This window comes from Monodelphis domestica, chromosome 2, assembly GCF_027887165.1.
Source record: "Monodelphis domestica isolate mMonDom1 chromosome 2, mMonDom1.pri, whole genome shotgun sequence".
Taxonomy (NCBI): Eukaryota; Metazoa; Chordata; class Mammalia; order Didelphimorphia; family Didelphidae; genus Monodelphis; species Monodelphis domestica.
The window spans coordinates 291,764,335-291,836,423 of NC_077228.1; the positions used below are offsets into that span (position 1 = coordinate 291,764,335).

General features: G+C 37.0%; 1 protein-coding gene and 1 long non-coding RNA gene across 2 annotated transcripts; one reads left to right on the forward strand and one right to left on the reverse strand.

Annotated features, from left to right (window-relative positions):
- The first annotated feature begins 16,457 nt into the window (after positions 1-16,457).
- ANKRD66 (ankyrin repeat domain 66) lies at positions 16,458-51,774 on the forward strand. The gene is made up of 4 exons (XM_007484026.3): positions 16,458-16,651; positions 20,357-20,516; positions 40,542-40,770; positions 50,444-51,774. The coding sequence occupies exons 2-4, from the start codon at positions 20,360-20,362 to the stop codon at positions 50,751-50,753; spliced, it is 696 nt and encodes a 231-aa protein (XP_007484088.2). The 5' UTR covers positions 16,458-16,651; positions 20,357-20,359; the 3' UTR covers positions 50,754-51,774.
- Positions 20,276-22,950, reverse strand: LOC130457385 (uncharacterized). Its single transcript, XR_008916560.1, has 2 exons — positions 22,795-22,950; positions 20,276-20,504 (listed from the first exon to the last, which is right to left on the reverse strand). It is a non-coding gene; the product is annotated as an uncharacterized LOC130457385 (long non-coding RNA).
- Positions 51,775-72,089: the final 20,315 nt, after the last annotated feature.

A 72,089-nucleotide genomic window follows, 5' to 3' on the forward strand; every position in this document is an offset into this window, starting at 1 on the left:
AAGCAATGAGATACAGTGGGGAAAAAAATCTCTGACTCTGGGTTCAAATGGGACTTATCTAAGTGACTTTAAGCAAGCCAGTTGACCACTAAAAGCCTCCTTGGTCTAATGAGGGGTTTGGACTCACCAGAGACCCTCTCAGGTCCCTCCTAGTTCTAGACCTATGTTCCTAAGGTAGACAGCCTGACAGAGAGGGAGGATCCCAATTCTTTCTTGGATGAATTCATTAATCTGAAGCTACTTGACTAAAAATGTTCCTGTGGACACAAGTGTATGAGATGATGCGGCTTAAAGAAATAGAGACCATTTATGTGAACAGAGGCAAGGTTTAATCTTTCTCATGAGAAGGGGTCATGCCCTAATGGCGATGCCCAACGCATGGGTGTAGATACAAGCATTTTATAGATTTCTGATGCAAACCCCTACCCTTTCTGTTCAATACTCATGGTCTGGGGCCAAAATTACAATCTAGGCATGAAAGACTACCCAATCAGAAAGTAAAAAGTTACATAGCATGAGCACCCCTCCCAACACCCCCAACAGCAGAAGTCCTATCACAAGTTCCACCAGGCGTGGAGGAGGGGGAGAGGTTATGAAGAGGTAGCTGTGTCTTCAGGAGGGACTCTTCGGACTTCTAAAGGTCAGGGGAGATAAAGTGGTAAGATTGCCTAATGGTTTGCTTTCTTTGAGATAAGAGACCTCTCAACCCACTGGGCCTATGGCCATAACAAAATGTCCTTGAGATGTTATTCTGAACTCCTAAACAGGTTTTCCTTCTCAAATGGATTCCCACCCTATGAAGGACAAATTAATTCTTTTCTTTCCACACAAAAGGAAAAAACCCTTTCAAATCAAGCTCAGGTTCTTCTTCCACTAGTCTACTCTGAGATCATAGAATGGAGACCCTTAACCTGGCAGCCATGACCTTGTTTTTAAACATATTGTCCTAGTTGTATTTAATAGCTGCTTTTTAATATGTTGTATTTTATTTTATAGGGCAGCTGGATGGCCCAGAAAATAGAGTGCTGGGTTTAGAGTTAGGAAGACATCTTCCAGAGTTCAAATGTAGCCTCAGACAATTACTAGCTGTGTGACCCTGAGCAAGTCACTTTACCCTAATGGCCTCAGTTTCCTCATCAGTAAAATAAGCTCTAGAAGAAAATGGCAAAGCACTCTGGTATCTTTGCAAAGAAAACTCCAAATGGTGTCATGGAGAGTCAGATATGCTTGAACAACAAAACCCAAGAACATAATTTAAATTATATTAATTTAAGAAACAGAAAAAACCTGAGTTATATATAAATTAAAACCATGCTATAACAACAAGAACAGAAGTGATGATAATGAAGATAGGATTTTTTATAGTGCTTTAAGGGTTTATAAAGCTTTTTATGAGCATCTCGTTCTATCCTAGCAACAGCCTTGGGAAGCAGATGCTATTATTATCCCCACCTTACAAGATGAGGAAACTGAGGCAGACAGTGGATAAGTGAGTTTCCCAATGTCACAAAGCTGGTGTCTGAGGTTGGATTTGAACTTACATCTTCCTGACTCTGAGTCCAGGGCATCAACCACTACACCACTGAGCTGCCTGATAGCAATCATGAGTTATAACAGTAGAAAAGTAAGATTGTAGATCTAGAGCTTTGTGAGCCCTCAGAAGTGACAACCTCAACATATCAGATATATTAAGAAACTAAGGCCAAAGGGTGATTAAGTAACTAACCCAAGGTTTGTTGTGGTTCAATAGTTTTATTTGTATCAGACTCTTCTTGACCCTGTTTGAAGTTTCCTTGGCAAAGCTACTGGAGTGGTTTGCCATTTCCTTCTCCAGCTCATTTTATAGAAAGGGAAACTGAGGCAAACAGAGTGAAGTGACTTGTCCAGAGTCACATAGTCAGTAAATGTCTGAGGTCACATTTGAACTCAGGAAGATAAGTCTTCCTGACTCCAAGTCTGGTACTCTATACACTGCATCACTTAGCTATCCAAGGTTATACTGATAATACTAATAAAAAAATTTGGATGTAAACCCAGGTCCTCTGACTTTAAATCCAATGTTCCTTCAATTATAACAATTTATAATTTTCAAAGCATTTTCATATATAATTAATCCTCATACTTGTTCTCATAGGTTGAATATAGTTTTTAGTAGTATTTTTATTTGACCCATAGGAAAATTGAGAAAAGAAGGATTTATTTCCCTAAAATCAAATAGTAAGTCATGATGGTGGATTAGACTAGAATTCAAATGGCACATATTTAGCCATTTTTTACAGGCAACAATAAGCCTTATTCCCCTCCCCCCCTTTTCAATTGGTTAATTTAAAAAATCCTTACCTTCTCTCTTAGAATACACACTAAGTTTCAGTTCTAAAGCTCAAAAGTGGTGAGGGTTAGACAGTTGGGGTTAAATGACTTGCCCAGGATCATACAGCTAGGAAATCTCAGAATTCAGATTTGAACCCAGATCTTACAGACTCCAGGCCTGTCTCTCTTAAAGAGCTGCCCTCAATTAGTTAATTCATCACAAAAAAAAAAAAAGCTTGTAATCTGTTGCCTGATTCCACAAGTGTACTACATGTGACTATTTTAAAATGGAGTAAAAGATCACTTTGAGAGTGCCTGGAGTCCTACAGAAAGGCAGTAAAGGAACAAAGACAGGTTCCTGCTTAGAACTCCAAACAATAATAATTCCCTTGCAACTGCATGATTTTGCACCTCCTTCCTTCTTAGTAGAGTTGGGGAATTAAGGCTGTGGAATATTGCTTATGTCCAGCAAGACACTGTGGATGGGCTATTGGTTTTGTCTAACTGCCTTCCTCATTCCTTCCCCACCTCTATCTTTTTTAATCTTTATTTCAAGGGTTGGTTCACAACAGAAAGAAGCCTGGGGTGAGATGTTTATAGGTGAAGGTGATGAACAAATGAGATCATGAGTTTTGTGAGAGATTTTTTTTTTCATTTTCTGTGGGGGAAAGGGAAAGAAAGAAGTCAGGTTTTTTACTGATTCAAAATACTAATTTCTTTCAAAAAGCAAAAGATCAAAATATCTATTAAAAAATACTTTGTTGACCTAAAAAAAACACAGAACTACAATAAGTCTCTTTACTTGAGGTAGACAAATTAACCTGGGAAGATGCATAGAACTTCCAGTGAACTATGGAATGCAAAATGCTTAGATTGATTTTTAGAAAGGAGGAAGGGCATGAGTACACCTGAGTTCAGCTGGGGTACTGAGCCAAAGAATTAAGAATTTTACAATGGCTTTAGGCTTGAGTAATTGAAGGTGCTTATTGTTTAATTATCTTTAAGCTGAGTTCTGGCTTGGCTAATTCAAAAGACTTTAACAAAGAGTCATACTGGGAGTTTCTTGATGACAAATTATCAGGGACAAGGGTCAATTGGGGGCTTTAAAAAAAAAGGCTGTCAACCTGCAAATTTTTAGCTCTAATCAATACTAATGAAAATGTATAAAGCATTTAATACTTCATTCTCAAACGCCCTCACAAGGCTTAATTCTATCCATATCCCAAAAGGCTGGTCAGTAGTCTACTTGTGCATATGTCTATGGGCCTTATTAGAAGAGAAGCTTGTCTCCATGAAATTTTGTACCCTGAAAGCCTTCTTTCCCACTTCATATTGCTATTTGTCTGGATCTTTCTTTAGTTCCCCTGGCTTCTCTTCTATTTTGTTGTTGATTAGTCATGTTGTTTCAGCTCTGTCTGACTCTTTATGACCCCATTTGGAATTTTCTTAGCAAAAAATACTGGAGTGGTTTGACATTTCCTTCTCTCACACATTTTACAGATAGAGAAACTGAGGTAAATGTGGTTAAATGACTTGCCTAACTACAGTGATGCCGTCTTGTATACAGAAGGTAGATAGCACATTCGGTGATCAGCTGAGGTACCCCTATACATAGGAAGAGAATGAAGGAGAGAGAAAGCCTAACATAGGAATGAGATGATATGGAGCATATACCCAAGGGAAGCAAATCACCCAGCGTTAAATGTCTCAGGCCAGATTTGAATTCAGAAAGAAAAGTTTTCCTGACCTATACTATATTGATTGTGCCACCTAGTTGCCACTCTATCTTCTATAACACTTGTTTATATGTAGTTTCCTCTTCAACCAATAAGAAGATAAACCACACTTCAAGTTAACAAATAGTTTCATATGTATTTATATCTCATTTGAGTCTCGCAACAACACTATCAGTAGATGCTATTATTATCCTCATTTTACAAAAGAGGAACTGAGGCAGCGAATTACAGAGAATCAGTCAGAGGATATAAAGTGATTAAGGTGAGATTTGAACTTAGATCACATGAACTCCAAATCTAGGAGTCATATCTACTGTTCTTTGTTGTTGTTATGTTTGTTCAGGTGAAATTTAGAGTTCTCCTACCCTTGCAGTGAGCATTCCCTCCTACAAATCCCTGGGGATCTTAAGATCTTGCCTTCATGACCCCATTTGGGGTTTTCTTAACAAAGAGAGTGGAATGGTTGGTCATTTCCTTCTCCGGCTCATTTTTCAGATGAAGAAATTGAGGCAAACAGGTTTAAGTGAGTTTCCCAGGGTCACACAACTGGTATGTGCTTTAAGTTCATATTTGAACTCAGGAAGATCTTTCCTAATTCCAATCCTGGCATTTGATCTGCAGTGTCACCTAGCTGTCCTATGTAAGACTCAATCTCTGCTATTTCATTACTATTACTACTAAGGACAGTAATGCCATGTTGTATTCAGAGGCTAAATAGCACACTGGGTGATTAGCTCAGATGCCCCTATACATAGGACTAGGGAAAGAGATTGAAGTAGAGAGAAAGAGTAATGAGAGTGAGATGATATGGAGCCTGCGTCCAAAGTGACCCTAAGCCAACAAACTTCTTTAGGCCCTATGCCCTCATATAAGTCTATTGGAGGGCACTATACTAGGAGCTCTGAAAAGATTAGAGAATCTGCACCAATATACTAGGAGCAAATAGCATCCTCCAAACCTATAAATGCTCACTGGTGATATCTTGTACATAATAAATTTCCAGTAAATATCAGGGAGACTGTTGTACAAGTTAAAGAATCTATTTCTGGAATAAGAGGACCTAAACTGGAATTCTGCCTTTGACAAACTATTGTGTAATCTTAGGTAAGTCCCTAAATTTCTCTTGTTCTTAGTTTCCTTACCTGCAAAGTGAATAGGTTGGGCTAGATCAGTGATGTCAAACTCAAATAGAAACGATGGCCACTAATTTGACCATAAGGATCCCTGAAGGCCCAATACTGACTTAGTTTTAAAAATATGTTATCTAGGGTTTTTTTTTTATTATTTTGTTCAATATTTCCCAATTATATCTTAATTTGGTTCAGCTGCAAGCCCAGTGATTGACAGTTCTGGGATAGATGGATGACCTCTAATATCCCTTCCATTTCTAAATCTATTATCATTACTATTAGAGTAGAAAACTGGGTTGAATTTTAAGCAGAGATCTTAGTATAGCACCTTTTCTGACTACCCAAACTGGTTTAAAAAATGGTTTGACTGCTGGGAGGAGGGGACTTGCCCTTCTTTCCAACATTAATACATTGGGCTACAGTATTAGATTAATTTCTGTTTCCTTTAGTAGTCCAGGCATTATATGGGTAAGTGACTTATTCTAACCCACAAGTCTCCTTCCTCAATATTCCCTTGTCTTGAAACACAGGAGGTGTGAATCACAAAACAACAGCCAACCAACAACATGGCAACCTTTCTAATGCTATAAAAAAAAAGGAGAAAAAATAGGCCTTGTGAAACATTAGAGATGTTTTTCCAACGCCAAAAACTTCAGCCAAAGGCTGCAGAAGGTGAGGTGTGAAACCAATTCCTCCTCCCAAACGCTGTGATATGTTTTTAAAAAACAACCTACCCTGTGGCGCACTGATCTTATCCTGTTTGGTGCCAAGGCATCATTCATCACCAGCATAAACTGACAGAAAAAAAAAAAATCTGCAGTTTGCGTTGTGGATGGGATTAGGGCCAAGGGGTATGTAGTTTTGAATCATCAGCTTGTTAATAAGGCAATATCCCAGGATTGGGTTTTATGGCATTAACACTCCCGAAAGCTCTCTTTGGTCTGGCAAAAAACACAGATAGTTTCTTCAGTTTCCCAACATGGTCCAGCTACCTCACCACAGCATGCTGCCCTGTCCCAGGAGAGAGCCCTCTCAAAGGATGAGGTTTGGGGGAGTGAGAACAGTGGGGTTTTCTGTTCTGGGTTCTTTTTGTCCTCTGGCTCTGCTCAGGCTCCTGGTAGCCCTGGTACAGAAGGTTCACCCTCCCACATTTCCCTCTTCAGCATTTCCAGCTTAACTTGAGTTCCATTTTCCCCGTTCCCCCCACCCCCCCACTCCTGAGACAAATCCTTCAAAGTAGCAGTAGCAGTAGTAGTAGTAGTAGCAGTAGCAGTAGCAGTAGTAGTAGTAGTAGTAGTAGGGGGGTGAAAGGTGGGCGGGGGCGGGAAGGAGCCCCGGTAATAACAGCATCTTCCAATTCCAAACCCGTCTTCACTTCTAACTTCTACATGTCCTCCCTTCCCGCCCCATAATCTGCTGCCCTCTCCTTACCCTGCGGTGCTGCGCGGTACCTTATACTAGAGGTCCCCTTGCCAAGCGGCTCCGTACACAGAAGGGCAATCGAATCCGCCGCCTCCACCACGGGATGCTATCCCGCTCCCTTTTGGCCCGGGTCCCACCGGGCTGCAACTCACAGTTCTCTAAATCCTTGGACTTGTTGAGATAGAAGGGCTTCTCTCTTCCCCTTTGCCCAACTCCCACAGGGTTAAGCTCTCTTATCTGGTTCCTCCCCGGCATCACTGTAGGATAGAGGGAGGGGCCGAGGGCGGAGCTGAGTTCCCTCTACCCACTCATGAACATTTACTTTGCATGAACTGTCTGTGAGTTAGCTTAAGGTTTCTGCAGCCTACCCAACCCACTGATCGTGTACCTCCTGCCTCCGCTTTCCCTCCAGGGAAACGAGAAACCCCAGATCTGACTGTGTGTAATGTGTTCAGAATGGGGCCATGCACCACCCATTCCCCCTAAAAGTTTCTTCTCCACCATCTCATAACTAGAGATCGAGGCATTCTGCTAGACGCTAGAGAAACACAATCAATATATTGATTGACTGACATGCTAGGTAGGTGTGGCACTAGACTCCATTAGCACTACTGTATGCGAGACACTGTGCTAGGATCTGGGAACAGAGGTATGGGGAATAGACTGGGAAACATCCAAAGGTATGGATGTCGGGCTTGTAGAAAAACAAAGTATACTCTGCCTCTGCCTCTCCCTCTGCCTACCTGCCTGTCTGTCTCTCTTTCTCCCTCTCTGTCTCCATGTCTTTTTCCCTCTTTCTCTTTCTATTTCTCTTTCCCTCTTTCTCCTTCTATGTCTCTCTCTCTTCTCCCCTCTCCTTCTCTCTCTCTCCCCCTCCCTCTCTCTCTGTCTTTCTGTCTCTTTCTCCCTCTCTCTGTCTCTCCATACCATAGATGTATTTTTAAATCCATTTTATAATCTGGGCAGACCAATGTTTTGGTGTATAAGGTCAGGAACTGGGCAAATTTCTTTCATCATCTTTGAAAAGGTCAAATTTCATGCCATGCTACACAGCTCTGTTTGATCCGAAATAATTGTAATTAATTACTTTTAATTGAACCCACTCTTTCATTAGATTAGAAGCCAAAATGCAGAAAATTAAGCCAAGAGTAGTAGTAAGCTAAATAACCTTCTGCTATGTGCCAGGTACTTTGTTAAGTGTTGGATTACACAAAGGGGGGGGGGGCATGGCAAAAGACTCCCTGCTCTCAAAGAGTTTACTAGTCTAATAGGGGAGACAAAAGAGACAACATGCAAACACACATGTACAAAGCAAACGATATACAAGATAAATAGGAAATAATTAACAGATGGAATTCATTGGAATTAGAAGGGGTTAGGGAAGGTTGTAGAAGATAGGAATTTAGTTGAGACCTGAAAGAAGTCAGGGAGGCTAGTAGTTGAAGTGGAGGAAGGAAGGAGAGTACTCAGCAGGGAAATAGAGTATCATGTTTGTGGCCCACCAGGAAGAGAGTGTCATTGGATTAAGGAATATAGGTCGAAGAGAAAGATGTAAGAAAACCAGAAAGATAGCTTTTGGTGAGTTTAGCTATAGAAGATGAGAGATAGTGAGGAATCCAGATGACTCCTGGGATGTGAGCCTGAAGAAACAGAGGATAATGTTGCCTTCTAAAGAGACAGGAAAGGTAGGATATAGGAGAAAAGAACCTACTGGCACAAAAATATTTTTAACATCTCTTTTTGATTGATAACTATGAGAGTATTCATCATTTGGAGAATGACTGAACATATGGTATGTGGTTTGTAAGGGGGAAGAAAAGGGGTTTTTATAAAAGGTTGGAATGGATTATTATTCAAGAGTAGAGTTGCCAGGAATTTTATGAAATGCCAAGGAGATTTATTTACAACTTATTTACAAAATATAGAAAGAGTAAAGTAAAAAATCAGAGAGAGGATAGGGTAAGATATCTAGCCTAAGCATTAAGTTTTTTGCTCTGACCCCTGGCTCAACCCAGGCATTCTGGTTGCTAATGGTTGCCATTCTGGACTAAAAGAAAAGAATTGGGTTGTTTAAAAATGTACGTTCTACTTGTCCATTAATTGCATATTTAGTATTCCAACCAACTGGCTCCTTACTAAAATATTGCTCAACACTAGGAGGCGATTGTATAGTACTAAACCAAGTATCTTTCTTTTCTTCATCAGATTTTATGTTTTCATTATAAAGGCCTTGATCACATAAACTAATTTGTTCCTTGGGGGTTTAAATTCCTGGCAATTGCCTTTCAAATCGTCTTTTTCACTCTCAAGTTCCTGAATTTCTTTGTAAAACTGAGATAACTCATTGTCTATATCCAGTTTATGTGAAGAAAGGCTGTGTTTGTCTACCAGTGACTTTTGTGTGTGTGATGTTTTCTTTTATCTCATTTATTTTCCTTAGTACTTTTGTAAATAAGTCCTATGAATGCTTTGCTTGTGCTATATTCCACTTCTTCTCCACTAACTGGGATTGATAAGTTGTGATTTCTTTCCATTCTAATTTCTTCAATATTTTCAGAAATATAAGTATAGTTATTTAGATACTCTGCTGATGTTCATGGATTCTACTATAGAATTTGCATCCTCTAGGCCTTCCAAATGAAATGATTCAATATCTGTCCTATCTGAAAGGATTACAACCCTCAAAAGTTTCAACAAATTTGTAGTTTCACTCTTGCTCTCCTGAGTTTTTCCATTTTCCTTGTCATCAAAGATGGATAAAGATAACCAGTTGTTCTCTGTTTTCTCTTAGGATCTGTGAAAATGATCGCCACCATCATGGAATATAGTATATCCCTCTTCTGTTGATTTCAGTTTTTTTTTATTGCTTGTTTCACTTGCTAGTTTTTTTTAAACCATGTACCAAAGACTTAGCTTAATTTTCATAATAAGGCATCTGTGATAAAGGAGAAAAGCAAACCTGGGAGGTATCGACTCTTGAGGCTGGTGGTTGTGGGTGAGCTGTGAGGGCTCTGTCCACATCAACATACTTTTTGATGGGCATTCTTTGAAGGAGTTATTAATCTTTTTTGTGACCTTTTTGGAAGTTTAGTGAAGCCTTTTAAATCCCTTCTTAGAATGTTTTTAAATGCCTAAAATAAAATACATAGCATTAGAAAAGACAAATCGATATGTGGATTATTTGGAGAATGTCATACTAAGGCAAGGAAAAATGATGGAGCAATTCTTTCAGGGCACCAAATTAGAAAAAGATACTTCTTCATTCTTACCACTCTGTGAAGTTCCCACATTTACACCTGAACATGTATTAATTAACATCAAACATCATAAGGCATTTACCCAGGCGGACATGGATAATTTTAAGAAGGGTACTCCTTCTTTTGAGGAGGAACCTGTAGCAACCAAAAAAATTAAAAAATATTGGGAAACAGTTTGATCCAACTTACCTGGACTTTGAGTTTTTACTTGATGAATTGCTCACAAAGAGGGAGAAAGACAAAATAATTAGGGAGACCAACCAAAATTACAGAACAGATGATTGGCCAACTGAAGACCCAAAATGGTGTATGAACAATTCAGAGGGCTATGACAAATTGGTCAAATCAAGGCAGGCAATCATAAAAACAATGCAGGAATACTCAAAAAAGTCAGGGACCTGGAAAAATTGAGAAACTGAGGCAGGAAAGTGGAGAGAAGCCCTCTGCATTTATGGATAGACTTATTGAGTTGGGAAAATTGTACATAGACCTTGACATATCCAAAGAGCAGGACATAAGGCATTTAAGGAGACAATTTGTGAAGAATGTATGCACAGATTTTAGAAATTATTTTAAACAGCAGTGCACTGACTGGAATGTGATGGAATTGGATGAATTAAGGTGTGTGGCTACAATACATTTTTAACTCAGACAAAGAACATGAGGAAGGAAATAATGAATTGGTAGAGGAACTGAGAAGAGAGATAAAAGATCTAAAATTGAAACTAAACAAAGTTGAAAAACAAGAGACAACTGTGGCTGCTGTTAGGGAATATAGATCACCAAGAAGTTTCAATGTTCAGGGACCTACATGCTACATATATGTAAAGAAGGGACACCTGATGAGGGTTTGCAGATGTTGGGGTCAAGTATTTAGACAAAATAGGAATGGCTTTAGAGGAGGCTTCTTTTAATGGTTATAGGAATGCAAATCACTACAACTGAGGCAATGGGTTTGGAAATGGATTTACAAATGTTACCAAGATAGAAGGTGCAATGGATACCAAGATAGATATCATTACCAGGGGAACAACCAAGCTGAAACTAATCTAGCACAAACTTGTTTAAAGAGTGGTGCACAGCTAAACTATTCCCAAGTGCTAAATAAAGATAACATCTCCCAGAAAAGAATTGCAGACATTCAGAAGTAAAGTGCACCAAAGACAAAGAAGCAGCTCAGAGCTATATTGGGAGCAATAGGTTTTTGCAGGCAGTGGATATCTTGTTATGAGGAAATCACCAAGCCCCTACCAGAGTTAACAAGAGATACAATAACAGAGTCATTAAAGTTCAGTGCTGAACATCTAGCAGAGATGACAATGTTAAAAGAGGCAATTCTCTCAACCCCAGCATTAGAAATAACCTGATTACAATAAACCATTTGTCTTGCATGTGCATGAAAGGTTTGGATTTTGGTACAATAGAGATTTGTATGATGATGTAAATGGTAAGTATAATAATTTAGGGTTTAAAAATAATTCTTATTAATATAATACACAGCATATTAAGTAGGAATGTTTAAAAAGTTCTAATTAGTTACTACATGTAATACTTAATGTACAAAATTATAAAAGATGACTTAATTAAAATATAAAAGTAAATATGTTAATTCAAGTGAATTTTTATATCCTCCTTGATGGGAACCTTAAAGAGGTTTGTTCTACTCACCATAGTGGGGGGGGGGGATTTTATATCTTCCTAAAAGGTGATTTCAAGGGGGAAATGTAATGTAAATATTGTGTATATTTTGTATTTATGTATATTTTTGTGTAATAGGTTTTTATGCAAAGTTTTTTGGGTTTTCATAGTGTTGTCAGTTGATTTTGAATTATTTTTAGATAGTTTTTTTTTCTGTAATAGAATAAAGTTTTTTTTTCTCTTCCATAGTGCTGGTAAGGTAAATTTTAAGATATTATTTTTAGATAGTTCTGTTGTTGTAAAAGTTTATTTAAGAGTATGTTATTATAAAATTGGAAATAATTGCATTTTGAATTATCTGTAACTGTAAAATGTATTTTGCATTTTGTAGAATTTTTCCTTACTTTCATTTTTCTTTCTTTAACTCTGTCTTACTTATAGAATAAGATTAGTTAGATGCAATTGCTTCATTTGAGAAAGATATGTCTTTTTCAAATAAGCATGGGGGGAATGTAATGATTTTGTTAATTAACTAGTAATTACATATTCTGGATAACTAGAAGTAAGAAGTAGGCTAAAGAAATAGTTTTAAATGTAATATTGGCTCCTTTAAGTCATAGAGAAGACTTTTCAGTAGGAAATGGGTAAAGAATTCCCAGCTTCCCCTTAGGAAAGATAATTGGGAAAAACTGACACTCTTTGAAGTTTCCTTGTGGAGAGTGGGTGTCAGAGAGTTGGCTCTCATAAATCTTGGAGATTTTTATGGTAGAAAGTTTGGAAATCATATTTACATCTCAGAAGACTATTAGTAATTCAATTGACATAAAGTAAATTACCAAAGCAGTTTCTCTGGAACACTCCAGGAGCCATCAGGGGCCAGTAGAGAGCAACAGAGAGAGAGCAACATCTGTGAAACACTGACAGGCAAGCTTGATCTCTGACTGGAGAAGCTGTGAAATTTATATATATGTATATTACACACATATATGAGATAAAAGATTTATAAATATAAATAGATTTATTAAGATAGATTATTATATTTAGACAGTTAGAATAATTAAGTTAGCCCTGATTTTCATCAGGGAAGAAGCAGTACTTTGCAGAACAGTTTGGGTTCTGATATTTATTTAGTATCAATTAGTTATAGGGTAATCTATCTCCTATCAATTCCCATTTCCATATTCTTTCCCTGATATTCTCCTAATTAGTAAATAGGTCTTTCATAAGACTGTCTCCAGCCAAATTCACCAACCACCAGTTCAACAACTTCTTCAACAGCCATCAACTGAAGCTCCCTGTAAGCAGTAACCTGTCAATATCTATTAGCATTAATCAACATCAAGATCAATTTCTAACATAACAATGTATTTATTAATTTTAAGTTCATAAATCTAATGTTAATAACTGTTGTTAGGAGTCTGTCCAACAGTATTTATATATAATATATATTCAGATTTATGTCTATATATCTATATCTGTATCATAAAGACAGTACAAATAGACAAAGAATTGGGCCTATAATTGGAAAGGATTTGGAAAGAGGACTTGACCCCAAGGTTTGCATGAAAGCCCATTTTTTTGGTACTGACATGGTACTACTGATGCTTTGTATTTGGTGAGGCATGGAACACTGATGTCTCTGATGAACCAATCCCACAGTGATGAGTGATGATTAGATGATTATCAAACAAAAAGGATTTGACAAGTGCATGGAGGGTATGAGCAGACTGCAACATATAATCAGTGAGAGGAGGCAGCATAGGGTATTAGATGGCCTTAGAACCAGGAAAAATTGGATTCAAGTTTCATAAAAATACTGTAACCTTGGACAAGTCACTTAACTTTTCAATGTCCCAGACAATTCTCTAAGATTATTAGTTGCTCCAAAGATAGTAATCTACATTGTAGAGAATTTTTTTAATTGGGAGCTTCTTTCACAGATGAAATCACAGGCCCAATTTAGAAGAAAAAATTTTAACTTAAATATTTAGTCAATGGAGGAGCCAAGAACAAACAAAATATCTCAACAACCAAGAGTAAAGTATGTCTCCAAGAAATTACATGGCAACAAGAGAAAATGGGCCCTGACATGGCAAAAGATAGGGATGACAAATGGATACCTAGAGTGCTTTACTGGTACCCTTATCATATTTCCTTAGCAATGTCTTAATACTTTTCTTTCAAATATGTTGGGTCAGAGAATATAAAAACTGGATGGCACAATTGCTTTGTTTTAGCACAAGCAATAGGCCACACTTTCTGCCCACACAATTGATAACAGTTAATTAAATCTCAGCTTGATTGTGGACCTTGATACTAGCTAGAGGAGTCAAAGAAAGTCTACTTTTCCTGATGACCTGTGTGCCAAAAAGATTTTCTTCCCTAGAGATGCCTTATCCAGAGTTTATTGATATCGTTCTCTAGGAACTTACTGTAGAAGAAAAGGGCTAAGTAAGAGTGATGTGCATTAGTTGTTTACCAGTTTTTAGTGGTATAATCTAAAGGCTCATCATTGGGCAACTTTCCTCTGATAAGAATTGGCAAAGCTTATTCTTGCCCACACAAAGAAGTCTCTGGAAAATCTGAATTTGGCTAAGTTCTCCATAAAGATCATTCAGTCTTTATCTGTAAGCCACAAGCTCTAAGTCAGCATTCAAACACAATATATTTTTGTTACAAGGCCTATAAAAATAGAAATGGTACTTGCAGTAAATACTTTCCTTCCTTCCTTCCTTCCTTCCTTCCTTCCTTCCTTCCTTCCTTCCTTCCTTCCTTCCTTCCTTCCTTCCTTCCTTCCTTCCTTCCTTCCTTCCTTCCTTCTTTTTTCCCCCTAGGCTTTTTTCTCTTCTGCTTATAGTTTGTTTCACTTGGTGACTTGATCAGCTCCCAAGGTTTCAATTATCATCTCTGCCAAGGATTCTCAAATATATTTGCTGAACATTAACCTCTCTTAAACTTCAATCTCAAATCACTGCCTATCTATTGGATATCTTGAACTGGGTGTCCTGGGAAACATTTTAAACTCAGCATGTTCAAAATTGAACTTATCAGCTTTCTCCCCAATGCTGCTCCCCTTTCTAAATTTTCTCTTACTCTTGAGTCCATCATTCTCCAAGTCACCCAGGCTTATTACCTAGGCATAACCCAGAATGCCTAAACCCTCTCTCATTCTTCATATTCAATCTGTTACCAAATCCTGTCAATTCTGACTCCATAATATCTCTCATATATGCCCCTGCCTTCCTCTTGACACTGATCCCATTTTGGTGGAAGCCCTCCTTACTTCATGCCTGGACTGTACCTGGAGTATTGCAATAGCCTTTTGATTGGTATCCTTGTCTTAAGTTTCTCCCCACTCAATCTATTCTCCACTCAGCTATCAAGTTGATCATCCTAAAATGCAGGTCTGCATATGTCACCCCTAACCACTCACCCACTTCCTGTGGGTCCTATTACAACCAAGATAAGGAATATAATGTTATTTTGTAGTCAAAGCCCTTCATATCCTGAATCTTTCCTACCTTTCCAATCTTCTAATTCTTTACTTACTCTCATGCCCTCGTCAATCCAGAGACACTGGCCTTACTGTTCCCTGAACAAGATACTTTATGTCCCACCTCAGAGCCTTTCCACTGGTTGTCCTTTATGTCTGAAATGCTCTCCTTCCTGATTTCTGCCTCCTGGTTTCTCTGGCTTCTTTCAAGTCTTAGCTAAAATTCTACCTTCTGTAAGGAGCCTTTGCCAGTCCTCCCTTAGTCTTACTGCCTTTCCCCGACTTATCCTACCTATATCTTGTTTATAAAAAAAATATTGTTTAGACTATGACCTCAAAAGCAGAGGCAGTTTTTGCTTTTCTTAGTATCTTTGGTTCTTAACACAACATCTGGGACATTTCAGTCATTTTTTGGTTGTATCAAAATTCTATGGGACCATATTTGGGGTTTTTTATTGACAGAGATACTGGAGTGGTCTGCCATTTCCTTCTTCAACTCATTTTTATGGATGAGGAAACTGAGGAAAACTGGACTAAGTGACTAGTCCAGGGTTACCCAGCTAGTAAGTGTTGGAAACCAGATTTGACCTCAGGAAAATGAGTTTATTTGACTATATGTTCAGTACTCTATCCACTACACCACCTAGCTGCCTCCTGTTATTCAGTTATTTTTGTCTGGATCATAGATCTTTACTAAATACCAACAGACTATTGTCAACCCTCTTTACTAATCTCATAATAGGGATATATGAAATTTTTATGCTCTGTTATTTCTCTTTCTGTCTCTAGAACCCTATTGTTATCAGCCTTTCCTACAGCAAATTAGATAACTGCAAGCACAATCATTATAGAGCTCTGATTGACTTCTCTCTAGACCTACTTATCATAGCTATCATCCTGACTCGTTATCCTAACAGAAGTAGGGCATGGCATTTGAAAAGAGCAGCATTTAGGTTTTCATCCAAGCATCCCAATCCAGCTGATAGATGTTGAATTCAAAGTTGAGTGCGGTGTTCCATTCCTCAGTCCTCCCCCAAATACAATAAAATTCTTTAAGCTCTGCCATTTTCATTTAAAGAAATCTACAAAATTGAAGCAATCTTTTCCATTTTTCATTACACACCGGATAATAAGAATTTATTTATTTTACCATGCCTGGGACATAGTAGGTATTTAGATTTTCATTGATGGATAGATTAATTGGGAAGGGGGAGAGAAGTTTGTCCTTCTCTTCCCCATACTCTGTCATTGATACTTAATTGGGAAATCCTTAACAAAATAGTTGTTTTCCAACATAAAAACTTGCTTGAAGAGGCAGATTCATTTGGATAAGAGGGAAAGGAGGGAAATGCAGCACAGGTTGCTGAGATTCAGGCAAGGTCTTAATATCCCCAACTATCTGTAGGAGGGAGTGCTCACTGCAAGGGAAGGAGGGCTCTAAATTTCACCTATTTTTTAATGCTAGCTGGGTCCAGAAATGCTTGAAGACAAGCCATGAAACCAGTCATCAAAAGCACTTTTCTGCAGGCTAACCAATCCCAAGAAGGAAACAGTTACCTTGGTGCTCACCAACAAACAGAAAATTTGAGACTGGTGCCAGATTTCAGTGCTGCCAAATAAGCTTTGGGAGAATTCTGGTAGCATTCTTTCATTACTATCTACTAGGTAAGTCAAGGAGGCATCAGAGGATATTGTTATTTTTGGTTAAAATTGTTTGCCCAGGGTTTATTTATGTTCATGGCATCTTTTGTAAATTAATTGTAGTTGTAAATGAACTGAAACAATTCTATCAGATGAACGAGAAGTAAAGCTCCCATTGGTTAAATTAAAAAAAAAAAGTTACTGGGACGTTGCATGTACTGTCAGATTCAGATTATGTATTATTTTTATTGATCTGCCTTTCTTCTCTTCCCTCCCCCCCCTTGTCATAAGGGATGGCTTACTGGGTGGGTGAAGCATATGTTTGAAAATGAAGGTGATGTGAAAACAGAAGATATATTTTAAAAAATGTATCTGGGCTAAACCTAACACCAAAGAAAAGATGAGGAGGTACATTTCCCTGCTTTGTTGAAGACCTGCATGAGTATTGATGGAGAATACTGTGCACAATGTTAATTTTTTTCAATATGTTGGTTAATTTTTACTGAATTTCTCCTCCATCCTTTTTTTTTTTTGGTCCTTGTTTTAAGTTCCTTGGGAGAAGGAGAAGGAAAATAGTAGGAAATACAGGTGATATAAAAAGAAATCAATAAATTTTATTTTGTGAAGTGCATACAGAGATAAGGGGGAGCCGGAGACACAAGCATTTCACTATAAACTCTGTCTGGGAAGGTATCTAAGGGAACATCTTCATTTTACAACCTCTTCATATTACAAACTAGGAAATTAAAAACCAGATAGCATTTGTCCAAGGCACTCAGGTAGTAAGTGTATGAGCCAGGAGTCCACCCTTCTGGTTCTAGATTCAGTATTCTTTTATATTCACTTGATTATCTTCTCTCTATACTGTTATCATTTTAGTCAGAGCTTGGAAAGACACTTTAAAAAAAATCAATAATTGTTCCTTGGTCCATAATTTAATAGGTCTCTCTATTCTCTGCTAATTTTGTTTATAATATGACCTTTTATAGCTAAGTCATTTAGCCATTTGGAATTTATCATAGTATATGGTGTTATATATTGGCCTAAAGCTAATTTCTATGTAATTCTTATCCCAGGAGTTGGAATCTTTGGATTCATTTAATATTATGCTGCTTTATGTTTTTTTGGATCTCATGTTCCTTATCTGTTTCACTGATTAAATTTATTATTGTCTGACTAGTACAAAATGGTTTTTAATAATTATTACATTGTACTATAGTTTGTCATTGCTACTTGCTACTAGTCCTTTTATTTTCATTATTCCCATTGAGGTTCTTGATCTTTTGTTTCTCCAGATGAATGTTGGTATTTTTTCTAATTCTGTAAAATAATCTTTTGCTAGTTTGAATGGTGTTACACTGAATAAGCAAATTAATTTAGGTGGTATTTTTATTTAATTTTATTGACACAAACTAATCATGAGCATTTAATATTTCTCCACTTTATTTAAGTCTGTTTTAATTTCTATAATTGGGTAGTTGTATTTATATTAATTTATATATGTAGCTAAAATGTCTCCCCTATATTTTTTATTGAGCAGTGATTTTTAATTGATTTTCTCTTTTGATCTGTTCCTGCTGAGTTTGGTTAGTAATATGCAAAAAATCTATAGTTTATTTTATATCCTTCTATTTTCCTGACATTACTCCTTCAGCTTTTACTTGAATTTCTAGGATTCTCTAAATAGAATATCAGATTGTTTAAAAACACAAAAGCAGGGGGCAGCTGGGTGGCTCAGTGGATTGAGAGTCAGGCCTAGAGATGGGAAGTCTTAGGTTTAAATTTGTCCTCAGACACTTCCCAGCTGTGTGACCCTGGGCAAGTCACTTAACCTCCATTGCCTAGCCCAATACACAGTATTGACTCCAAGATGGAAGGTAGAGAGGGGTTTTAAAAAAATAACAAATACAAAAGCAATAATATTTCTTCTGTTCATGAATCTTCTCTTAATTACCTACTGTCATTTTAGTAGTAATTCATGTTCTTTAAATCAATCTAGATTTGCTTCTTTGCAGATAAAATAGCTCATAGAATCCTAAAAAGTTAGGGAACTTAGAGATGAGAGGTTCATAGATTTGAATGTGAAAGGGACCTCTAAGGTCACCTCGTCCAACACCCTCATATTACAGATGAGAAAACTAGAGCAGAGAGAGTAAATAAAGCAGCAGATCCAGGCTTTAAACCCCGGTCCTCTGACTCCAAATCCAAGATTATTTCTTCTTCATTAATATGAACCTCTCATTTTACAGCTGAAGAAACAGATGGCCAGAGAGATAGAATGATTAGTCTAAGGTCCTGCAACTAGTTAGTGCCAGAGCTGGGAAGAGAATACAATGAATCCAACAACTTACATTTATAAATGCTTTTTAAGTTTTGAAAAATTCTTCAAAAAATTATTCCTTATTGACAATTTAATAACTCTGGGAGGTAGATGCTCTTATTGTTACTATTTTGCAGGATGGGAAACTGAAACTCAGAGAGTTTAAGTGAACTGATTAGGATCAAACAGCTTGTAAATATCTGAGTCCAGATTTGAACTGAGATCCTTCTGAGTCCAGGGTGAGCTCTCATGCCACATTGTGTCCTAATATAGTACCTTTTTAGTTGGGAACAACATTATGGAAAGCCATAATAGTAGGTCTTTACTACCTCTAGGCTTTTCCCTCTGGATTTTTGCTGAGGCAGTTAGACTTGATTCTTTCCAAAGGGTTTTGATTAGAAAAGTGATATGTACACGGTGTATATAGCAGAATTCAAATATAAACTCAGCATAACATAAATATGGGATACTGATGTGTTTTAGCACAGGAGACATATGAGGAAGTAAATAATGTCAAAGCATAGCTGGGTTCTGTTTAGAAAAAATATGCTTTGGAAATATTCCCCTAGCAGCATAATGCTACAGTGTTGGCTGGTTCCCTCGTTGAGCCTGCTCAATGTTAGAAGAGGAACTGATCATCTGAAAGACAGTTTCTGGGGATTTGCTTTGACTGAGAGTTCAGAGAGTAGTGCTCACCGAATTTAGAATGTGACATGTAGAAAACAGGAGAGAGCAACAATATAACTTTGTGATTATGACACAAATAATTTATCTAATTTTAGAGAAGAGATAAAACCGTATCAGTTAGTCAAATAGTTTGGCTGTGATGTGCTCAGAGAGCCGCTAGAAAAGCACAATTTGTATCAACTCAGCTTAGCTATTCAACACAGACATTATATTCATTAAGGAACTGACAAGTTTGTAAGTGGATAAGATGTATTTATTACTGATGTATTTGTTTTAATATATGAGTACCCATGATATTATTTCTTTTGCCCCACAGATGAGTCAATAGAAAAGTTTAACTTAAAAGTGTTATTTAAATCTTCAGCAGCTAAATAATGTAGATAGAAATAATAAATATAAATAAATAAATAATAAATGTAGATAGAAATGCAACAGTGGGAGCTTGAGGACTAAAGTTGGGAGCAGAGAGAGTATTTTACTTCACAATTGAATTTCCCTAAGGTCCTGAGAGAATTGGAGTATAACTGGGTCATGTTGGTTTTACTTTGGGAATTGAGGCTTGCCAGGGGAAGGGCAGGTTGGAGGAACTGAGTTAGTCCAGAAAGTGACTCATCGTCCACACATACTTCTGAAAGGTCTGCCACATTATAATATTCACTTTATTGAGTAGACACCCACACACCCCCTTCTATATTCAACACATGTGACTGTTTTCTGAGCAGGAAATGTCTAAAATGATAGATATGACCAGGCTCCACCAGGCTGTTGCTGTGGGGGACTGCAGTACGGTGAGCAGGATTCTAAAGAAGGGGCTGTATAATCCCAACCACAAGGATAGAGACTGGAATGACCGGACTCCACTTCACTGGGCTGCAATTAAAGGTAAATGACAAAGCTGGTCACTTCCCATGTGCAATAAACACAGCCTGGTTTTCCTTTCTTTATAGATCTTAATAATAAACTCTTTTTATAGATCATAGTAATAAAAATTCCCCATATTACTTATATTTTAATAAAGGCTTCTGGAAAATAAAATCCTTTTACTATCCCAGGGAATGAATTTCTATTGAAAGGAAAATCTTTATATGCTATTCCAGTTGTAGGGAGGAGATGAGTAAGTAATTTCTTCTCTTGCCTGTGTAATAATGATTACTCATTATATCGCAATAACTCATGTAAGAAATGACAAGGGGATGAGATTCAGAGGAACTTGGGAAGACACATATGAACTCATAGAGTGAAGGAAGAAGAACCAGAACAACTTATATAATAGTAACAATATCATAAAAATGAATAACTTTGAATGATTTAAGAACTTAGATTATTGTAGTGCTCATCCATGAATCCCTAGGATTTAAAAGAAACATGCTATCCATATCCCAACAAGGAGGCAATGGATTCAGAGTGCAGATCAGGAAATACAGTTTTAGACATAGCCAATGTGGAAATTTGCTTTGCTTGACTACATGTTTGTTACAGGGCTTCATTTTTCTTTTTTATTTATAAAGGGTGAAGAGGGAAGTTGGAAAGAGAAAGTGATTTTTGGTTACTTGAAAAATCAATTTAAAGAAAGTTCAGTCATTTATTACTTTATTTGTAACAAAAAAATTTTAAACGTTTTGAAAGAGATTCATATAATAAACTAATAACTGTTTTCTAAATAAACTGTACTTTCAAATTTGTATATATAATAATTACAAAAATTCACTGTGAGACACTACTTACACATTGGGACACTTATTCCTTGTAATCTGTCTAATGAAGTAGGGGACAATAAGAAGAAGGAGGAGGAGGAGAAAGAGGAAGAAAAAAAGGCTGATATTTAAATAAACAATACCTATATTTTTCATTATATTCTTCCCCTACCCATTCAATCTAGGGATTTTTCTTTTATATGAAAGAATCTGTTGAAAAAAGGAAAAAGTGGGGAAAAAGTTCCACAAAACTAATGAACATATTAAAATAAACATATTAAAAAGGATGTTATCTATAGTATTTCACACTCATGAACCCCTGATTTTGCAAAGCAGTTAGGGGGATATTTCTTCTCATCTCTTTTTTGGATTGGAGCTTAGCCATTCTTATTTTGCTACATTTAAGTTTAATTATTTTGTTACTCTTTCCATTTTCATTATTATCGACTTTATGTTCATTCTTTTCCTGGTTCTACTTATTTAATTTTGTATTGGTTCATATAAGTGTTTCTCTGGATTCATAATATTTAAGTTTTTTGGTTTTTTTTTGCAACTCAATACTATTATATTACTTTCATGTACCACAATTTGTTTAGATATTCTCTAATACATGGACATCTACTTCCAAGTACTGATATTTATATAATATTTTGAAGTTAGCAATATGCTTTATATATCATCACATTTAAACCTCAAAAACCACATAAAACCTCAAAAAATAGTCATTACTAGCACCATTTTAAAGAAGTGGTTGCCTACACAATGTGATTTGGGTGATGTCAGAAAGGCACTCTTTAAAAATATTCTCTCCCTTACTTCCTGTCACTCTACTGTAAAAATCTACCATTAGATCCTCATTCCTTTCGACCTTTAAAGGCTTACATTTCTAAAAGTCCCTCACCTGGAATATAAATGTAGCTAGCAGGGATGATACCTTATACCTCAGCAGCTATTATACCTAACACCTGAGTGAAGATCAAGGCACTGTGGATCTGAGGCATGACTTCTGGAGCTTCTGGAAAGAAATGACAGAGGGGTGCTGGTCCAAAAATCACCATTTTCATAATGTTGCTGTTCAAAGCATTCTAAAAGAATTTCGGTGCAGTCCAGTTATATAAAACTCTATTTCAGGTGTGAAATTAAGAAAGGGAAAGTAAAAGGAAGTCAAGTAGAAAAGTATTTCTTACGTTAATGTAAGATCCCTATTCTAATAATTTCTATCTATAACCACCCAACCAATCTGGCCCACAAGGGCCTGCTTTGTCCTTGAGAGGGTCAAGGCTATCCTCTCTTCCTGTTCATCTAAAACCCCAAATTCTTAACTATCTATCCTAATCTAAAATATAACTTATAATAGAGAGGAATAAGTCAGGGTTATCTTTCCTGCTGCTTAGATTTGATTTCTAGCTGGGCATGAATTCTACTACCTTCTCCACTCAAACAAGTCAGACTTTGTTGCCACCTACTGGGGAAAAGACTGGTACTGCACCCAACAATCTCCTCTGGCCTGATAAGATGGTTTTTCAGGATGTGAATTCACCAAGATTTTCCAAACTCACAGAGTTGTTCTTTGGACAACCTTCCTTGAACCAGGTCAGCCCAAAAGAGAGCCATTGGTCCAACTGTATTTCCCAAAGCTACTTGGGAAAATTCTCTACCATCAATCATCTCTGAGATTCTATTCAGATTTAAAGAAACCCCAACTCACTCATCTCACTTATCTCTCTATCAACAAATTTTGCTAATTAATCCTATTTCCTATTACCTTTGAATTAATGAACATTTCCCTACAATATGGAGGAACTGGTCCTGGCCTGTGCTAAAGCTCTTAAAATTCTTCTGACCATCCAGGTTGTAGGTGAACAGCATCAGATGAATTGTAGTTAGCTTGGATAGTCAGAGTACAGAGTTAGAAGGTCATTTGATTTGTAGGAAACATTTTTGGAGCTCCTATATAAGACCCCTTGGTTGATGCTGAGGATTATCATTAATGTTATATATATATCCTTCCTTTTGAAGAGAATCAAGGATATCATGGGGTGAATTGGATTTAAGTAAGGCAGACTGGTCCATCCCACTCTCTCTTCTAGAGTAATTGATGTCAAAATGACTGGTGATGGTCCAGGATTTAGTGGATGACTTTGGCATCTTTGATGTCTGACCAAGGTCTAAGCATTCCACAGTGCCTATTTTAGCCACCTTCATGGCCATTGGAATCATAGTTCTCATCTGATCATTCTGACAGAGAAAGTCTTCACATATTTGGGGTAGGCATCCCCCTAAGTCATTGATGGGTTTGAGGCATGTCAGTTACCTTTGATTTGGTTTGGTCCATCTTCCGAGATGATTTTATTAGTGTGACCACTGCACAAGTTACTTTTTGGAGTCACAGATGACAGTACACACCAAAGGTGGATAAGAAACCCTGAAAAGGGATTAGCAGGCCCTCATACTAGAGGTGCTAGTCCTCTTTGCATATCCTATACACCCCTCAATGAGGAAGTAGTTAGAAATGAACAACAACCCAGTCCCTGTCCTCAAAAAGGTACTAAGTGGTATATGATATGTAACCAAGAAACTATAATAAAAGAATGTGTGCTGAGAACATCCTTAGGAATATTTGAGAAGGAAAAGAATACTTTCATGTATGCTGAGGAAGGCTCTGTAAAGAATCATGTAACTAGAACTGGAAGGGATCCTGGAGCCCTTTTATTTAACTATCTTTTTTTACAGATGAGGAAGCTGAGGCATTTAGAGAGTCCAGTCTCCTTAGTTTAGAGATTAGAAATTAAGTAATTTGTTCCAGGTCACACATACCCTATAAGTAGTTAGGGATAAGAACAGTAGTTGAATAGGCAGCAATGAACAAGGTAACAGGTGAGAGATAGTCTCTCTGAATGCATAGAGGTAGGAAAGTTCAGGACAAAAATAGCCTGGTTTGACTGGAGTAATTGACGTAATATTGAGTGAGTAATTTGGAATATTGAGTATATGAATAATAATAATTATTATAATACTAATAGTAATAATAATGCTAGCAACTGCAATGACAACAATATTTATGATAATGATAGTTAGCATTTATGTAGTACTTACTCTGTGCCAAGCATTGGGCTAAGCACCTTACAATTATTATCTTATGTGAAAGGGAATAATATGAAATAAGACTGGAAAATAGGCTATCATAGGATATTGAAATCAAAAGAAATTTAGAGAGTAATTAGTCCAGTCTCCTTATTTTAGAGATAAGAAATTAAGTCATTTAGCCAAAGTCATACAACTGACAAATAGAATTTGAACTCAGGCCTTTACAACTTGGGGCAGCTAGGTGGCCTAGTAGATAAGAGTTTGGGACCTGGAATCTGGAAGACTCCTTTCCCTGAGTTCAAATCTAGCCTCAAACATTTCCTAGCTGTGTGACTCTGAGCAAGTCACTTCACCCTATTTGCCTCAGTTCTTCATCTGTAAAATAAGCTAGAGAAGGAAATGGCAAACCACTCCTGTATCTTTGCCAAGAAAACCCAAAATAGAGTCATGAAGAGTCAGACACAACTGAAATAAATGAACAACAAGCAACTATCTAATTTCAAATGCAGTGTAGTTTTCACTCCACTATACCAGCTAGAGTCAAATGATAGAAGACCTTAAGTATCAAGCTATGGAATTTGTTTCTAAAGGAATTTAGAAATTGCCTTAGAATTAAAATTTTAGGCATTAGAATTTATTTTAAAGTGTAAACCTCAAATTTCCTTAGACTTATAATTGTTGAAAATTTCATCATTGGGATATTTCATACTTGGAAAATTTCTTACTGATAGTCTATTGGAATGGGAACTCCATTGGCATGGGAGGTTCCTTCTCTTCCCTTCTTAAGATTACTTTAGGACAGAAACCCTTTGCTGAACAATGGAAAGGACTTTGACCTATGCTTAAGCATAGAACAGGAATTTCTTTGAGTCTTGATTGATTTAGAATTGATACAATGGAGATACTTGGAATAAATCTCCACCCTATTCAGTCCTAATAGGATTGAGTAAGGGCTGCAGCCTAGATCAAAATTTAATTATTCCAATCTCTACCATACTCAAGTTAACAGGATTTAGAAAGGGCTGTAGCAAAGGAGTATAGATTTAATCATTTGAAAATATGACCTTCAAGAGACATGTGCAAAAGCCAGAAACCTCTGGGCGGTCCTGGGTTAAGCGAGAGCCTCCATTGACAGGGAAATTGATGAAGAGTGATTGGTAGATGTGAGGACTGAGGGGAGGCAACTTGGATGGTGTCCTTAAAGATAGGAGGGTCTGGAGACTGAAGGGGTGTGGAGTTTTTTTTGGGTCGGTGTGGTTCCTGGTCTCTGAGGAAGCTTGCTCGGAAGGAAGCTGAAGGTGGGGGCCTCTGAGACTGTTTCTCCATTTTGGACACGTGAGTAATAGGGACTGGTCTCTTTTCTTTGCCCCAGCTATCTAAGGGCTTGGGCCTTTTGGCCCAGCCTAAACAGAAGGGGTATTTAAGCCCTATTCCCTTCTCTCCCCTTTCTCTCTCTATATATATCTCTAATTCCTTTCTTGCTCCTATTGTAATTAAACTCCAAAAAAGGCTGACGGCTGACTTGAGTTTTTCATTTAGGAATTACATAGCTGATTCCTTGGCGACCTTAAATTAATATATATCAGTCTTTTAAAGTGATTCCCTTGTAACATTGTGGCTGACCACACGGGAGTCTAAAGAATCCTCTCAATAAAACTTTTTCCTTGCCTTTTTACTATACTGTTTCACCACTTAGTTCTTTTTTTTTTAACAAAAAAACTTGGCTTAAAGACACAGCTGCTAGAACACGTGAGTATAAAAAACTTTTTCTCTTTTCTCCTTAAGTTAAATTGGAATCAGCAGTTTTTTTTCTTTTTCTTCCCTTTAATCTTAAGGGACAGCTGGGTAGCTCAGCGGATTGAGAGCCAGCCCTAGAGGCAGAAGGTCCTGGGTTCAAATCGGACCTCAGATACTTCCCAGCTGTGTGACTCTGATAGACAGAAAACAGCTAGTTTTTAAATCTCAGCAACAGGACTCTAAAGTCCTGGCTGGAAGAACTGTTTCTAAATATCCTTTCCCTTAAGGAACAACTTCCTGGATTAGAAAAAAAAAAACCCTGTGGAAAGTTTATTGCTTTGCCCTGCTCCCCACGTGTTTTGTGAAATTACAAAATATACATATAAAAATGAGTACTACATTCTTTGACAATTATATGGCAGCTGAAGAAGTAGGGGCATTGAGGAATGAAGGATACCTCCAAATTTTTATATTAATAGGTACTGTCATTTTTGTACTCCTCAATACTATATTTAGAGATGAAAAAATAAAAAATATTGAGGATAAAATAAAACAAAATGAGGATAAAATAAAACAAAATGAGGATAAAATAAAACAAAATGAGGATAAAATAAAACAAAATGAGGATAAAATAGAAAATATTGAGGATACAATAGAAAAAATTGAGGATAAAATAGGAAATATTGAGAATAAAATAGAAAAACTTGAGGATAAAATAGGAAATATTGAGAATAAAATAGGAAATATTGAGGATAAAATGGGAAATATGGAAGATAAAATAGGAAAAATTGAGGATAAAATGCAAGCCCAATTAGAAGATCTAAAAAGTTTCTTACAGGATCAATTGGCAAAAAACCACTCTACCAGAAACAGACCTGTTTCTGAACCTTTGAATGAGGAAATTTCCTTCCCTGAAATAGATATGGAAAACACCTTCCCTATAGCCCAGTTAACAGACTGCTTCTCTCGTGTAGTGCAAATCTTGTCTGAATTTAATCCCCAAAACCCTTCCCCTGCAATCCCAGCTTCTCATGTTCCTTCTCCTACAGAAAACCAAATTCCAATGCAAGGGAGATCTTGTCCTCCTAGAGAAACCTGTCCTTGTCAAACTGACCCACAGGTGCAAAATTCAACTAGAGGCCTGTTTCCTCTAAGAGAAGTACCTGAAATAGGACGAAATGGGGATGTGGTGACTTTAAGACATAGGATACCGTTTACTCCCCAAGAAATAAATGAATTTACACGAAATATCCCCACATATGAACAAGATCCTTTTCTAGTAACAAAAAAGATGGGAGACATATTTTTTCAGTATAATCCGTCTTACAAGGACGTTGAGAGCTTACTACAGGCTTTTTTAAGTGAACGTGAAAAAAATAAAATAATTGCTCATGTCAACAAAACCCGGGGGCGTAATGCAGCACATTGGCCATCTCAGGATCCCGAATGGGACTATAATAATCCTGAGGACTATCTACAACTATACCATTGTAGAGAGGCCATCCTCACGGCCATGAAGGAATGTGCGGACAGTACAGATAAGTGGATGGAACTGGAAAAAATTAAGCAAAAGGAAAACGAAACACCCTCCAGATTTATGGACAGAATTATCGAGTTTGGGGACAGATACTTAGATTGGGACTTAAATAAAGAGAATAGTTTAAGACAAGTTAGAAGAATCTTTGTAAACAATTCTTGCAAAGTAATTAAAAATTATTTTAAAACACAATGCCCAAGATGGTCAGATATGGACCTTGAAGAATTGCGAAAAACAGCTATATATGTTTTTAAGGGAAATGAAGAAAAGGAGAAAGAGAATAATGATGACATGGAGGAAATGAAGAAAAAAATGAGATGTGTAATAGATAGGATAACTAAATTAGAAAGTGGGCATGATAATGAACCAACGACAATTGCCCCTCTCCAGAAATCCAATTATCAATCCATTACTTGCCACTTCTGTGAGAAGAAGGGCCACAAAATGATGGAATGTAGAACCTTTCTTAAGATGTTTGGAAGGAATACACACTTTAATAATGGTTTTAGAAATAATAACTATAGAAATTATGATAATGGTTATAGAAACCAGAATTCTAGAAATTATAATAATGACTATGGAAATAACTATAATGAATATAGAAATAAGAACTTTAGAAACCAGAATTATAGAAATAGGAATTGGGAATTTAATGACAATGCTCAAATTGAAGAAAATTTTAATGATAATGAACAACAACAATATATGAGAAATGGCGCTCGTCCAAAAATCACTCGAGGTACTAATGACCCTCAGAGAGGTGCCCTTCAGGGGGGTGCCCAAGGAATATCCCAAACACAATGATGGTGCCCAGGGGCGGCTGGGGCACAGGAATCAGAGGATACAACCTTTGATTTCCCAGACCCTGATGTCCTACTACCCGTTGTCCCTATCCACTGCCCTCCCCATACTAATGAACCCCATGTTACCTTAAAAGTGGGTAACACTTATTATGATTGTCTATTAGACACCGGAGCTTCCTGGTCTGTATTAAAGAGAACACCTGATTTACAATGTTATTCTATTGGCTCAGAGAATGTAATGGGAGTATCAGGAATAACCCAAAGAGTTAAAAGACTTCCTCCTAGAATGGTGTCTGTAGGACCCCTAGAGGTACAACACTCCTTCCTTTTGATGCCTGACTCCCCTTTAAATTTGCTGGGGAGGGACCTTCTATGCAAACTCAGAGCCACAATAACCTGCTCCCCAGATGGCTCATTATCATTAGAAGTACCAGAGGAATCTTTAAAATTACTCCCTGTACTTCTCTCGGAAAACAAGGAGGCAAAAGAACCTTCCATTTTTGAAATACCTAAAGATATACCAGAGTCTCTTTGGGCCACATCTTCTTCTGATGTAGGCTTACTTAAATCTGCTGTTCCTGTGCAGATAAAAACTAAATCTAGCCCACCTCCTTCTATCCCTCAATATCCCCTCTCAAAGGAGGCAATTGAGGGTATTACACCAGTTATTAACTCATTAATAGAACAGGGAATAATAATCCCTTGCAAATCTGAATACAACACGCCCATCCTGCCAATTAAAAAACCAAAAAAAGGACCCGATGGCAAACACATCTATAGATTCGTACAGGATCTAAGGGCAGTGAATAATCACGTTATAAAGAGACACTCCGTAGTTTCTAACATACATACTATTATTTCATCTATTCCTAGCACAGCTACATACTTTACAGTAGTAGACTTGTGTTCAGCTTTCTTTTCCATACCAATACATGAAAACTCCAGGCATATTTTTGCTTTCACCTGGAAGGGCTCACAATATACCTGGTGTCGGCTGCCACAGGGTTATGTCGAAAGTCCGAGCTTATTTGAGCAAATTTTGAGCCAAGACACAGACAATATAACATTTAAAAATAGCAAATTAATCAAATATGTAGATGATCTACTCTTGGCTTCAACAGATGCAGAAACATGTCAAGAAGATAGCAAACACCTTCTTTTGGAATTGCACAAAAGAGGACATAAAATCTCTAAGGATAAAGTTCAATGGTGTCTCCAAAAAGTAGAATATTTGGGATTCATCTTGACTGCGGGTGCTCGTTATATTTCTCCAAAACGAATTGAGAACATTCAAAAATTGAGTGCTCCTACCACTAAGAAACAGCTGAGAGCAATTTTAGGAGCAACAGGGTTTTGTAGACAATGGATTCCTTGCTATGGGGAAATCACTAAACCCCTTATAGCATTAACAAAGGATTCGGTTCCTGAACCCCTCAAATTAGAGCCTGAACACTTGTCAGCTCTAACAGATCTGAAAAAGGCTATCATGTCTGCCCCTGCTCTAGGCATCCCAGATTACAACAAGCCATTTACTTTATATGTGCATGAGCGAAGAGGAGTAGCCTCTGGTGTGTTAACTCAGACTTTGGGACCTTCTCAGCGCCCAATTGCTTATTATTCTGCCCAACTAGACCCAGTAGCAGCAGGAGCACCACCATGCCTTAGAGGAGTAGCTGCTACAGCCTTACTAGTAACAAAAACCGTTGATTTAGTATTGGGATGTCCATTAACAATAATGTGCCCACATGAGATTGAAGCATTATTGGTAAAACATAGAACACAGGCATTCTCGGATCAGAGAATTACAAGGTATGAAATAACCTTATTAAATAGTGAAAATATTACCTTGAAACGCTGTTCAACTCTTAACCCTGCCACCTTACTTCCAGATTTACCCACTTCAGGAGAACCACTACATAACTGTGAAACATTAGTGTCCATGGCAGAAAAGCCTCGAGATAATCGCTTGGACACTCCCTTAGAAAATGCAGATCTGATTTTATTTACCGATGGTTCCTCTTTTATGAGGGATGGCATACGTTACACTGGAGCTGCCGTAGTCTCAGAATTTGCCACTGAATGGTCAGCTTCACTACCTTCTAACATTAGCGCTCAAGGAGCAGAACTCATAGCTCTAAAACAAGCTTGTATAATTGCCAAGGATAAAAAGGCAACAATTTATACGGATTCTAGATATGCTTTCGGCATTTGTCACTCAGTCGGGATGCTATGGCTCCAAAGAGGATTTTTAACCTCAGCTGGAAAATCCATAGCTAATGCAGAAATTATTAATGAAGTTCTTTCTGCTCTCAAACTGCCTAAAGCCCTAGCTGTAGTTCATTGCTCTGCCCATACAGGTGGCTCTGACCCTGTCTCTAGAGGAAATGACCGAGCAGATGCCGCTGCAAAACTAGCAGCCATAGAAGGACCTGGATTAATTTTAACATTAACAACCACTGATAATTTAAATTTATCACTCTCCTATAATGAAAAGGAAGTGGAAAAATGGAAACAAAAATTTAAAGCAAAACAAATTAATGGAGTATGGGTGTCACCTGAAGGAAAACCCCTGCTCCCTAGAAGTTTCTATAACCAAATTTGCCAATCTATTCATAAAAATGGTCATTTTGGCACCCAGGGCATCGTGGACTCTGTCAAGAGAGTATGGATAGCCCCTGGTATAACTACTGTAGCCTCTAAAGTATGTTCAGCCTGCCCTATTTGCCAGGCATATAACCAACATGCATATCGTGGAAAAGCCTTTGGGGGACGTCCTCTGGCTTACACACCTTTTGAACATCTACAGATAGATTTCATTACAATGCCAAAAGCTGGACGTTATAAATTTTGTCTAGTAATTGTAGATCAACTAACCAGATGGCCGGAAGCATTTCCTACGACCCGAGCCACAGCAGATTTTGTTGCAAAGATACTTTTAAAAGAAATTATTCCTCGTTTTGGCCTACCAGCACGTATTGACTCCGATAGAGGGAGTCATTTTACCGATTCTGTCTTAAATCAAATATATTCTTGCTTGGGGATAACTCCAAAATTCCATGTTCCATATCACCCCCAGAGCTCAGGCCAAGTGGAGAGGATGAATAAAGAACTTAAGACTATGATTGGCAAATTATGCACTGAGACCCATTTAAAATGGCCTGAAATTCTCCCTCTGGCCCTATTTTATCTTAGAAGCAGGCCTAGAGGAGACTTACATATTTCACCATTTGAGATGCTTTTTGGACATCCGCCTATACAGGCTAAGCCTTTCTCCCCGGCTTATACATCGCTATTAGGGGGAGATATTACTATTGCTTCCTATATACAGGAGTTACAGCACAAACTACGTGAACTTCATGAATCCGGAGCTGCAGTACAAGCTGGACCATTAGACTTTTCTCTGCATGACCTGAACCCAGGAGATAAAGTTTATATCAAGAATTTCAAGCGAACTGGAGCAACTGAACCTTCATGGGAAGGACCATTCCAAATATTATTAACTACTCCAACATCTATAAAGATTGGAGAAAGAGACTCTTGGATTCACTGTTCACATGTGAAGAAAGCATCTTCTGCTGAGACTGATTAACTCTATCTTATCATATGAATTGTGACTCTATCTTATCATAAGAATTGGAGATAATAATCCATAGACAAATGGATATTTTTTTTCAAGAATATATTGAATTACTGATTTTTTTTCTTATTTTTTCTTATTTCTTTTCTTTTATTTTTTTATCAGAATATTTGATTTTTTTTTCATTTTTGTACTGAAGGTACACATAATTAATATTAATTTTTTTTCCTGCAGTAATACAAGTTAATATATATACTCTTGCTATAATATCAATATATGCCTAAAAGCTTTAAACTATGGGAACCTGCCATTTATTGATAAAATATTATAGGACTGTGATTAATGTTTGTGTCTGATTCCAGGAAAAGGGATAAAAACAAGGAGCACAGACTAAACCTGAATAGTGCCAATAGAGCACACATGAAATATTAAAGTGAGACTCAAGGTTGCGACGCTTAACTTATGTTTAAGTCGTAGGACTTCCTTGTATCTACACTCCTTTTGAAGTACTCAAACAAGTACAAAGCTTGACTATCATGCTGGCTCCCTATATCTCTGAAGGAAAAAAATCAGACAAGGGAATGACATTTCCCCATCAAAATAGAATTCTAATTCTTTCCTTCTTATATTATGGCAACTTCCTGTAGTCTTGGCTACAAATGGCTAAGTGAAATATTACTGTATTCTGTCCTACATACTTGTGGGATAGAAATTACTTTAAACTGGACCTATACAAGGCGTATTTTGAATTTTTCTTATGTTTTTGATTATTTTTCTATTCTTTTGATAATTGACACATACACCCCCATAACTGAACATTGCATTCTGAGCTAAACTTGATATTTTTTTTTAAATACTTACTTCAGGGGGGATTGTATTTTAATTTAAAATCTAAGAATTTTTGAATTTTTTTTGTTTGAGATTGTATTTTTATAAAAATCCAAGACTTTTGTTTAAGATTTTACTGTTATAAAAAATTTTAAAGATTTTGATTTTGTTTGAGAAAAGATCTTTAAGAAAGAAGCTTGAAACTTTTATATCCAGAGAATGAACTGTTGCAGAAAGATGCCGAAAACCTACACTTCATCAAGAAGATCAAGAATGAACTTTGGATGTGATTGATTGGACTGAACTTTTGATTGAACATTTATTGTAACATTTATGCCAAAAGGGACTGCCCCTAATTTGGCTTTCTGTCAATGCGCCTAGCAAACATTGGTTTTGCTTTCTTTTCTTTTCTATTTCCTCTCTCACTATTCTAATTTCTCTTAGAAAATTGAATATTGTGTATATCTTTAGTTAAGAAGTGAATTTAGAACTACAAAATGATTATGTTAAATGATCAATGGGGAGACTAGTCTCCCAATGATCATCAGGGGGGATTGTAAACCTCAAATTTCCTTAGACTTATAATTGTTGAAAATTTCATCATTGGGATATTTCATACTTGGAAAATTTCTTACTGATAGTCTATTGGAATGGGAACTCCATTGGCATGGGAGGTTCCTTCTCTTCCCTTCTTAAGATTACTTTAGGACAGAAACCCTTTGCTGAACAATGGAAAGGACTTTGACCTATGCTTAAGCATAGAACAGGAATTTCTTTGAGTCTTGATTGATTTAGAATTGATACAATGGAGATACTTGGAATAAATCTCCACCCTATTCAGTCCTAATAGGATTGAGTAAGGGCTGCAGCCTAGATCAAAATTTAATTATTCCAATCTCTACCATACTCAAGTTAACAGGATTTAGAAAGGGCTGTAGCAAAGGAGTATAGATTTAATCATTTGAAAATATGACCTTCAAGAGACATGTGCAAAAGCCAGAAACCTCTGGGCGGTCCTGGGTTAAGCGAGAGCCTCCATTGACAGGGAAATTGATGAAGAGTGATTGGTAGATGTGAGGACTGAGGGGAGGCAACTTGGATGGTGTCCTTAAAGATAGGAGGGTCTGGAGACTGAAGGGGTGTGGAGTTTTTTTTGGGTCGGTGTGGTTCCTGGTCTCTGAGGAAGCTTGCTCGGAAGGAAGCTGAAGGTGGGGGCCTCTGAGACTGTTTCTCCATTTTGGACACGTGAGTAATAGGGACTGGTCTCTTTTCTTTGCCCCAGCTATCTAAGGGCTTGGGCCTTTTGGCCCAGCCTAAACAGAAGGGGTATTTAAGCCCTATTCCCTTCTCTCCCCTTTCTCTCTATATATATATCTCTAATTCCTTTCTTGCTCCTATTGTAATTAAACTCCAAAAAAGGCTGATGGCTGACTTGAGTTTTTCATTTAGGAATTACATAGCTGATTCCTTGGCGACCTTAAATTAATATATATCAGTCTTTTAAAGTGATTCCCTTGTAACAAAAGACATTAAAGAATCACTTTAATGTTTGAGAAGAATATGGTCAAAGCTGTCCATTAGGAAATTATCTTGGAATCTTGTGAAAGACAGTTGTAGTCATCAAACTCCCAGCTCCTGGCTGCATTGGGCCCAGAAAATCTCCACAGTGCTACCTTAACCAAATTAAAATGTAATTGGGTTAGTGTGTGTGGGGTGGGGTGGGGAGGGGAGGGGACTGTCACTGAAGAGATGAAGCATCAGAAATGGGACAGGTCTATGAAGACTCATGGTTGTAAAGACCTTGCACAACCTGGGGGAAATCATTGAACCTCCCACGACTGAGGAGTTTGGACTAAGTATTCTCCAAGACTCTAAATCCTAGAACTCAGTGGATTCTTGCCTCTATGACCTTAATGATCAAACAAAAATAATAAACCTTGCTCCAGTGAGGGATGAAGGAGGCTGTGACTCACATCTGGCAGAGTAACTATTGTCCTCTGCTGCCCCCTAAAGCCCACCAAGAAAATAACAATTTCTGCTCTTCATGTCAACATCGGTCTTTGGACACTGAATGGTTTGTGGTCTATGAGCACTATTGAGAGACTACCATTACCTTCTGAGTCAACCTATCAGTACCAGTTGGCCTTGGAGTACTGTGAATGGAAGGGGGTGAAGAAGGCCCATTGTGCCTGTGACTCGTGTGTCTTGGAACATTACTAGTACCATCAAAACCAGTGATTTGAACCTGTTCAAGATGATCAAGTGGTTAGTTGACTTTCTGGGTGGTAAACATCATCAGAAGAGACTCTGGCTACAGGAACATGGAAAGTGCCAAAGAGAGGGACTGGAAGGCATCAGAGAAGGAAGGTTTCATGTAGGAGGTTGCATTGGAGATGGACTTTGAAGCAGAAGGACTTGTTTCCACACCTCTGGTCACCCTACCTTTGCCTCCTATCCCTAGATTCTGTCTGCTGCAGTACAAGAAGCATTCCCATTTGCAGTGAGTGATCCTTGGGAGGGATGGAAAGTAAACTGCTTATCAGAGTCAAAGATGAGCCACAAGTGTGATGTGGAGGCAAATGAGGCAATTTTCAAAAATTTATGTTTTATAACTTTTTTTCATATGATTGTTGGTAGTTTGAGAATTTCCTGTTCATATTGTTTGTCTTCTTTTTGAAAATGAATGACTCTTGTTTACATGTATTGATTTAAAACCATTTGTGGAGATTGTTATACAGACTAGTGTTGACTAATGAGAGCCGGTCTTCCCTTTCTCATTTTTCTCTGTAGATCTAATCAGTCACCCTCTGTTATGACAATTAGCTTATTTAAAAAAAATGCCTGGGATAATATAATATCCTTTCAGGTTAAGTTAAGTCAGCAAGCATTCTTTTAGCATGTGCCAAGCACTGTGCTAAGCTGCCAAAGATACAAAGACAGGTAAAAAAAAAATTGGTCCCTTCTCTTAAGGGACTTACAAACTAATGGAGGAGGAGAAATATGCAAACAACTATGTACAAGTGAAACAGATATCAAAGAATTACATTTTTGGATACAAAAATAACAGAATGCTATAATAAAAGAAAACAATTTTTGTCAACCCACAGAGTTTCAAAACAAAAACAAAAAAAAGGAGGCAATAGAGTTGCCAGTAAACCACAAGATTGTACAGAACTCTGGATGATCTTAAAAGAGAATGTCCTCAGGATGAGAAAAAATTTTTGCATCAATATTCTATCACCTGGAGAACAATGATTGGTATGGAAAAGTCAAAGTTGTTTGACGAAGTATGTAAAAATTGGAGTGATTTAGAAGAAATTTTGTGATCTCTTGTGTGGGCTACCTGCATACATGTTTTCAGTTTGCATACTGGCTATTGTGTGTGACAATCAACAAACTCATTAACTTGAGATGATTTCTGTCTCGTGATTTTTATGAAAACAATCATGGCAAAGAGGATGGGATTACCTAGGTGGGCTTGAAGTGGAGGGGAACCACCATGTAGAAAAACAACTGTTATAAACAAATAAGAGGTTTATTATTTCCATGTAAAAAAACCTCTCTTATGATTGCTCCCATTCTGCCAGTTCTCAAGGGGAACTTAAATGAATTAAATTCCAAATAAGAGGCATTGGGGCTGATTTTTACATGTAGTTTGGGGAGCCATACTTTCTGCTATTCCTTTAGAGGAGAGGGTTAAAAAAATTGTTCTATCTGTATGTTTCATGACAAATATGATCAGTCTACTGTGCTTCAGGATATTGAAGTGTTAAATGTTTTATTTGTAAGTTTCATCTATATTCTATGGCTTGGTAAATTCAAACTAACTTTTCCTTATGGAGATCAGTTAAAGGAAAAATGGCAGAGTTAAAATTTTTCAGTGAAATTGTCAAATGCTTCAAAACATGAATGCCCCCCCTTTCCTCCCCCATTCCTTCTTTCCCTCCCTCTGTCTCTTCTCTTTCTTTTCTGTCTCTGTCTTTGTTTGTCTTTCTCCATTTCTAATTCTGGCCAAGGTGAGTAGACAGACAAAATAAGAAGGAAGGAAAAAATTTTCCTGGTCTGCAGAAGTTTATAGTGTCATATACAAATTAAAGACTAAATTTGTGACTGAAATGTAATTTATCTTCTGTAAATTTCCAAATTGTGGTTTGAATTCCATTTTAAAATGATGAAATATCTTAGTGAGTTTTGGAGTGCCATTCTCAAATTTGCTTTAAGTAAAAAATAAGAATAAAACCTTGTGAAAGGAAATAACACTCAAGGTTTTAAATAATTTTTTCTGAATAATGTTACTTTATGGTTTGACTGAATATTTAATTGGTTGCCAGGGATTTAATTTCTAAATCCCCAAAATGAATTACTAAAGTAAAAATGGAATTTATGGTAGTTTATTTTACAGTAGAGAGACGATATTAAGGAAGAGAGAAAAAGGGGTGGGGGAGAGAGACAGAGAGACAGACAGAGAGAGAGAGAGAGAGAGAGAGAGAGAGAGTGAGCTCTGGCTTCTTCTGAGCAGCCAGGTAGCAATTCTAAGGCCCTAGCCAGGGGAAAGGAGTCTCAAGACAATGGGCCTTTCCTGGAGGCTCACACCTCCAGAAAGGGCAAGGAAGGAAGTCAGCCTTTGCACTCACCAAGTGTCAGTTCATTCAGCAAGATTCTTTATCAGTCATCAACTCCAGCAGGCCCCACTCCAAGTGTGTCTCTTTTAAACCCCAAGTGTCCCTCTTCACTTCAAGTCTCTCTTCACTCCAAGCTACTGTCTTTACTCCAAGTGTCCTTTCACTCCAAGTGTCTGATATATGTAGCAATGGTCATATCCCCTCCTAACAATGAGGTATGGGTAGGGGTACCTGAATAGGTGGATTTCCAAATAGCATCTCAAATGATGAGATGTGTAGTTGCCAGACTGTTAAATTTATGGTTGGACAGAATATATTTAATTGGTCACCAGGGATTTAATTTCTAAATCCCAAAAATGAATTACTAAAGTAAAAAAGAATTTATAGTATTTTATTTTACAATAGAGGGAAAATATTAGGGAAGAGAGAAAGAGAAGAAAAGGGGAAAGAGAGAGACAGAGAGAGAGACAGAGGGAGGGAGAGAGAGAGAGAAGAGAGAGAGAGAGAGAGAGAGAGAGAGAGAGAGAGAGAGAGAGACAGAGACAGAGACAGAGACAGAGACAGAGACAGAGACAGAGACAGAGACAGAGGGAGGGAGAGAGAGAGAGAGAAAAAGAGAGAGAGAAAGAGAGAGAGAGAGAGAGAGAGAGAGAGAGAGAGAGAGAGAGAGAGAGAGAGAGAGAACGCTCCGTCTTCCTCTGAGTCAAGTAGAAATTCTAAGGCCTTAGTCAGGGGAAAGGAGTCTCAAGATGATGGGCCTTTGCCCAGAGGATGATGCCTCCAGAAGGCCAAGGAAGGAAGGCAACCTTTATACTAACCACGTGTCATTTCAATCAGCAGATTCTTTATCAGTCTCAACTCCAGCAGGCTCCACTCCAAGTGTGTCTCTTTCAAACCCTGTGTCCCACTTCACTCCAACTCTCTCTTTACTCCAAGTCTGTCTCTTCACTCCAAATGTATATGTGTGTGTCTCTGTTTCCACTTTTAAAGATCTTTTTCTCTTGTGTCACTTCACCTAAATTTTTATGTTTACCAATCACTGCCAACGCTCCACTCTAGGACTGCCCACCCTTTCACATGTGGGTCACAGACCTCCCACTCAATGTATGAAATGGGTGTTCACACCTTTTTGTGGTTAAAATCCAAAATGGGTAGATCTACATACTCAGCTTTAAGTACTGTGCTTACATTTTGGGGGATTAAAATCTAAAAATAGACAGAGGATTACAATTTAATCTTCACAATCAAGGAAGAGCTAAGTACTTTCATTGTTACAATCAGGGGAGAGCCAAATCCAATCTTCACAATGGCAGTATTTTAGAGTAAGAAAAGAAGGTTATTTCCCAGATGAAAGAAAAAAAATTAACCCTTCTAAATATGTATGTATGTGTACATATATATCTTATAAATTGATTATGGTCAAAGAAGGAAAGCACTAGCATGGGTGTCAGAAAGGGCTTCTTATAGAACGCAGTACTTTAACTGGGACTTCAAGGAATCCAGGAAATAGGCATGAGGAAGAAGAGAATTCCATACATGGAGGATAGCAAGTGAAAATTATGAAGAAAAAAGATAAAATGTACTTTTTGAGGAGTAGGAAAGAGGCCAGTACTGTTGTATTACAAAGTACTTGGAGTAAGGATGTAAAACAGACTAGAAATATAGGAAGGGGCTAAGTTATGATGGGCTTTGAAAACCAAACAAGTGATTTCTACTCGGTTGGAAAATTGCAAATCCAACATTTCCAGACAGATCTAGAATAATATAAGAATTTTAAAATTCATTCTTAAAACAGAATAAAAAGAAATTGGTAAAAAAAATGTTTATCTTCATAAAAGCACTTATTTTTTAATTGAGTATTTTTCTTTAAAATTGTATTCTAAGCTATATATTACTTTCTTATCATAGTAATTATAAGCAATGGTTTATATTTATTATTTAATTAAAAGATATATTTCCTAGAAAATCTTAATTTGTATCTTTTACCATATTATACTCTGATTATCCACACATGTAAGAAAGTTAGCTGTAGCAGTCAGATTGCCTTAAAAGAGAACATGCTCAGTCTTGAACATGCTCAGTAGTGCTCATGGCTGGGAAGGCCTCTGACCCTTGACCCCAGCTTCTCCCAGGTTAGGCGGGAAAACAGGTTTCTTTGTTCTCCCCTGGTTAAGAGAAACCGCACCTATGCCTTGTCATTGACCAATGAGGGTCATCCCTATGTACTACGTAGCAAATGGTATTTATGGCCCAGCAAGCTCCGCCTCGCTCTCTCTCCCCTCTCTCCTCTTTCAGGCTAGGCGATGGCTGTCCTTGCAGGAGCTTGGCCTCTGGCCAAGCTCCATCTTTAATCTTTCTCTCTCCCCCTTTCCTTTATATACCATGCTTTTGCCTCAATAAACGACTTCTCTTTGCATACCATGTGAAAGCTGTCCGTACCTTCTTTGTCGCTTCCCCTTTCCTTCTCTCTCTCCCCCTCCCCTCTCAGGGGTCGTAAGGGGCTGGTCCCCGACAGTTAGCTATTGCATATATAGTGGTTGTTACCTGAATTAAAGGTCTAACATCTCAGTGGGAAAAGAAAAAAAAAAGGTTTCTAAGGGCTACTTTATAATGCTTAACCTATGAAAATGCCAAAAATAAAATTACTCTAGCCATTGGAATGATTTCTTATTGGTTCAATAGCTTTTAAAAATCAGATCATGTCAACTCATAATCCAAAACATAGTTTTGGGAATTTTAGAAAGAATCTGAAGTACCCCTTAGTGTGGTATTGAATAGCTAAGTTGGAAGATCCTGGTTTGGAAATGGAAAATATACGTGAAGTGAAAACTTTTATTGGAATTTCCAGGAGAGCATGGTACCAAATTGAGAGTGGGGAATGAGAAAGCAGATGTTGGAAAAAGGAGAGGTTCCAAAGGAAAACTTCACCCAGTTGATTATTTTGCTAAGGGCTAACATTGTCTTCAGGAAAAAAAAATGCATTTCTTCCAATCTGACTTATTTTCCTTTTTTCATTTCTAAGGACATGTTGATTTAACAAAGCTTTTAGTAGCCTATGGAGCCAGGCCCTGCTTGGTTACTGATGTTGGTTGGACCCCAGCACATTTTGCAGCCGAATCAGGACACCTGGAAGTGCTCAAAGCCCTTCACGTACTACATGCTGCAATTGATGCCCCAGATTTTTTTGGAGATACTCCAAAGAGGATAGCACAGATTTATGGACAGGAGGAATGCATGGAATTCCTAGAGAGGTAGGTTTCATTTTATTCTCAAGTACTTTCTAGCTGTGTGATCTTGAGCAAGTCATCTTAACCTCTTTAGGGTTCAGTTTTCTCATAGGTAAAATGGAGATAATGATTCTACCTATCTTATAGTGTCATTATGAGCATCCAATGAGATAATGAATGTAATGCATTTTATACATCTTAAATAGCCATTCAAAGGAAGCAGGAAGGCAACCCTAATCTCAATTTAGAAGCAAGCTGATGACTGGAGTCTCAGGTGGGTTTTATGCTTTTAGCTAAAATTGTTTACTGCATAAATTAATTAGTGGTTTACTTCAAAATTACTGTTGAAGTTGTATAAAATTTTATCAGTAGCCTGTCTTATGAGAAAGTCTACAGATGTTTCATTAGTTGTTTAAGAATACACAAATATTGCTTAATTTATCATGTCACACAGGTATTAATCATATGATTGAAAAACAGTGATAGAAAAGCACTGTACTCAAAGTAGCTCAATCATAAAATAGAGGCTTAAAATGGAATCAATTATGCTCAGTTGACAAGCTACTTTAAAGTATAAAATTTATTTTTACAATCTTATCAGTTATCCTGAATTAAAAAGCTTATTCCTACTAACTTGTTGATGTCCTAAAACTTCTTCTCACTACACTGGTTGAAGAACAAGTCTTACAATTTATATATGTCTCACATGATTAAAGCCATAGATACTTTAGAATACCAGCATTTTTCTATTCTTTGCTTTATTTTCAAGGCCAATATCTACCCCCAAACTAAAAACCAATCAAAAGGAAAGAGACTGGAGAAGTCACATTATACACAGTCTTATATACACAGTAACATTAACAAGCCCAATCAATTTGCTTATCAGCAATATGAAGTTTCTCCGCTTAACTAACAAAAACTTAACTCAACTTCAGGCATGAGAAACTCATAGATGTTTCATAGTTTAAATTTTGGAAAAATACTAAAACTGAAGAATTCCTTTGGGGACTTGAAAGTATATGAGGAAGGACAAGTGGAAAGCAGAGTCTGCCTCCCCAGAATGCATCTTATATATTTGTGTTAATTCTCTTGATAATTTGGTTAGCAGAAAGTCATCAGGGATGTTTCAAATATTTTTCCCTTATTATCCCAGGGATGATTTATTTTGTTCATGCAAAAGCATGCCAATTTTTGGAAATTGAAGGATTGTCTTTCAGTTGGGAAATGGCTGACTAAATTGTGGCATATGATTGTGATGGAATGAGGTGGAGATTATTTCTGAAACTCTGGAAAGATTTAAATGAACTGAGGCAAAGTGAAGTGAACTAACCCTGAAGAACATTGTACATAATGACAGATATTTTTTGATGAACAACATTGAATGGCCCAATTGTTCTCAGCAATGAAGTGATCCAAGACAATCCCAGAGACTCATGAAGAAAAATACTATTTGGCCTCTCAGAAAGAACTGATGGAGTCTGAATGCAGATTGAAGCATACTATATTTCACTATTTTATTCTATTTTTAAAAATCTCTTCTACAATATGAGCAACATGGGAAAATATTTTACATGATTTCACATGTAAAACCTTAAAAAAAACTTTTTCCAATTTTGGCGCAGCTAAGTAGCACAGTTGATAGAACATCAGGCTTAGAGTTGGGAGGACCTATGTTCAAATATGGCTAAGACATTTTCTAGCTGTGTGGTCCTGAGCTTGCCTAGCTCTTGCTGCTCTTCTGTTTTAGAGTTGATACTAAGACAGACGGAAAGGGTTAAAAAAGATTTACAATTTTTATAGTTGAAATTATCTGTTTTATCGTTTGTGATTGCATCTATTCTGTTTCCTTAGTTGGATTAAGAATTCTCCTACTCCTTACAGTGGTGAAGGTCACTTGATCTTTTCTAATTTATTTTAGGTATGATATTTTATATTAAAATCTTTTATATATATATTAACCTTTATTGTGGTATATGCATGAAATTTGGTCTAAATATAATCTGTCAGACTGCTTTCCAGTTCCAAAATGACTAGACCTTAAAGGATATCAGATTTTAACAGGAAGAGTATTATGGGCCAGATCTCAGTAGAATTAGGAAAGCTTGAATTAACCCCAACCCATCAATCCTGTTTTGAACCAAGAGAGCTGAGAAACAAATATGGGGCAGTTTGAGTTACCTTTGCCCCCCAGGTAGTTTGATTTAGACGATTTTGAACCCAGCTAGGAATCTTTGGACAAAGAGACTATAGAACAATTTCAAAACTTGGAAAGACCTCCTGGGTCTAGGGAACCTCCATGGCAACTGTTTTTGCCAATGGCTTTTACTTGTTTTTACTTTCCTAATCTGATTTTTGCCACCTCGATGAGTGCCCATTAGCTGAAGGTTGGTGGAAATTTTTATTAAAGGGACTATGTATTTGAACCTCCCAGCTATAAGTAATCCATTGTTCCAGAAATAGAAGTAGGACAGATACAAAGAGCAATAAGACTTTGTTATTAGTGGAGAATAGTATGTACAATGTCCTGTTTTAGGAGGGAATAAGTATAGGTGAAAATTGGGGGTTCATTTTAGAGAAGATTGAACAGACCAGATTATGAACAGAGATGCTGAGGAATTTGACCCTTATTTTGTAAGTAAATGGGGAGTAACCAGTGATTTTTGAATATAGGAGTGACTTGTGAAAAACCAGTGTTTTAGGAAATTGATTTGGCACTTTTATGTAGGATGATAGTGTAGCACTCCTGATAAACTATTCTCCACAAATTGGAATTAGCTGTTTGGGTTCCTATTGAGTGACTGCTATCCTTTGGTTCTTCTATAGATAACTACTTTTAACAGAGGTCATGAGTCCCCATTTGTGTGCTTTGTATTAACTATCAGGCAGGTGATATGATTAGCTCAAAGCAAAGGCATTTGCTAAAAATTACATACTTTACATACAATGTAATGCAAAATGATGAGGAAACACAAATGTGGGAAATTCCCTCTTCTACAACTGGTTGGAATTAAAGTCCTTTCTGTCTTGTGGACTTTTCATAAATATCCCTTATGGGCACAGTACCTCTCTGGGTTAATCAGCTGAGCTCCCTGGGTCTATTCTTTCAGTATCCATATCTGCTGGGGTGTATGTCTCTGTTACCTTTAGCTATACCTCAAACCCCTTTAAACTTATTCTTCAACTGCTAGATGGAGTGCTTTCCCTTGGGCAAGTAGTTCCACTATTAGACATCATTTTTGATGGTAAGGGGAGGAAGAAAGAAAAATCTCTTTCTCTTTCTCAAGAAGTGGAGAGCTATTTTTTGTTTGCTTTTAATGCTAGCTCTCCCTTCAATTACCCTAGTCTTTCAAACTGTATTTTTTAAGGTACTACTCTGGGGTTTCATCAATTATTTTGGTTCAATGATATCATTGTCTCTTTCTGACTCAAAGATGTGTTCAACCTTTGTAATACTATTTGGTATTTCAAGGCTTACAAAATGCCAAACAGTCTTAGTATCCCTATTGTATAGATGAGGAAATTGATTCCTAAAGAGTTTAAATCACTTTTCAATGGTCTTTGGTGAGTGTTAGAGATATGATTCAAACCTAGTTCAGCCTAACTCCATGGATACTGGTAAGAAGTTTTTGAGATACTACAGGTTAGGTATGAAAAGATGAGAGTTTTAACCAGGTAGGTTGATGACACTGGAAAAGAAAAACTAAATATAAGAAATATATCAAAGAAAGAATTGACACCCTTGATAGCTTTGATGTAGGTGACTGTTATGGACCACCTCAATTATGAAGGATAGCATTGCTGACCTTTAAGACACGGAGTCTTTTCTCAACAAAATTTTATCGTGCAAGTCACTGTGAAGGTCATCATCATTTAAAGATGAATGACATATGTTTCATCCTTAAGAATTTATTGCCAAATAACTCAAAACATTCTTTTATTACTTATTTTCATGAATACCTTTATTGGAGTGGCAATTTTCTTTGTTCCCCTTGAGATTATTTTGCATAATTTCACATTTGCTTCTCTGTATACATGTTGCATAGCCTAGTAGAATATAAGCTCCTTGAGAGCAAGGACTGTTTCAGTCACATAATCAATCACTCAATCAATTTTTATATAAGTAGACTGAAGGTATATGTGATGTGGCTGTAGATAGCAAGGCAGGTGGTCAGTTCAACATGGTTGTCTATTGTCTTTCATTAAAACTGTGTGTATATATGAGCAAGATTTGAGAAGTGATGGAATCAATTATCTTCAAGGTCTCTTCTACTTTTAACATTCTATGAAAATTTCTATTCTATAATAGAATCAATAAATATTTTTGGTTGAATGGCATGCAAAAATATTTTACTTTTTTTGCAAGCAATCATATAAAAAAGGAAATGCATAATTATGTACTTCAAAATTTGGCAACAGAAAACAGTCCTAAGTTTAGATATAAAATATGGCATCTATAAATATGAAACTTGTGATATCTTTTCCCATTAAATCATGAGTGCTTTACCACAAACCAAATTTTAGAAAATGTGTATACAGTGATAAAGTTAAATCATAGGCTTGTGGGAAAAAAAGAGGTCTAAGTGGTTGAGGGACAAGATGAAAAAAACAACAACCTGTAGCTTTCAAAATTACACTTTTGCATCAAGACTTCAATAAAGTGAGAGACAATGGGACATAATGGATAGAGAGTTGGCCTTGGTCCTGGGAAAAGCTGGGATTTGGTTTTACCTCTGAAACATACTGGCCATGTGATCTTGTAAATTTTTTTGACAACTCTAAAATTATAAATTTCAGGGATGCTTGCCAATTTTCAACGTTAGAGGGAATTTTTTTTTATCTAGGAATTTCTTATACCAGTGATGGCAATGAAGTTCCTTATACAAGAAAGGATTATGCCTACTTCCTCTATCTTACTTTAATAGGATGATAGCATTGTTGATAACATCAAAATAATTCAATAAAATTTTAAAACCTAGAGAGATTTTTGTGTTTTTGTTTTTATGAAATTAAAAAAGTTTATAGTTAATTCTCATAGTGTGACTTGGAGATATGAAAAAAGGATTGATTCTGATTCATTGACAAAGGAGGATAAGCAAAATATTTCACCAGCAGTGTCATTTACCTAGTGAGGTGAAAAGTTGTTCAAGTAAATCCATTTCATTTAGATAAAAACTTGCTCATTTTTTAACCCTTACTTTCCATCTTGGAATCAATACACTTTATTAGTTCCAAGGCAGTAAAGTGGTAAGGGCTAGGCAATGGGGTTAAGTGACTTGCTCAGGATCACGCAGCTATCTGAAATATCTGAAGCTATATTTGAACCCAGGACCTCCCATCTCTGTGCCTAACTCTCAATCCACTGAGCCACTCAGTTGCCTCTGAAACTTGATCATTTTTTAATAAACTATTTCTACCAGCTGACTTGATAAATGAGATATCATAGAAAGTTGGTGCTAGAAGAGTCCTTGGAGAATATCTAGTCTAGCCTTTTCACTACATAGTTGAGGATTCTGAAACCTTAAAAAGTGAAATGAATGACTCAATTGTTGTTATACTTTTCTCTCTTTGGCTCCATTATGTGACTCTTTTCTTTATGTGGCCCTTTTCTCTAAGTGGCTCATTTTTTTCCTTCCTTCCAGAATGAAAGGAGCTATTGTGGAATGACCTGATGGCAGATCCTTCATGAGACTAAATTAACTATTTCATCTATCATATTAATCCATATATATATTATACTTTACTTTGACCCTTGATTTTTAGAATGGATCTATTCCTGCACAGCTATATAGCACAGAATAAGGCAATATCCAATGAAATGAATCAATTTTTTTACTTAGTTCTGTTTTAATACTAGAGATATGTTTTTAGAGAATAAAATTCTACTTGTCAGTAGACTAAAAACAAGAAAGCTTTTGACGAGTGAGCACCAAAGAAGGTGGTCATGCCAATAACATCCCAGAATCTGTAAAATTGACAGTATTTCTTGAGCATTCTTTCACCTGATTCCTCACAGCAAAGAATAATACTGTGTTACGAGCCCTCCCCACCTCGAAAACCTTGAGAACGAGAGCTTTAAATTTCTACTTGTAATTCAGAATATCATGACTCCATATTTGTATGCACAAAACTTAGTATCCCTCATGAATGCATCTTCCATTTGTTGTTCAGTCATTTTTAAGTCATGTCCAATTTGGGGGGTTTTCTTGTCCAAAGATATTGAAGTGGTTTGCCATATCCTTCTCTATCTCACTTTACAGATGAGGAAATTGGAGAAAACAGGACAAAGTGACTTGCCCATGGTCATATAGTTAGTAGGTATGTGAGACCAGATCTGAATTCAGATCTACCTGACTCTAGGGCCAGCACTCTATTCACTGTGCTACTTGCCCATCTTTCCATACAGTTGCCAAGTTAATGTCTCCAAAGCTTATATCTGATTAGGAAACCCCTGTGCCCCAAAATGTTAGTGCCTTCTATCTCAATATTGCTTTCTAATTTTTTTAATATATATTCACATATGTGTGTGGTGTCTCTGATAGAATGTAAGCTCTCTAAAGTCATGTACCATTTAATTTCTGTCATTGTATTCACATTGCTTAGTATAGTGCCTGGCACATAGTAGGTGCTTAATATGATTGTTGATTGAATGATTGAGTTCCAATTGCTTTCAGGATAAAATATAAGCCCCTCTGTTTGGCCTCTCAAGTCCTTCACAATCTCGCTTCAATCCATATTTCTAGACAATAGCATATTGCTCATCCTTATGTATTTTATGGCTCAATCAAACTATTTTACTTTTATAGAACATTCCATCTCCTAGTTCTGTGTTTTTACCAAGGATCCCCAAAGCATGGGATGTTCCCCCTTCTCACCTTGACCTCTTGCAACCTCTAGCTGAAAGCTCAGCTCAAATGCGCCCTCCTCCAAGAATACTTTCTTGATTCTCCCAGTTGAAAGTAATAGCCTCTCCTGCTCATAATTTTGTGTATATTTCCTATATTCCCTATATTTATTTATCCTGTGACCATGTTGAAACCCTTTAGTTGTAGATATAATCTTCTTGAGAGCAGAGACGGCTTCACTTTTATAATGTACCCAAGTTCTTAGCACTATGCCTGGAACAAAGTAAGTGCTTACCTAACTGATTTTTGTCTGAGCCTTTGTCATGTCTAAAAGACAGTTTGGAATATCCAAAATGTTATACAAGGTCAAGAGTTATAATCATTCAACATATAGGATCATTGATTAGAGATAGACGAGAACTTGGAGATGATCTAGTGTAGCCCCATCATGTTTCCAATGAAAATTGGAAAGTTAAATGATTTAAGCAAGGTGGCTCAGGGGATAGAGTGCCTGGTCTGGAGTCAGGAAGACTCTCCTCTCTCTGAGTTTCAGTCTGGCCTCAGACACTTACTATCTGTGTGGATCTTGGACAGGTCACTTTACCCTGTTGTAAAGGGGAGTATCCTAGAGGAATGTGAGAGTGGATTTTGTCCCTCTTCCTACAATTTCAAGCTGAAGGAGGAGTTTTACTCTAAGAGATTTCCCCTGGAAAATCAGGATTTTCGTGAAGAAAATCTTTGGTAATCGGGTAGAATATTTACTTGGAGAAAACTAATTTCCCTGAGCCCAGTCTTTATCTGGCAGTGGTCCAACTACCAGAATTCTTATTGGCTAAGGTAATCCAAAGGTTTTCATCTATTACTTTGGTTACATAGTACAGTAGCCAAACCCAGAGGGTTTTCCCTCTCTTTCTTTATTAGTTACTGGTAGGAAGATTAGGGTCAGCCTGGAAAAGGGGTTTAGTTAGCATAAGGAGATGTAGGTAGGACCCAAAGAAGAACAGAAGACCCTCCTTTCACAGGGCACTTAGGAGCTGGGTAGAGGTAGCTTGAAGAGTGTTAGGGTCATACCTACCAGTTCCGTTTATCTCTTTTGGTAAAATAAACTTTGTTTCATAATCAAAGGGTTTGGTGCTTAATTGGCACTAAGGAGTTCCTAAGTGGCTTATAACATCTTTCATCCCTCCAGGACACTTCCCCTTTACACTGTTTGCCTCTGAGTTTCATCATTTGTAAAATGAGATGGAGAATGAAATGGCCAACCACTCCAGTATCTTTGCCAAGAAAACCTCAAATGGGGTCATGAAGAGTCAGACACAACTGAAATGATTAAACAAGAAGCAACTATCTAGCTTCATATGGAGTGTAGTTTTCTAGAGTCAAATGGTAGAGGATCTTAAATGGAATTTGTTTCTAAAGACATGTAGAAATTGTCTTAAAATTACAATTACAAATATTAGAATTTTATTTTAAGCATTGAAGAACCACTTTAGATGTTTGAGAAGAATGATATAGTCAGAGCTGTCCATTAGAAAAATTATCTTGGCATCTTCTGTTGTGAAAGACAATTGTAGTCATCAAACTCCCAGCCCCTGGCTCCATTGGGCCCAGAAAATCTCCAGTGCTGCCTTAACCAAAGTAAAATGTAATTGGAATGGGGTGTGTGTGTGGGAGGAGGGTAGTGTCCCTCAAGGGATGAAGCATCAGGAATGGACCAAGTCTATGAAGACTCAGGGTTGTAAAGACCATGCATGACATGGGAGAAATCGCTGAACATCCTGGGACTTCTTTCTCTGTAAAATGAAGAGTTTGGGCTACATGCTTTCCAAGGCTCCAAATCCTAGAATTCTATGGATTCTTGTCTTAGGATGAAAAAAGACTAAACAAATGAGTTCACATAGATGATAAGAAGCATGAGATACTTTTAGGCAAGGAGTTCTTTACCTTCTTTACATCATAAAACCTTTGACAGTCTGTTGAAATCCCTGAGCTGCTCTCAGAATAAAGTTTTTTTAACTTTTTTTTCCTTTGTGATATTTTTTATTTGAAAATTTTTATTTAATTAATTGATTTAGACTATTTTTCAATGGTTACATGATTCATGTTCTTTCGCTCCCCTCCTACTACCCTCCTCCTGGAGCCAACTGGGTTCCACTGGGTTTTACATGTGTCATTGATCAAGACGTATTTCCATATTATTGATATTTGCACCAGGGTGATTGCTTAGAGTTTACAGCCCCAATCATATCCCCATAGACCCATGTGATCAAGCAGTTGTTTTTCTTCTGCATTTCTGCTCCCACAGTTCTTTCTCTGGATATGAATAGCTTCTTTCTCATAAATCCTTCAGAATTGTCCTGGATCATTGAATTGCTGCTAGTAGAGTAGTCCATTACATTCGATTGTACCACAGTGTATCCGTCTCTGTGTACAGTGTTCTCCTGGTTCTGTTCCTTTCACTCTGCATCAATTCCTGGAGGTTGTTCCAGTTCACATGGAATTCCTCCAGTTCATTATTCTTTTGACCACAATAGTATTCCATCACCAACAGATACCACAATTTGTTTAGCCATTTCCCAATTGAAGGACATCCTCTCAGAATAAAGTACAGAAAGTGCAGAAAACTGAGATAAACAGAGAATAAGTGACTTTTTGATGGTCAAATAGCTCAGAAGTGTCTGAGGTCAGATTTAAACTTAGATCTTCCTTACTCCAGGCTTCATTCTCCATCCACTGCCCCACAGAACTTCTGAATTATCACAGAAATAACATGCCCAGCTGTATAGACCATGAATAATAATTTTGGATGTGCTTTTGAACTGGTAAATGAATTTCCTCTTTTTTATCTTTTCTAGTGCTGAAGTGGAATGTCAAGCCTATCGCTTAATGGCCCAAGAGAAAGGGCTGCCATTGGATCAGAAAGATGAAGAATGGGAACTAAAGAAACAGGAACTTGAAGAGAGTCTCCCTTCTTTGAATCCAAACAAAAATGAAAAAAAGATTAAGAAATCTCAAGGCCCCCACAAGACTCTATATGGTTGGGCTCATTTACACCGAGGCTCTTATAAACATCTTAACAGAGGAAATAAGATAGATAAAGCTATAGACCCTAAAAAAATTGAATCTTGTTCCAGGGATGAGAAAAATCCTGTTTCTATGAGTTAATCTTTTCCTAAGGCTTAGTTAAGAGCAGTGACTATGTTAATTCTTTGTTAGATTGGCATGCATTTATATAGATTGGCATGCAAAGTTTATTTCACAGGCTTAGCCTGTGCTCTCCAATAAATAGATTCCCCTAAATATACCAGTGCTCCCCCCAAAATAGGTAGCATGGTGTTACAGAATGTTGGCATGAGACTCAAGAGGTTTTGCTCTTCCTATAACTAGCTGTGTGAACTGGACAAATCACTTGCCCTCTCTGGGCTTTACTCATTTCCCTCATCTATAAAATGATGACATTGGATTAAGATTCCTTTTTGCTTTAGTATTCTAGGATAAAATATGATCTGGGAGCCTACTTCCTTCCTCATCACTAAGGAAAAAGGTCATTTTGTCTGTACAAGACAATAGGCCAAATAGGGATCTGGACCAATGGAAAGAACACTGGACTTAGAGGTAAGAGGACCTGGGTTTGAACCCAATGTAATATTGAACAAGTCATTTAACCTTTCAGGACCTCATTTTCCCTCACCTATAAAGGATGGGGTTATAATAAATAACCTCCAAGATCTCTTCCATTTCTAAATCTCTGATCTCATAATATGTTTTTGTCTATTCAGAGAAAAATTGAATATTGCAGAGAGGGAAGAGTCCAAGAGTATAGTCAGAGGTCTCTTCCATTCCACTGTTCTACTTGTCTGATGAGAATGTGGATTTGCATGCCATATTTGTTGTGGTTCCTTAGTCATGAGTACAATTTTAGAAAAATTAGGCAAAATGTTGAAAGTAGGAATTTGGTCCTCTAGAACTCAGAGCATACCTAGCATCTGCCTTAGGAAGCCATTTTAATGGCTCATTTTTCGTGGATCATTCTGTATGATTTTGTTTCTCCATTTTCTAGAACAAACAATTTCTCCAAACTCTCCATTATCTTCATTCTGCATTTAAGAATGATGTTAGATGTTGCTCTTATGTACCTGCTGTGCTTTAAATGCTTTGAAATAAAAATTTGAAAATGCTTTCCTCATTTGTGGCTCCCTTTCTTCTCAGAAAAAGTACGCAAAGGCTCAAGGTTTCACTTTGGCTCATATAGATGTTAAGAATAAATTTACTTAAATGCAGATAAAAGCCTTGTCTTTTCTCCTCAATCCTTCCCCATGTAGGTTTTGGTGGTTCATTTTGAAATAGCCCAGTAGCTATTGACAGAACCAGTTCTCTGCAAAATTTCAGAGTATCTTCTATATCTACAGCTTCTTCTTTCTTCACCCTTTTACTATTATTTTCTTTTCTTTTTATAATATTTTCCTGAATTACATGTAAGAAAAAAATTTTAGCCTTCATTAAAAAAAAACTCAGCCAAATTTTCACTCTTTCTCTCCCCTTTCTGCTCCCTGAAATGGCAAATCTGATATAGTTTTGAAATATGTAATAATGTATGTTTTTTCCATATTAGTCATTTTGTGGAAAAGAACTCAAACAAAAAACCCTCACAAATGAAGAAAGAAAATAAAATAGAGTATGTTTTGGTTTATACTCAGACTCTATCAATTCTTTCTCTGGAGGCAGATGGCATTTTATATCACAAGTCTTTGGGGTTTGTCTTAGATTTCATGGCTGAGTTTTGTGAAGTGCTCAAGGGTATGCTGGTAAATGTTCAATAATCAATCAGGCCTCTGAGAAACAAAACAAACCCAACTTTGCACACCTGATGCACTTTTAAGTTTAGTCTGAATTATTCATATTTTCTCCATCACTTTCTTAAGTCTGGATAATCAAAAATACCATAAGTCAAGCCCAAATGCTCACACTGAAAGGATAAATATCTTCTCCTTTTAAGCACTTAGATGAGATCTTTTCTCTTGTCATCAATCAACTAACAAATTAGTAACCATTGATTAAACACTTACTTTGTGTTAGATATTGTATAAAGTTAGGACACAAAAAAGCAAAAGCACAAAAATAGTCCCTTTTTCATAAATTTACAAACCAGCAAGGGAGGTAACATGGGAGGTAATGTTGTTTGGGATGCAAGGATGAGGAAGATCTGAGTTGTACTCCAAAAGTAGCCTACTGAGAAGATGTTGGTGGCAGTCAAATCCTAGTATTTCTTGGCTCAGGGTCAATGTTGTGATGAAATAAGACATTCCTAAATCATTGAATAATCAACAAAAGGAGGTTTACTTTTTTCTTAATACAGAAAAAATATGCAGCAAGGATATGGTGGCATTATTTTTTGTACATCTTCCCCATCCTATCTCTATAAGAAAATTCATTAGGTCTTGAGAACAGGATATGCTGAAGGATATGATGACATCCATGGTCTTCAGAAATTCATCAAATAGTCCCTGGATGCACATAGGAAGAACTTTCATGCTTTTAGAAGACCAGGAAGCTAAGACTGAAAGCTAAGACAATTGGTTGGGGACAGCTTTGTATTCTTCTCAGAGAATGCTAATCTTTTTTTGAAACAGAAGAAGAGGAGGGATTTGCCCCCAAGAAACTATATAGGGGAATGGGGGCCAGTCAGATCCCAGTATCACTTTGTCTCCTTAGAGGGAAAACTAATCCTTGTCACAGGAAGTAAGGAGAAAGAGTGAGCCTAAACTGTGTCATAGGGAAATACTGATAGATATTTGTCCTGTTACACAGAGAAAGGCTAATGGTGCAGTGAGAAAAGCCTTGGATTATAAATTGGAGGAACTGGGTCCTCAACTAACCAGTTGTAAATAGTTCTTTCTTTAACTTTATGTTCTTATAGTGACAGAAATATTGGGTAGAAGTTGCAGCAAAGTAGATTTCTACTCAATATAAAAAAAGCCGCATTAATAAAAGCATAGCATGGGTGATCTCTTATCAAAGATGTCCTAGAGATGGTCCTCAGGCACATGTTAATGGATGAACTCAGTCACCACCCTCTCTGAAATTCTATGATTATCTGAGAAAGGCATAATAATAGCTCTTCTTGACATGTTTGTCAATCTACTACCTTTCTGGATGTTTGACCTCATGGACTAGAGTTGAACCAAGTAAGAGAGACATCAGAACAAATATATAAAAGGCAATTAAATAAAAGTTTTAAAAGGAAGGTACTAGGGGTTGGGGAGAATCAAGAAAGATTTCACATATAAGATAGTGCTTGAATCTCATCTTAAAAGGAAGACAGGGACTCTCTGAGGCAGAGTTAATGGCGGGGGGGTGGGGTGTGTGCATTGTGGGCATAGAGAATAGATAGTGCAAAGACATGAAGATAGAAGATGGAGTTGTCATTGGTGAGTATTGGAGAGAAGGACAGTTAAAGGATATTGAAGAGTGTGGGAGGGAGAATTATGTCCAATGGTTGAGACTTAGTTATATAAGTCTTAAAAAACAAATAGTAGAAGCCACTGAAGTTTATTGAGTATGGAGAATCATATTTTCAGATTTGCAATGAAAAAAATTACTTCGACGGCAATGAGTAGGATGGACTGACATGGAGAGAGATGCAGTGAAGGGAATAATTTGGAAGTTATTGCAATAATCTAGGTGCAAGGTGATAAGGAAGGATCTAAACTTGTGATGGCGAACCTATAACACATGTGTCAGCACTGACACACATAGCGATTTTTAATGACACATGGCCCTGGCCCAGCCCAGGGGTAGGGCTGCTCCATTCTCTGGCCATGGGGGTGGGGGTGGGCAACATGTGCCAGGCGGCTGGGGCTCCCATGGGGCATGGGGAGGAGGATCACATTTGGAAGGAGCATGCTGGGCAGGCAGCAGCCATTGATCTCACCCAGGGCTAGCCAGCTGGGGAGGGGCAGGGCAGAGTGGGGTCAGGCTAGTGGAAGACTGGGTGGGGCTTGGGTCCATATGCAACAGAGGAGTTCCTGGAACTGATTACCAGACACTTTTAGTACCCTGAAAAATATAGCAATGGCTTTACTCACAATTTTCCCTCTACATACTTTTGTGAAACCTTATTCTCAGTGATAAATAATATCAAAACTAACAAAAGAAACAGATTGACAATGAAGTTAGTAGGGCTTGCTTGGGCTTGAAGTGTACAAAATACCAACCTTCAATTGAATATTTAGCCAATGAAATTCAGCAACAAAAAAGTCACTAATAGAAGGTTAGTTAAAGAATTACCTCTCCCCCTCACTTATCTTAGTTCAAGGCACTCCACACAAGTTAAATAATATCAAGACCAACAAAAGAAACCAACTGACAGATGACCAAAGAAGTCACTAAGCAGGTAAGTTAAAGAATTAGTTTTTGGTTTATTAAATACAGTTATATATTACAATTATACATTTTTGTTAATTAAACTATAAATATTGCAAAATTATGTTTTTTTCTCAAAGTGACATACCACCTGAGTTATGTTTGGGGTTTTTTTTGGCAAATTTTGACACACCGAGCTCAAAAGGTTGCCCATCACTGAACTAAACTGAATTGGTAGCTATATGAGTGGAGAGAAAGAGTTGGATTCAAGAAATGTTTTAAGGGTAGAAATAGAAATATTTTGCAAACTAAATAATTATTTGGGATAAGAGATAATGAGGAGTCAAGATTAACACCAAGGTTATAAATCTGAAATACTGGAAGAAGAGTAAAGACTTCTATTTAGGGACATTTGGAAGGTGAAAGGAATTCTTAATCTGGGGTCCAAGAATTTGAATGGGAACCCCCTCCCCTCAAAAAACCCCAACTTATATCTTATTTCAATATAATAGATGTGGGAAGGTAATCATTTAGTGAATTGGGTCAGGAAGATAAAATGGCAGCCAGAAAAAACAACAACAACAACAATAGAGTCAAATGATAACAAGAGAGGTGGCGGGACAGATTTCCCCTGCACTTCCCCCTATACTGTCTCCCTGGGTGGCCCATGCAAAATAGAAAGCCCCAGTTGGCTCCCAAGATGTGATGTGAGAGACTGAGTAGACAGAGAATAGGTTTGATAAACTGAGACAAGAGTGGATTTTGTGCTCTGCTCTTCTGTGTTTGTTACTGACTGGACTTCCCTATGAATGTGATGAAGGACCCTAATGGCAGGCACAGAATAGCAAGCTAAATGAAGCTGCAAGGAAAGTAACCTATATCTCTCTCTACTATTTTTCCATCTTTCGCCTCTACTACTTTTGATTTAATACAATTATTAATTTATGGTCAGAGCCATAATTTCCCCTCTTACATAGGTTTCTTTTATAATCTTTTGAAGTTTATTTTATGCATTTCAAAAACATTATTCTGTGAAGGGATTAATAGGTTTTACCATACAATCAAAAAGAGCCATGATGAAAAAAAAAATTAACAACCCCTAATATTATAAGAAATATAATAAATTCTATTTTGGGCATGTTGAGTTTTAAAAGTCTTTTGTAGTATTTAGTCTGGAATATCAGATAGGAAATTTGTGATGCAGAACTTGGGCTCAGAAAAAAAATAGAATGGGAGTGTACATATAGATTTGGTAGTAATTTGCGTGAAGATAATAGTTAAACTCATTGAAGCTAATGACATTACCAAAGGAAAGAACATTAAAGGAAAAAAGGACCAGTACAGTTCTGGGGAAGCACCCAAAGTTAGGGACTATGATATGAATGAATAGCCAAAAAAGGAGATGGAGAATGGAGCTGGAAGAGAAAGGAGATGGAGTCATCACACTGATTTGGAGAATCAAACCAGAAGGAAAATATTACAAAAACAAGTCCAGAAAATAGAATTAAGACTTGGAAAAGATGACCATCTGAAGAGAGGAATTTCAATTTGGTTAGAGGAAAAAAGAGGCTAGGAGTACAGAAATAAATGTTTTCCCAAAGAGTTCGGCTAAGAGATGGCAAGCTGGAACTAAAGGGTCCAATACTCCACCAAGAGGCCAAATGTGGTCAACAGCACTTCTGAATGTGGGCTGAACCATGTTAAAATATTCTTCCTATTTGATTTTAATGTATTGATGTATTGTATGTATTGGGGTGTATGGGGTGTCCAGGAAGGGGTAGTATCTCTGGTATGGAGAGCTTGTTGTGCCCTTCTAGGGCAACTCTCCAACCTCTGACCCTCATCTGACACCCAGCTTTCACTTGTGGCTCCTAGTAACTGCTAGCATGTAGTAGCGGCCACACCCCGGGCAACGGCTTCGATAGGCTGGCTAAATCTTGTGAGAGTAGCCATCAGGTCATAGACCCCTGGTGAACCAGGGCTTTGCTCACCCAGCATGTGAAGACTGTTTCGGCGGAACAGGCGGAAGAAACCAACAAGAAGGTTCAAAGGCTGAGATGGCAATACAGCAAGGCACTGTGGAGTGCTTAGGGTGTGTTGGAGCACAAAAGACAACACGGCCATCCAATGCAGCTGAGGAAGTCTCCAGGTGTAATGACTTTTCGTGCCACTGGACCCAGGCTTCCAATGCCGAGAGAGTGGGACTGTCTCTGTGCATCTGCTTTTCCACTTAAATCTCCTTCACGCACAAGTGTCTTTGTGCACACTCATCTATCATAGATGAAAATGCACAAAGACAATCGTCATCCTCAGTTACTGAGAGACTACTACTATTATTGATGTATTAAGAAAAAAAGAGGAATATATAAACATGTGGATTTGTAAGTTAACACATGGCCCATAGGGTTCTTTGGGCATGGTTTAGTGACCTTTATTTCTATTTGAATTTGGCATCACTGAACTAGAAGATGACAATCTGGGGAGTCATAATACTAGTGGAAGTATTTTATGGATGAGGGAGAATTAGATCTATTCGAAGGAAGTTAATTCGTAGTTTGAAGTTTTGAGGTCAAACTATGTGGTAGGAGATGGGGTTGGGGTAAGATGGGGATAGAGATTTGGGATGCAACCTACTGAAAGGGATATAGGGAGATAGGATTAAGTGAACATGAAATGGGACTGACCTTGGAAAAGAAAGGAACCTTTTCTTTGTCTGATCCTGGAAAGAATGACTAAGTGGAAGATGATGTCAGAAGATGCTGAGATGAAGAGACTGGGAGAAAATGAAGCTCATGTACAATTTTTTTCAACAAAGCATGAAATAGTATTTAAACCAAATTCTTCTTACTCCCCAAGAATGAATTAAGAATAATTCATCAAGCACTTACTAAGTGCCAGGTACTATGAAGTTTAGGGATTAAAAAAAAAAAGAAAGTCTTTGTTTCTGTGGATCTTATGTTCCAGAAGGGAATACAACACTGATAGAGCAATGAGACCAGGGAAGTATGAAGTCACAGGTATGGTGAATGAAATAATATATTTATTTCAGAAGCAATGGTAATACCTTCATGATGACTATTCCTAGTGCAAGAGGTAGAAAGTGGAGAGAGTGGGGAGCACTTACACAAAGACATGGAAGTATAAATAAAAAAAAATATATATATATATATAAGAATATTATATAAATACAATATCCCTCCTGAGGTGGGTGTTGACTGACACAACATTTTGTAACACTTTATCATTTACCTATCATTCAGTTATTTTAACTTTTTCTGTAATCCTATAAAAGTATATTAATAATAATAATTTCTAAGAAGAAATTCTATAATATAATATAAATTATACATGTATCTATTTGCTATTACTCATTCTATTTCAAAATCAAACTTTCAAGTACAAGAAAATCATATCTCTTATTGAAAATAAATATAAGTTCAGGAGTTCAATGTCATTGATGAATGCAGTAAATCATTTCTGATGGAAGGAACTTTTTTCACACAAGAGCAATGGATCCCCAATGTCTTTTCTCCATTTTTATCACTTTTGGGGTTGTTAACAGTACTTGGAATGGATCTTCCCAGGCTGGTTGCTACTGTGCACTGGAAGTTCTTTACATATATTGTATATATTAAATCCATATATATCATGGATTTAAATCATGAGGAGAAAAGTCTACAGGTCCAGCTTGTACAATGGCTCTGGATTTCTAAAGTTTTCATATTTTGATTTGCAGATCTTGCATATATGACCCACTAGTAGTATCTTCTCCTAGCAATACAATGATGTATACAAAGGGTTAAATGGTTTAGCATGCATTGGTGGATAACCAAACAGCATCTCAAGTGGTGAGATGTGTAGATCTCCCCTGGGCCTGCTTCAAAGGTAGAATAGTGCTAGAGGTAGAGCTTCAGGTCATTTCAAATGAGTCTCAGTACAAAGTTTTCCAACCATAGTTTTAAGTTCCCTGTTCATTTTTTTTTGACTTGTCCTGAGCTCGGGAGGTGGTATGGTACATGAAACTTTGGTATTATTCCTAAACATTAGTAAGTTTGTGACAAAACTGAATCAGTAAAATGAGTTCCCCTGTCTGAATCAATTTGTGCCAGTAAACCAAAATGAGGTATGATTTCTCTTGAAAGCACTTTGGCAACAATAGCTGCTGTTGCTCTAATGGTTGGAAATGCTTCTGGCCATCTGGTTAGCTGGTTTAATATAACTAAGCAAAATTTGTAATGTCTAGCCTTTGGCATCGTAATGAAATCTATTTGCAGATGTTTAAAAGCTGTGTAAGCCATAGGATGTCCACCAAAAGCTTTTCTTCAAAAGACAGGCCAGTTATATGCTTGGTAGGTTTGGCAGGCCACGCACACTTTAGAGGTGATGTTAGTTATGCCAAGGGCTATACATACTTTTTTTCACAGATTCTATAATGCCTTGGTTCCAAAATGATTGTTTTTATGGATGGATTGACAAATTTGATGATAAAAAGTTCTAGGGAGTAGGGGTTTTCCCTCAGATGCTACCCATACTCCATTAATCTGTTTTGCCTTGAAGTTTTGTCTCCATTTAAAATTTCTTTTTCATTATATGAAAGGGCTAAATCTGAGTCATTGATAGTTACCAAATTTAAGATTAATTCAGAGCCTTCTATAGCAGCGAGTTTTGCAGCAGCATCTGCCTGGTGGTTTCCTCTAGAGACAGAGTCAGTTCCACTTATATGGGAAGAACAATGTACAACAGCCAGGGTTTCAGGTAGTTCAAGAGCAGAAAGAACCTCATTGATGATTTTGGCATTTGCAATACTTTTGCCAGCTGATGTTAAAAATCCCCTTTGAAGCCAAAGCATACCAATAGTGTGACATATTCCAAAGGCATATCTCGAGTCAGTGTAGAGTGTTGCTTTCTTGTCTCTTTTGATTACATAGGCATGTTGCAAATCTATTAATTCTGCACCTTGAGCACCATATTTGATGGCAGTGAAGGTGACCAAAGAGCGGTAAATTCTTTGACTACAGCTGTTCCAGTATAACATATACCATTCCTCATAAAGGAAGAACCATCTGTAAACAAAACTAGATATGCATTTTCCAAAGGCGTGTCCAGGAGATTATCACAAGGTTTTTCTGCCATGGACACTAATGATTCGCAACCATGCAATGGTTCTCCTGTGATTGGTAAACCTGAAAGCAAGGTGGCAAAGCTGAGTGTTGTGTAGCATTTTAAAGTCATGTTTTCATTGCCTAATAAAATTATTTCATTTCTTGTAAGTCTTTGGTCAGAGAATACTTGTGTTTTATGCCTTAGCAGTAATGCTTCAATTTCATGAAGAGGCATTATTGTTAGTATGCATGACAATACCAAATCTGCAGGTTTTGTTACTGGTAAAGCTATTGCAGTTATGCTTCTAAGACATGGTAGTGCTCCTAAAACGATTGGGTCGAGTTGAGCTGAATAATATGCAATTAGATGTTGAACGGGTTCTAAAGATTGGGTTAAAACACCTGAAGCTACTCCTCTCCATTCTTGTATATGTAGAATGAATGGTTTGTTGTAATCTGGGATGCCTAGAGCCAGGGCAGATAGGATAGCCTGTTTTAATTTAGTAAGTGTTGCTAGGTGTTCTGCATTCAACCTAAGTATTTCAATGACTGCATCTTTTCTCAGTGCTATAAGGGGTTTGGTTATTTCCCTATAGCAAATAATCCATTGCCTGCAAAATCCTGTTGTTCCCAAAATTGTTTTCAACTGTCTCTTAGTTGATGGGGCACTCAATTTTTGGATATCTTCAACAGTCTTAGGGGAAGTGAAATGGGCACCATTGGCTAAAGCAAATTCTAAATATTGCATTTTTGGAAGACACCACTAAACCTTTCCCTTTGAGATTTTGTGTCCTCTCTTATGTAATTCCAAACAGGAAATGTTTGCTATGTTCTTGTCATGCTGCGGCACTTGGTGAGGCCAAGAGCAAATCATCCACAAAATGTATTAAACGGCTCTTCTTAAACTCCATATTTGCCAAATCTTGTGTCAAAATTTGGGAAAATAAAGTTGGACTTGCTATGTAACCTTGAGGTAGACAATACCACATATTACTGAGACCCTTTCCAGGAGAATGCAAATATATTTCAAGAATCTTCATTGAAGGGTATTGAAAAAAAAAGGCAAAACACAAATCTACTACTGTGAAATATTTAGTGGTGCTAGATATAGATGAAATAATAGTTGATGGACTTGGAGCAACATGGTGTCTTTTGATGACATGATTATTAACAGCTCTTAAATATTGAACAAATCAAAAAAAAGGTTTTCATTTTCATCTAATTTTGTTTTTTTAATAGGCAAGATAGGTGTATTGTATTCTGATTTATATGAGATTATTATTTTTTTCTTTAATTAAAGAATTTATCACTGGGGTAATTCCCTCGATTGCTTCTTTTGATAATGGATACTGAGGAATGGAAAGAAATAGTCCACCTTGTGTTCTAATTTGAACTAGAACATCTGATTTAAGTAGGCCTACATTGGAAGAAGATGTAGCCCAGAGAGATTAGGGTATATCTGTTGGTATTTCAAAGGTGGGAGTTTTATCCATATCCTGACTATTTAGAAAGAGTACATGGAACAAATTTGGAGATTCCTCAGGTAGTTCTAAAGTAATATTGTCATCTTGAGTGCATATTATCATGGCTCTTAATTTACATAAAAGATCTCTCCCCAATAAATTCATAGCGGAGTTCCATAGATAAAGGTCCCACAGACCTTATTTGTGGTGAAAGTTTTGGGACTTTGTATTAATATAATATTCTTGTATATATATATATACATTATATACATATATATTTATAATTTATATAATGTTCTTGTATATTTGTTGTACACAATGATTTTAAGTTGAATTTGGATTAATATCTTTAGGTTCTTATTTACGTAGAGTATAGTCAGGATTGTGTTATTTGTAACTAATTATTTATAAATTTGTATCTGTAATTATTTGTAATTATTTGTAATTTGAGACTTCCTTTCTTTCTCTCTTTACTTCTCCCTGTTTTTCATATTAGTATAGTTTTCTATTAGAAAGAATTAATAGTATAGACAACTTTGACTAGGAATATGAGTATAAGATAGTTGTATTTGAAAGATCCACTGGGGAGACTAGTCTCCCAAATGATCTCAGGGGGATATGTTAAAGAGATTTTCTTAATTGTTCCCTCTGTCTCCTTAAGAGGCAAGAGAGCAGGATCAAAACTGACAGTAGTCAGAGCTGAAGATTCCATTACCAGGGAGACCAGGAGAAAGATAAGGAAGGAGCACTGAAAGTTAAGGGCTTTTTGCTTCTGGATCTCAAGAGAGCAGGAGGTCAGTCTCTGAGGCAAGGGCAGCTGGCAGTTGGCTACTTACAGTTGGGTGATAGAAAACTGATTGAAGGATTAATGTCTGCTTATTTAGGAATTTAGGTAGTTAGTAAATGAATTTTAGATAGAGTAGGATAGAGCAGACCTGGTGTTGGTCAGGCAAGAACAACCTGTCCTCAAAAGACAGAGGTAGGTTATTAGAAATTTTAGATAGTATTAGGAATTTAGGTATAGCCATAGTGTATTAGAATAATAATCTCTCTTTCCCCCTTTTTTCTTCTCTATCGGTACTTCTCCTCAAATTAAACTAAGGGTTTTTATTTAACTGCTCTCCTCACTTTTGTCGAACTCCTACTTCAACCCTTACTGAAAGAACATGGCATGATGGATGAGACTAGCTAGATGTAGTGAGCTCTGACAAAAGAGCATGGCCTCAACTAGAAACTGGCAGTTTTATACAGCATCAGACCTGGAGTCAAATCTTACTTCAAATACTTATTTGCTGCATGGTTCCAGAAAAAAAAGTCACTTAACCTCTATCATCCTCACTTTTCTCATTTGTAAAATAGGAATTATAAGAGTACTGCTTAGCTTCCCAGCATTGGTTCTGAAGATGAGATTAACATATGTAGAGCACTTTGCCTTAGAACAAAGATTTGCCATCTCAAAGGGATATGAAAATATTATTGTTATTATTTGCTAGGGATCTGTAGAAAGTAGATCCAGTATTCTTTTCAGTGTACCATGCTGAATCCAATTCAAATTTGGTATATAGATGCTTACTTTGTAAATCAGTTTAGAAGAGACTTTGTAGAAGAGACTCTTTGTAGAAGAGACTCAAAGTAGAAACTTTGAAAGAGTGATGGAGGAAGATTAGGTGGTCCAGTGGATTGATAGTCTTACCTAGACAAAGGAGGTCCTGGTTCAAATCTGGCCTCAGAATTCCTAGCTGTGTGACCTGGAGTAAGTCACTTAACCATGATTTTCTCACCCATACTGACTTTATGCCATGGAACCAATATTTAGTATTGATTCTAAGAAGGTAAGGACTTCAAACAAAAACAAAAACAAAAAAAGGAAGATACTGATGAAAATGACTAGAATATAGAAAGATCTCTCCTTTGATGCCTCTTCCCTTTGTGACCTTGGGAAAATTAGTTAACTCACTTGGGTTAAGTTTCCTTATCTATACAATGAGAGGACTGGACCCTCTGATGTCCCTTTTACTTCTTGAGTTCTAACTCTATGATCTCCCTACAAGAGACATGCAAAGTCAACTGCAATTTTAATTAAAATCATTCACAGGACCTCTACACTTTCACAAACAAAATTAAATTTTCAATTATATTAAGCATTAAATATTTCTCTAATATGACCCTTCCTATCTATCTAAACCCACTCATTATTTAACATGCCCTTTATAGGCTGGTTACCTGTCTTTCTCACTTAATGATCTCAACTCCACCTCTATATCTTTGTTTATGACTTTTCCTCTACCTGGAATGCTTTTGTTGTTGCTGTTTAGTCATGCCCAACATTTCATGACTCTGTTTGGGGTTTTCTCAGCAAAGATACTGGAGTGGTTTGCCATTTCCTTCTCCAGCTCATTTTAACAAAAAAATAAAAATAAAAATAAAACTGAGGCAAACAGAGTTAAGTGATTTTCCTAGGGTCACACCACTAAGAGTCAGAAATCAGATTTGAATGTAAGATTAGTCTTCTTGACTCCAGGTCTGGCACTCTATCTAGTGTGCCAACTAAATGCCTTGATCTCTCCAAATCTTACCTATTGTTCAAGGTCCAGCTCAGGGTCCTCTTCATTCTCCATGAAGTCTTCTCTTATTACTCTAGTCCTCTCTTCCTCTTTCTCCTATCCTAACATAATTAAACATTTTCCCACATTATGGGATCATAGATTGAGAACTAAAACATATTTCATAAGTCATCTTGCCCAACCCATACACTGGACAGATAAGGAAACTGACACCTAGAGAGGATGAGTGATTTTTTCCACACACTAAAGTAAGGTGGGTCTGCTGATCCTAGTGCCTACATTTTTTTGTACTCATACTGCTGCCTCTTCTAATATTTTAATTCTGTTTGTGTAACTCCACCAGAGACCTCTGATGGCATCTCTGTGGGAAAGTGATCCTTATTCTCGAAGGCTACAGAAGAGTTTCAGATACATGTTTTCATTGACAATGGACCATATTTGTTAGCCAACAAGGGCAAACCTTAAAGGGAGACCCATTACTGAAGGCTGTATTCAAATGGATGAGGCTTTTTGTCTTCATTAACTCATTAAGTATCTATGGTAAGGAGCTGTTGTTTAGTCATTTTCAGCCTTGGCCAATTCTTTATGACCCTTTTTGGGGGTTTTCTTGGCAAAGATGCTAGAGTTTTTGCTGTTTCCTTTTCCAACTTATTTTATAGAAGAGGAAGTTGAGGCAACCAGACTCAGAGTCACTCGATTATTAAATATCTAAGACTGGATTTGAACTCGGGTCTTCCTGAATCCAGATACAACATTCTATCCACTGCATCACTTTGCTGCCCATCATCTGCTTTACCTCGGTCCAATCAGGACTAACGTTTTGCACCAGGAAGCATCGTTCTTTTAATACCTTCTCAAATCATGCTCTATAATTTCCTATAATCTGTCCTTGAGAGAAGTTGTCTATATCTTTGGGAAGGGTAATCCCTGTCTAGGGAAATAATTTATTAGCCTACTTTGTCAAAGTTTTTTTGTCACTTAACTGCTAAAAATAATTGTCCTAACTTCAGGACTAAAATAGGTTTCTAAACTTGTCTAATTCTTTGTTGTTATTATTCTGTATTACAATTGTGATATGATTTCATTGATAGAGGAAACTCCAAATGACAAGGTTTTCCTCTCAGAAGATCCATTACTATTTTACAGCTCATCTTAGAGTTTACCTGGGACCCTGATATATGAAGTGAGATTGGGCAGTTTTTCAACCTGGGTTACTGAAGAGCCCAGAGAAAATCTGCTGGATCTGCTGGCAGTTGGGGTTAAAATAACTTGAATAGCCAAACTGTCAGGATACTAAGGAAGATGGTTCTCTGAAAGCAGTTTCAGCTTCCTAAGGTACATATTTGGTTTATATAACTTTTCAGGTACACAGAATACATAGTCAACAGCATTCTTTGGCAACTTAGATAAGTAAACACCTTTCTCAGGAGAGATGGAGTTATATAGAAAGGGGTGGTGATGGAATCAGTCTGAGAAAAAGTGGTAGTTTTAGAGGTAATATATGGCATACAGCTGAAAAGATTTGTTATTGGAATGAGATTCCCTATTTTTTTTTGCAAGAAAAAAAGAGAGGAGGCAACTAAATACCTTTATAATTGTTGAAATGAATGAAATTTTCTAGAATTAGTATTTTTAAAATATTAACCTATAAAATTAGTCATTTAATGAAATCTGATTATCCAGTGGATTCCCTCCACAATCTGAACAGATGCCAAAGACTCAAGAGGGACCCAAAAAAAAAAAAGAGAGAGAGATGGTTCAAGCAGTCAGACAGCCAGGATGGGCCAGAGAGAATAAAGGCTTAAGCTTGAGCAACTAAAAGCTAGGCTTGAGAAAAAAATAGAGTAAGAGCATTCCCAGAAGAGAAGGGCGAAAAGAGAATGACTTCTTCCCATATGTCTTCTATACCTTTTGTGGCATCATCAACTAATCCAGTACATCCAAAGAGGTTTTTGATTAGAAAACAGGTACATAGGAAATAGTCTATTGAGATCTCAGAGATCTAAACTTCACCATTTCATCATAGGAAGACGCAGGTCGCTGGAGAAAGCTAACACATTTTCCTCCTCAAGAAATGGCTAGACCACCATGGCAGGTAGAACTGATTTCATTACCTAGTACAATTCTTATTTACAGATAAATGATTAGCAGTTCCCCATTCTGTAAAAGATCTAGACAAAAGAAGGGAGGCACAACCCAGTTTCATAGCCTGGGGGAGAAACTGTTTAAGCTTTAAAAATCAGGAAATGTTGGCAGTCAAATGGGGAACCATTTCTCAAAAAAAGCCCAATTCAATATTAATTTTTTACATTATTAAAGTCCATTTGATCTTAGAGAGCAAGGTAGAGGTAACTATTCAGATAAAGCTATATTGTAGTCAATGACAACAAATGGATGAAACCATTTCCATTAACAGTGGATGGGACCATCAATTATACTTTAAACCTGCATTTGTTATATTATTTCTTCTTTAGTTACTTACTCAAGTTCACCTAGCCAATACATGTCAGAGGTTGGGTTCTGAACTCAGGTCTTCCTTACTCTTTGGCTAGTACTCTAATCATTAGACCAAGATGTCTTAAATTACTAGTAGTAGTAGCAGTATTGATGGGAGAGGATCTGGATTTATGGTTTTGTCAATGTGTAGAATACTCTAAAGTAACTTCCCACCAGTGTAGAGCAATAATTCTATAACATACAGTCTCTTGGGGGCACATCTTCCAATTTAGATAACTCACCCAAAGTCATACACATAAATTTCCATTCTATATGTTCATATGGGTTATTTGTACCTGACTTGTGGCGTTTATATTGTTCATATTAGTCTGATCAGCCACCATTGGACACATTGTACATTGACCCCAGCACAGTGATGTCATTTTGATCTTCTTTGAGTACAAAGAACAACAGCCAACACCAAGATTATAGATTAAGGATAAGAAAGGATCTTAGAGACCATCCTGCCCAATTCTCTCATTTTACAGATGAGGAAGCTGAGCCCCAGAGAAATAAGTGATTTACTAAATATCATAATGGTCATAAGGAACCAACACTGGGATGTGTACATGGTTGTTCCAAGTTCAAATCCTCCAATATTTCTACATGACTACTATGACTATCCCTTTAGCTAGTTCTTGTTAAAGGTGGGACTTGAACTTAAGTCTTCCAGACTCCAAAGTGAGTACTCTCTCCACTATGTGACATTGCCTTTTTCTTGAAATCTTAATACACTTCATATAGTGGGATATCATATTCTAGTTCAGGAAGAAATATAGAGTCACTGGTTATATAAGAAGAAATTTGCTAATTTTCCTACTTGTGTGTTTCTTATTTGAATAGATCTTTATAGTTTGTATAGCCCTTTCTCTTAAAGGATAACTTTTGACTCTTATAACAACCCTGTGAAGTATGTATCATCCCCTTTTCTAGCCAAAGAAACCCTGGCTCAGGTAGATTATGCTGATGTCAAATAGGTGAAATTTTTCAGACCAACTCCAATTGCTTTTTAATGTCTCAAATGAATTTTCAAAATGTGAATGTCTGTGTTGTGGATAGTATATATATATTCCAGGCCTATGTCAGATCACTGATGTAGATGCTGAATGTCAGTCCTATATCCTTGTAACCTGACTGAATGGGCATATGGATTCATAGGAGATATATATATATCTCAAAAGCTTAAAATATTCTGTTTACATATTTCCATATTACTAAAAGTTTAGTTAAAGGGTTCTATAAGCCAAATGGATTTCTTTTTTTCTTTTAATTTTTAATCCCAATTTGCGGTGCTGGGTTTGATGTAGACTTATATATTCCATATAGCATGGGACAGATTGCAGGGTAGAGAGACAGCTGTCCTGAGTTTAAAGAATGCATCATTCTGCTCCATCATCTCTTTTCAAAGAGTCTCCGTTATGCCTGATCACGATTCAGCCCTGTCAGACAGTATTGGTGAGGGGCCTCCCTGTCAGCTAGAATTTTCTGCATGGGTGCTGGGACTGGCTGCATTGGGGGATTTCTATGCAAACTCTTCTAGACTGGTTCAGCCTCATGTGACATTTTGACAGGGCCTATTGTCCTTTTGTTTATTTATATAGAAGGATTCTCAGCCTGGTGTACTCACTAACACTCATCAACAGACATTGGCCAGTCCACGCTTTACTTTATTTTTTTGATAATTCAAAGAGTTTATATAGAATTAATTTTTATTTTTCATCTCTCAAAATTACATTTTCCAAATTACATGTAAAAACAATTTTCATTTTCTAAAATGTTGAGTTCCATATCCTCTCTTCCCTCTCCCTTTCCCCGAGACAATAAACAATTTGATATATTTTATACATATGATATAATGCAAAACATATTTCCATATCGGTCATGTTGTGGAAGAAGACATATCAAATACATTAAAAAAAACAAAGAAAATGAAGTAAAAAACTGTATGCTTCAATCTGTATTTAGATTCCATCATTTCTTTTTCTTAAGTAAGATAACATTTTTTGTAAGTCCTTCAGAATTGGTTTGGAGAATTTAATTGCTGAAAATAGCTAAGTCATTCAGTCGATCATCATACAATATTGCTTTGTTCGGTGTACAGTGTTCTCCTTCTTCTGCTCACTTCTCTTTACATCAGGTCATGTAAGTCTTCCCAGATCTAAGTCAGCAGAGCACTTTACATTATCTTATTTGAATCTCATAATAATCCTGTTTATATGCATTATGATTTTTCCCATTTTATATTCCCCTTTGAGGCAACTGAGATTCGTGGAGTTTAAGTGACTTGACTAGAGTCACAGTGCAAGGTAGTCTCTGAGGCAGGATTCAGACTCATACCTTCTCCAATGCTGAGTCCTCTACAAAGGGAGACAACACACAAAAAGAGGCAAGAAGAGGGGGAAGGCAATGGGATACCAGGGGAAAGCTGGGATGGGAGCATCTTTTTCCATAGAACTGAAACCAGCCAACACAGCAAATACAAAGTGGAATGAGCTGAGAGCCATGTTTCTCCCTCTATAAAGGAAGTCATGTGGAGGAGTTTCATACTCTGACCTCTAGTCTTCCAGTCAAAGGCTGACAGAGATGTTGTCAATAAAGGCTTGAATTAGCAGCCTGGCAGTGAATTTAGAGGTGATGAACTTATTTCCTGGGAAGAGTATCTTTTCCCCTGCAGGTGAAACCAGATAGAATAGCATATGTGAAGTGGAAGCCCTTCATAACCTGGCCAACATATCTTTATAACAGCAGTAGCTAGCATTTATATAAAGCTTTAAGGTTTGCAAAGAGCTTTACAAATTTTATCTCTTTTGATCCTCAAAACCACCCTGGGAGACAGGTACTATTATTACCTCCATTTTACAGATAAGGAAACTGAGGCTTAGAGAGGTAAAATATCTTGCCAAAGATCACATACCTAGTAAGTTTCTGAGGACAGATTTGAGTTCAGGTATTTCTTGATTCTACCCAGTGTGCTTGCTAGCTGCTTCAGAAAAACCCATCTCACATTACTCTTCCCTCACATTTTCTATTTTAGACTAACTAACCAACTTGTTGTACATGATATTTTATTTCACCTTCCTGCCTTTACACAGGAATTGTCCCTCTTAGCCCCCAGGTGATATATGTGCCTTTTATTTTTATTTAAATAAAAATTTACCTTCTGTCTTAAAATCAATATTAAATATTGGTTCCAAGGCAGAAAAGCATAAAGAGTAAGCAATTGGGGTTAAGTGACTAGCCCAGAGTCACACAGCACAAAAGTGTCTGAGGTCACATTTGAACCCAGGACCTTCCATCTCTAAGCCTTTCTCTCTATCCATTAAGCCACCCAGCTGCCCTTATATGTACCTTTTCAAAATAAGATCAAATAAAATTATTGATTCAGTTAAATAAACATCAATGACAGCATATTGTTAGGTAAGGCTTCTGAGAATGCCAAGATGAATGAAAACATGGCCCTTTGTAAAAAATGGAGACTTGAATCCAAGACTTCAACTCCCAGAATTCCTTGCTTCACTTCCCCAGAATGCTTTGTAATATCACTGAATTCTCACCTGGGCCGAGATCGAGATGGGGTATTTAACCTGACTGGAAAGGTTTTTGACGCTCTTCTTTTTCCTATTTCCGCTTGTAAGCAGACATGGCTCTTTTCATAATGTAGGTGAGATTGTCTAGGCCAGAGGCCTAGACACGTGTTTTTCTTATTCTGTATTTTCTTTAATCCTTAACCTTCAATAAACCTCTAAAAATATAATACTCCTTGCAGAGAGAAACTAATTTCTACCTCTATCAGTTTCCCCCCTAAATTTTAACTCTTTACACCTTACCCTAAAAAGACTTTGTAGTATAGTGAGTCAGTAAAGTACATAGACAACTAAATCTACAAGCTGTTTTTCCTCTTCTATATTTTTCCAGTGTCAAATACTTATCCAAATATGGTTGACCTAGTAGTAGTGGGTGTTGCAGATAAATGCAACATTTCCTTAGGTGAATGACAAAATTTTGAATATTATTATAGAAAAAAAATAATAGCATCTAATATTTGCATAGTATTTTAAGGTTTTCAAAGTACTGTGTAACACACATTTTACAAATAACTTTAATTTATATTTATATACATTTTAATAGATATGAATAATATACAATTTAACATATATTTAACTTGAGGAAAAGTGGTATGGAGCCAATCTGATAGTCAGGAATACCTAGATTGAAGTCTAGCCATATATTGACTGTGTGACTGAGTAAATAACTGAACCTCTCAGTGGTTCCAATAGTTCTCTAGGGCTAAGTTTCCATTGGTAGAGGAAGCTTCCTCAAATGGGAGTTCCCTATAATGAGGAAAAACCATAAACCCAGACCCTATGTATTTTGCTTACTAAGCAATGTAATGCTGTTAAGTATATTTGTAAAACACACACACACACACACACACATAAAAGATATAGATTAACTTCAAAACATGTCTAAACTCCCAGAGAACTGAACAAAAATGACTTCTTATTGGAGGGAAAATGTACACATCTTCCTATTTCTTCTGGACAGTTGTTAACCTGGATGTACAATGTGCTTTAATTCCTCCTAGTGAAGAATGCTCTGCTACAAACAAAAAGAATTTCAGAACCATGGTAGTATAATTAATCTTTCATGGAGTAAAATACTTAATGCTACGTAGCATAGAGATGGCAATGCTCTGGACAAGTGAAAGGCCTGATTAATGATCAGTCAACATTTATTAAGCACCTATTATGTGCCAGGCACTGGGACAAGCCCTGGATCAATGCCGAGTGCTATTGTTATAAAATGATATAAAGTCTTAGAGTTAGAAGGAGGACTTCAGAATCCATCTATTCCCTCTTTTTACAAAGGAGAAAATTGAAGCCCAGGGAAATTAAGTGATTTATTCAAAGTCAAATAGGTAGTAAATAGCAACTGCAGGATTTTATTCTAGGTCCCTGAACTGCAAATCTGGTTCTCTTTCCACATGAGTGCCAATGACATCTATCACATCAAAGTTGCAAAGCCAATGAATGCCTGAAAAGGTAGGTCTTGGAACCTGCAGGGATAGTTATTTATGAGTTTTTTGTTTGTTTGTTTGTTTTTCAGGTGGAGGCAGAAGGGAGATGAATTGTATTTTGGGCAAGCTAAATTTGAGATGCCTAAGGAATATCCAACTTTAAATGTTCAATAGGTAGTTTAAATATGGGACTAAAGCCCAAGAGAGAGGCTAGGGTGGTTGGTTATGTAGATGTGGGAATCATTTGTAAAGAGATGATAATTGACCTTATGGGAGCTCATAAAGTCTCCAAGTGAGAAAAAAAATGTAGAGTGAAAAGAGAGAGGGTCTAGGATATAATTTTTTGCTTATACCCACAGCTAGTAGGCAGGACATAAATTTTCTGGATATGTATATATATTCAGAAAAGAAAGCAAAGAAAGTGAGGTCAGGCAAGTTGGAGGAGAACCAGGAGGATGCAGTCATACAAAAACCTAGAAAGGAGAAAATTGTCAGAG

Bases quoted from the DNA above. Each gene is read 5' to 3' on its own strand.
- ANKRD66 (XM_007484026.3), top strand. From the start codon at position 20,360: ATGTCTAAAATGATAGATATGACCAGGCTCCACCAGGCTGTTGCTGTG. The intron at 20,517-40,541 runs GTAAATGACAAA...TTCATTTCTAAG, and splicing joins TCACTGGGCTGCAATTAAAG to GACATGTTGATTTAACAAAG. The intron at 40,771-50,443 runs GTAGGTTTCATT...TATCTTTTCTAG, and splicing joins TGCATGGAATTCCTAGAGAG to TGCTGAAGTGGAATGTCAAG.